Raw genomic sequence first — 72,089 nt, 5'->3', positions numbered from 1 at the left:
AAGCCCCCAAGTTCAAATCGTCCTTCTTGACCGGGTCACTCAACAACGCGAACCAACCCTTGACAGTGGCCGGTGCAGCTGCCACCAAGAGACAGTAAGTCTTAAGTTAACGCTCGCTACGAGGTAGGAGCTCCTAGCTACCAATCCATACCAGCTTTGAATCCCTCGACTCGAGAGCAAAGGTTATAAAACAGAGCCAATTGCACCAACTAAAAGTTAGCAACATATTACTGGCGACATCTGACGGGACCCAATCTAGAAGTGGCTTTACCACTCCGGGAGAACCCAAAAAAATTTTAATTAGAGATCCAATTGGGAACAGAAAACCACAAGTGTTCAAGCAGTTCTGATCAATCCTCATAATTCGGAAGTGTGTTAAATGCCTGCGTAACTAACAGGGCTATAAGGTAATACTGATAGATTTTTTTGTTGCGACAAAACTGTCTGGAGTTTATATTCCGGAAAATAGCGAAAGCCGTACCCGTAATTACAGCACCGCCTTAATACCCCTTGTTCCAAATTTTAAAAGAAGCATTCAGATAGGAAAGATGGCAATGCAGGCAATGCAACGCCTCATGAACCCAGAAGAATTCGCGGTCGCAGCGACCTGCAGCAGTAGAGTAGGACTGTGTCCCCTTTGGGAAGAGGAAATCAGGAAGTACCTCAAAGGGAAAGGGTGGCCCCTTTGGAGCGAATTCTGTAACAATGAGGAAACAGGTCCCGGGAGTATAGGACATACTTGGTGAGAGAACCTGAGCGAGAATCACAAGAAGAGCTTAGGAAAAACTCGCAAGCAGATGGCAATCGTGTCCTGCTTGGCACAGTTGCGAGGCACAGAGGAGGTCATTAGGACGCTCCGGAAAGAGATAGAAGGCATACATCGAATGAGCAAGGTCGATATCAGTGAGGTAGAAAGAGAGAACGAAGAGTTACGGAGGAAGTTGGCAGCAAAAGACGGAGAGGTGGATGATGCCAAGTGGGCACACCAGTCTTGTCTGGCGCACCTAAGCAGCTTCCAGTCCCAATACGAAAAGGCCTATCAGGACACGCAACATGCAGTCCTGGTACGAGAGGAAACAGAGAAGCAGGTAGAGGCATTGCAGTGGCAGTGTAGTGACCTGAAGGCAGCATTAAGAGCACTCCATGCTGCCACCATGGAGCAAAGACAAACCACATTAGACCACGCAAAGTGCCGGTAGCAGATTGCAGAGCTGCAATCTCTGCTTTCAGTTCAAAAAGGATTCCAGGAAACCTTTGGATCAAAGTTAGATGAGGAAGACGGCCCTGATTGGGAAGAGTTAAATGAGATAGCGCAGAGATATGTTCAGGGAACATGTGCGCAGGGAAAGCCCCAAAAGAGAAAAGCACCCCAACCCCCCACAGAGCAGATAGTTCAGGCTCCAATGAACCCAGTAACCACCCACCACACAGCCACATCGGACGACATGTAATTTCTGTACACCACCCCCTTAACAGTGACCCAATTACGGGACGCGTGCGAGAAAATCACACCGTTCCTCCCCACCTCAGACCCCCACCACTTCTTTGCCAGAGTAAAGCAGCAGGCGACCATGTATGGCCTGGATGAGCGAGAGAATATAAAGTTCACAGTTTTGAGTTTAGACCCTTTGGTCGTAGCAGCCCTTCCCGACCCACAGAATGTAGGAGGGGGCAACCTTGCAGAAATGCATACCGCGATCCTGGATGCGATCGGGTTTAACCGGGGTGACCCCGTAGATGGGCTCAACAAATGCAGGCAAAAGAAAACCAAGCACCCCACAGCGTTTGCTTGACGCCTATGGATCCATTTTGCGGCAGTTTTTGGAGACATAGACCGCGCCCATTTGTCCCCAGACAACATGGCCAAATGGACCCGAACCCTTATCTCCCATGCCACAGAAACAGGACAAAAAGCTTGTGCGAATTATGATCCCTCAGAGGAGGTTCCTAATGAGAAATGGGTCGTAAAAAGATTGTCCCGCACCTGGGAGCAGTCTGTACAAAACAAAACTGCAGTTAAAAATCCCGTGACCAGTAGGCATAATCAGACATACAAGCAGTTAAAACACACCAGAACCCCCCATGGGTAAATGAAGGCAAGAACAGCCCCCCACAAAAGTCACAGGAGTGTTACAACTGTGGACATTTGGGACACTTTGCAAGAGAATGCAATCCCCACGAAAGCCACAGAGAGCACAGCAGGCAGGCACCCTGAATAAGAATAAGACAGAGCCCATACATCGTGTGAGCACCCGTTCAGATCAGACGGACCTGAACGAAACGGACTGACCGTGTTCGGGTTCCCCCAGTTGGGTCTGCGACACCCTTTGGGATAGGTCCGGACGACCGGTAGTTGCAGCGAAAATACGGGGACAGCCCATCGAGTTTCTCTGGGACACAGGAGGGTCCCGCACCACAATACATTCCTCCACCATGTTTCAAAAGGACACGTGGCCCACTACAGCCACCATCACCCTCAGCGGCTTTACAGGCCACTCACAGCAGGGACACATCGCAGCCTCTGTACCCTTTCAAATCGGCAACATCACCACCAAACACCCCATAGTTTTAGTCGACCTGCCCCACACAACAGAACACATTTTGGGCGTAAACTTAATGAATTCCCACAGTCTATCCTTTGATCCAGTCAAGCAACGCTCACAATAGGTGAATACGCCAACAAGATTTGCACAGTAGGCAAATTTTGGTTTAACAAGACTACGATTACCACGGACAAGCAGGTTAGGGCAGTGTTACAAAAGAACAGGACAGCATTCGCGATCCACAAACACGACTGTGGCCGGATGACTGGTTCAGTACAAATCACAGGACCTGACCCTAGACCCCAAAAGCAGTATGGATTTCCCCAAGAGGCAGAGGGAGAAATCGCAAAAGTAATCGACAGCTTATTAGAACAGGGCGTACTTAGATCAGTAGCCTCTAATATTAATGCTCCGATTTGGCCAGTGAGAAAGCCCGATGGATCACGGCGACTGACCATCGATTACCGGGAACTCAACAAAATCACCCCCGCAGCAGCCCCCACAGTAGCCACAAGTCCCGAGACCATGCTCAAGCAGGGACTCAATTCCTGATACTTTACGGTTTTGGATATCAGTATTGGATTCTGGTCCATTCCATTGGCAAAGGCATGCCAGTACAAATTTGCCTTCACCTTTAAAGCACAGCAGTACACGTGGCCATGCCTTCCACAAGGATTCCAGAACTCCCCCTCCATTTTCCAACGACAGCTGACAAATGGTTTAGCCAAATTTTCTCGCCCCAAATGTCTGGTCCAGAACGTAGATGACCTACTACTGCAGACAGACACCAAGGAAGAGCACATCGAGCTTCTGTCCAAACTCCTGGAACTCCTACAAGCAATTGGATGTAAAGTTAACCCCAAAAAGGCCCAGATTTTGGAAAAAAAGGTGATATATTTGGGAACAATTACCACACATGGTAAACTCGAGATCGAGCAAAAAAGGATTCACTCGATTGCTAAATTGCCCCTTCCCCAGAACGTTTCAGCCCTCCGGTCGCTTTTAGGACTGGTTGGCTACTGCCAAAACCACATTGACTGTTTCGCCAGCAAGGCAGCACCCCTCTCAAACCTCCTAAAGAAAGGAGCCCCCTGGGAATGGCTTCCGCAGTATACGGATGCTGTGGACTCGTTGAAAAGAGCACTCATAGCAGCCCACGCACTACAAGTTCCAGACCCGCTTTCCCCCTATGCGATAGAGGTAGCAAGCACAGACCACACCCTTTCGGCCGTGCTCCTTCAGGAACGGCACGAACAGTTAAGGCCCGTGGCTTACGCCTCCAGAGTTTTAGATGCTGTGGAGCAGGGATTTTCAGCCTGTGAAAGGCACCTGCTCGCAGTTGTTTGGGCAGTACAGTATTTTTCGTACATAACCGGACTGAACCCCAACACAATTCTGACAGAACACACCCCCACCCAACTTTTACTGGACGGACGACTCAAGGACGGTACAGTTAGTCAGATTAGAGCAGCTAGATGAACCTTCTTTTGCAGGGACGGGACATCACTGTTAAAAGGACAAAGACCCACACGTTTTTAGCCGACAACCTACAGTACCCCGGAACCCCCCATGAATGTGAAATTATCTCTCCACACCTCAACACAGGCCCCTTTATTGCTAAAACACCCCCCAGAAAGGTAGGTAGTTCAACCCAGAGCCCCAAGCACATAGACACGTGCGAACCGATAAGGATATATGTGGATGGATCTTCCACAGTATTAGAAGGGACGCGCATAACAGGATGCGGCATTTACGTCGAGGACGCGCAGGGACGCGCCCTAGAAGAAATAGCAATAAAACTTCCCGGACACTTAAGCGTGCAGGCAGCAGAACGTGCGACCATCGCATACATAGTGGAACACCCAGATTCCTTCCCCAGCCCAGCAGACATATATTCGGACAGCCTCTATGTCTGCAACAGCCTTACGGAATTCCTACCCATGTGGAAAGCAAGAGGATTTGTTTCCGCAGACGGAAAATCCCTCCCCTCAGCCCCATTGCTCCGTCACATTTTAGAGCGAGCACAGAACAGGACTTTTGGAATAGGCAAAGTTCAAAGTCACCATCGTTCCTCCCCCCCTGGAAATGTAAAAGCCGACGCACTGGCTAAAGCAGGTTCTAGGCACGGATATTTTTGGACACCCCCCGAAGACGCACCAGTGAATGCAGTTCAGGTCTCGCAGACTTATATCGAGGATTTAGTGCAGGCCCAGAAGCAGGACAACAATCTCAGGGAGATTTTAAAAGGAAACTATCCAGCACCCTACGAGAGATTTAAGAATACACTGACCACACATGATGGTGTGGTGTTAAAAGACACCCTTTATGTGGTTCCTGAACAGGACAGGAACCAGCTCATTTGTTGTTCCATGACAGTCATGGACATCAGGGAATCGATCCCACTACAGCCCACCTCAGGCAGCTCAGTTGGTGGCCGAGTTTAAAGGACGATGTAACTCACTACATTGAGAATTGCCTTATCTGTGCCCAGAACAACCCGGACAGATACGCCAAAAAGGCTCAACCCAGTCACACCCGACCCGTTAATAGCCCCTGGACTAACCTCCAGATTGATTTTATAGGACCATTGCCCCCTTGCAGGAATGGTTATAAATATGTACTCGTGGTGATGGACACGTTTACAAAATGGGTGGAAACATTCCCACCCAGAACTAACACGGCAAAGACCACAGCCAAGATTTTAACCCACCACATCTTTACGAGATGGGGACTCCTCCGCAGCATTGAATCCGACCAAGGTTCCCATTTTATGGGACGTGTCATGAAGAACGTCCTCACGATATTTGGCATTACCCAAAAATTCCACATCGCATACCACCCCCAGTCAAGTGGTATCGTGGACCGCATGAATCTGACCCTAAAATCCACCCTCAGAAAATGGTCCAGCAAAACAACACCACTTGGGACTCAGTCCTCCCTTTCGCGCTGATGTTTTTGCGAAATACAGTTTCAACTTCTACAGGTTACACCCCACACACTCTCATGACCGGACGCCCCATGAAAGGCACAGAATTTTTGTTAGATTTGACCAGCCCCGAAGTGACGGCCCTCACCCACGAGAAAGCAGTAGAACAATTAGTGGAGAATGTAAAAACAGCTCAGCTAGCAGTCGCAGTGAAATTGGGCACAAGAAAGAAACAGAGCAAGGCCTGTTCGATAAGACAGTGCATGCGACTGAGTTCAGTGTAGGACAGCAGGTCATGCTCTCCGTATACAACCCCAGCATATTCCTGTCACCAAAGTATTTGGGTCCGTACTCCATTACGGATAAAGTAAGCCCTTCCGTCTACAAAATAAAGTATCCCAACGGAAAGACTGCGTGGTTCCATATCAACCAGCTGAAGGCATATGGAACACAGTCCAACCACGCACACCACGTGATGCTCAACGCAGCAGACCACGCCCTGCCCACAGCCAACCTAACCCTACTCTCCCCCAACACGTCCAGCCCAGCCACGGACTCAACCTCGACTCCATCTCCGAAATATACACTCCGCCCCGGAACGCCCACAGACTGCAGCAGCAGCGACAGCGACTGTGACTCAGACAATAGCCTCAGCACGCCTCCCTACTATCCCCATGCAACAGGACCCACACCCAGCAAATCTGACCACGATTTGAGCGATCCCTTCATGATCACTTTCCTACACAAACCCCACCACCGACCACCGACCTACAATGACGACCCCGATTCCGTCCCCACAGAACTAGACACCACCTTTTGGCACCGAGATAATTCATACAGACTTGTCCGGAATGACGAGAGCAATCCCAAATCACGCCATGCAGCCCTATCATCCCTGATACACTCGAGAGTTTGGCATCCGGGAGAAGATGACGACTTGGAGTCTGACTCCCAAAACGAGAACCCCTTTGCGACCCTGTTCACAACCGATAACTGAGGTGTCCAGATGATGTTTTAAAAGGAATCGCTTGGGAGAAATGGTATCCTTTCTGATGGAACCTGCAGCATGTTTGATGTTGTTTGTACTTGTTTTGTTAAATGTTGTATGTTAGACCGGAAATTATTTTTCCACGGCCCACGCCACCACCCTTCTGATGCCCACTGGCAGTCAGAGAAACTAGTTTGGCCAGATGCTAGTTCAGAGGAACTAGTTTGTCCACAGAGACTTGTTAATGTCCCAGACGCCAGTTCAGAGGAACTCGTCTGTCGACTGAAACACAGACCCCCGTTCGTAACTGCCCTTCTGGTTCGAAGGAAGAACCAATACGGCAACACCCCACGATGACTACATTTCTTGCCCGTTCTTGTCGGTTGCTCAGGCAGTGGAGAAACGGCATTATGACACGCCCTGCCTGTGAACCCCACTCTGGTCAGTTACACTCGGGCAGAGCACACACGGCATTGGTCGCCGTCCTACCCGGGGACTCCATCCAAATCTTACCCGTACGCCCATACGCACCTCATTTCGGCAAGTTTTGTTCAAAAAGTTTTGTTTTGTTTTCAGGTAACCCTTAGGTTGCCAACCCTCTGCTATTTACATCCTCAAACATTTGGATGGTAAATCGTACAGTCTGCGAGATGGCTCGTACTGGTTCAGTATTTGTAAGTGTGTCTTGTCCTGAAATTCGGTTTTTGGAAAAAAAATGAGGGAGTCACACATAGTGACCAATTATAAAGGGAGTAATTGGCACTAAATGACAGACAGGCTATCATACGAGATATCAAACCAAGATAGTAACAGACACTATGCATGATCCCACAGAACTCCAGAAGCTCCAGGACCAGAGAAGAGAAGAGAAGTGAAAGAAGAAGAACCATGAGGACATCCACCACATGGCTCATCACCATAATGGACATTTGGTTGCGCGCGAACGCTAACCCCCTGACCTCAACCCCCCCCAGCCGTTAATGATTCACTTCCCCATAGTACCCAGAGCCCAGTCACAAGCGACACAACACCATCTTGGTGTGACAGGTTTATAACCTGGTACTCCCTGTCCTACTTGATAGAATCCCTGCTAGTATTGGCAATACTCTGCTGCATCGTGCAGACTATTCGTCTGAGGAAATGGAAAAGGAGAGCCTACCGCGCTTGCACCCTGGTATATAGGATAAGATCCCCTATTTTCAGATATGACCAGACCCCCGACCCCCGCGTTCTATAATAAAGAGCATTCGTTTGCGGTTTTTTTTGTGAATAAAGAAATGTTCCATGAGCAATTGTACAATCCTGAGCTTGACTGCCAAGCCAGAAAAATGTGTATAATAATGCTATGATTTTGTTTGTATTGTTTAGGAAGTTAGTGTGATGGAATGTTTGAGTGAGGTGTAGTTTATTAAGGATAGTTAGAGGTTCCGATTTTCTTATTTTGTAATGCATGTCCCTGTTTGACATAGCGCCCCTCAGAATTGTCAGTTAAAAAAATATTCTTGCATAGTTATAGTCAGTGTAGAGGCCATAGCAGAGTGCTCGCCGGGTCAGGGAATGAAGAACAACGTATTATGTGATCCTTCACGCTTCGCGTTAGGATCACAAGGAGGGTGTGTAGCCACCTGGGTTGGCCAACTCCCGACGTAAAATGGAGAACAGCAAAGGCTGCAGGGAAATTCAGCCAACAGAGGCAGAAACTAGCAGGTGCACGTTTACTGTGTATTAAACTCTGCAAAAGCCCAGACAGCATCGATACAAGCAGCCATCGGAATAATAATGTAGCAGCCATCTACATACTAATGAGCGATCCCCGGGAACAATCGAAACATTTGGGATAAACAAGGCCATCCAGACTCCTCGGCACCAGCAGGAGCCAACACAAAAGAGGTTAACGGACACCTCAAGACTGCCCATCGATCAGGGAACCAATATTGGAGAAATCGAACCAACGATTGGAACGAAGTCCAATCACTTGGAACCAGGTACAGGATCCGCCCCGAAAGGCGGGAAGCCACCGGGGACTATAAAGTTTAGCCCCCAAGTTCAAATCGTCCTTCTAGACCGGGTCACTCAGCAACGCGAACCAACCCTTGACAGTGACCGGTGCAGCTGCCGCCAAGAGACAGTAAGTCTTAAGTCAATGCTTGCTACGAGATAGGTGCTCCTAGCTACCAATCCATACCAGCTTTGAATCCCGCAGACTCGGAACCCGAACGAAAGGCCATTTGTTCCCCTGACCTGGTGGGCCAGTCCGAAGCTAAGTATAGGCCTGTTAGTTGTAGAAGTAGCTTAGAAGTAGAATTTATGCATGAGTAGCGATTTACTGTGTGTAATAAATGTGCTTTGATTTGAATCTTACTAATTGGTGTATTGAGTTATTGATCATTACTTGAACTTGAACCTCGTGGCGGTATCATAAAAATACCTGGAGACTCGAGAGCAAAGGTTATAAAACAGAGCCAATTGAACCAACCAAAAGTTAGCAACAGGTTTCAATCTTGTGTACACGCCTGGCAAAGAGCTCATCGTTGCAGATGCATTGTCACGCTCCGTCACCTCACCAAGTGAGCCACTGGAGATCATCCAGCACATTGCCTCGCAGGTACAAATGTGTGCAAGCAACCTCCTGGCAACGGATGAAAAACTCGTTCTCATCAGAAAAGAGGCGGACAAAGACCCCCTGCTGCAGCGCGTCATCTACAACCTTAACAATGGGTGGCCGAAAGGGCAATGCCCTCAATTCTACAACGTCAAGGACGACCTAACGCTGATCAACGGAATCCTGCTAAAGATGGACAGAATAGCGATCCTGCTGCGTCTCAAGCACATGGTACTGCGGCAAATTCACGAAGGACACCTGGGCGTAGAAAAATGCAGGCACAGGGTCCGACAAGCCGTCTACTGGCCCGGCATCAACCAGGACATCACAGACATGGTCCTGGACTGCGAGACCTGTCAGAAGTTCCAACCAGCACAGGGTAAGGAGACGCTTCAACAACACAACTTGGAAACCTCTGCATGGTCCAAGGTCGGCATTGACCTATTCCACGCGAATGGTCGCGACAACATACTACTCATACTTCTCAAACTACCCTGAGGTGCTGAAGCTGTCCGACCTCACCTCAAAGACCGTCATCAAAACGTGCAAAGAGACATTTTTGTGGCATGGTATCCCAAATACTGTCATGAGCGACAATGGACTGTGCTTCCACAGTCGAGAATGGATCACGTTTGCTAAAGGCTACAACTTCAAGCACATTACCTACAGTCCGCACTACCCGCAGTCCAACGGCAAAGTCGAAAACGGGGTGTATATCATCAAACAACTTATCTACAAAGCCTCGGACTCCACCTCCGACATACACCTTGCACTACTATCGTACAGAGCAACTCCCTTATCAACTGGCATGTCACCAGCTCAACTGCTGATGAACAGGGACCTGAGAACAATGATTCCGGCCCTACACCTGCCCAACCCAGATCACCTACCGGTACTACGAAAGATGCAACAACTTCGTGACAGTCAAAAACATCACTATGACGCACATGCCACCGATCTGGACGCGCTATCCCCAGTAGACACCATCAGGATCAAAATACCTGATGGCGGGCGGGTGGTCTGCCCCAGCTGTCACCATTCGACAGGCTGCGCCCAGATCCTACGTGATAAAAACGGCTGACGGCACTGTCATTCGAAGAAATCGAAGAGCACTTCGGAAATTCACACGCCCACGACCAATTCCCCTCCACTGCCGTCTGTTGAAGCGCCACCTCAAGACACCACAAACCACGATTCCACCAGTCGTGACTCCCACACGACTATCAAGACACCGGCATCTCCTCCGCCACCTCTAAGAAGGTCATCAACGACGAGATGGAGATCCCAAAGACTGGACTTATGAATATTTTCCTTCTCATGTCTACTGTATATCCAAGTCATGCATATCATGTTATTATCTTTAGTATTGTAAACCATAGCTACCATCACCATATTAGAAATGCACACAAAAAAAGGGGAGATGTAATGATATGCAGACATGTAATCAATGGGTAATCAGAATAAGACACAACCAATGGGTAATCAGAACACCCAGCTGTGGCATCACCACAAGAAGGCATCACACGACCACTATAAAAGACAAGACACACAGGCCCTCTGCCGCTTCCACTAGCAGAAACCTAGAGAGCAAGATGTGCAGTAAGCAGCACCGTCACACCACCACATGTGGTCTAGAGTAAGTTCATATAGTTAGTAGAGTGTACTGTGTTACTCGAGTCAGATCAGTAGAGTGTAGAACTCATTTAGGAGCTTTGTAAATTGTTCAATCAATACGTTCAACTTACCTCGAGGTCTGGAGTATTCTTCAACAGCGCCTACACCAAGTAGTGGCTTATGTTGCTCCAAGTAACATAACAACACAATTGTAATTCCTATTAGTCTGTTACTTTTATTTGCATCCACTGTTTCCTATCGACTTTCAAACTTACCACAGAAAAGAAGAACGTGTAGGATTCAAGGTCAGAAGAGCAGAGCTGAACTCCACCCCAATGAAATCCGATGGGCGAAAAAATATCGTTTTAAGATTTTCTGTGGAATTTGTTTGCCAGATATATCAGAACAAAGAAATAATGGACAATCCGTGTTTGTGTTTCTTGCAGCCTCATAAAAGCCGAATGGTGTACTCCTTCTTTCCACTTTTTAAAAATAGTCAGCTTCTCAGTAGTCCAGGAGCATATGACCAGAAGATAATGCTTAATCACAAAGAATCATTGTGGGAGTGTAGAGAAGTACCATGTGTACAAGAAGTAATTCCATAAAAAGGTCGAAAAAAACAGAAGGTAAATCATAAATATTCTTCCTCATTTACTGATTTTGCAACTAAATCTAGGGTAATCCCTAGAAACCAGTTCCCACCCCGGCCATGAAATAGTCAAACTAACTTTTCATATTTTTCTTTCACAGTTTGAGCTATCTCTACCCTGAAGGCAGCCGAGACGGTTGTTAGAGTTTCAAATTGTCTTCCTGAGTGAGTATGGAGGCTGGGTCACTGAATATATTGTTCAGTTAAACAGGTTCTAGATTAACACGTGAGTCAGGGATTGTAGAGATATGCAGGAAAGTGGAGTTGGGGCCTTAATCTAATCAGATATTGAGCTGCATTCTCCGTTTGGGAGACTAAGTTATCCCACCGGAGGAGAATCACTTCTGGTCTCTGCTGGCACTAGGTGTGGTGCCCAGGAGCAATTTACTCTCCCTAGCCATGCTAGTTTATGCATGGCGGAGAGCTCCTGGGATTCCATTTTGAGTGAGCAGCCCAATACTGAGGTCTGACGACTAACACCTGATCCCCCAGAATGAAAATCCTGATCCCTCACCACGCTGAAAAGTAGGGTCATCCATAAACATAATTGACAGGTCATCACCACATCAAAAGCACTAAAGTGTTTTCTGCTGAGAAAAAGAGAAAAAATAATAAGTGGACGCACTTATCTCCTACATGTTCATAAACTTTGTGGTTAGGTTCACAAAAGGATACTTGAGATGCATTCAAATGTGAAGAGAGATGAAAATAAACAATGTCTGGAAGCTATTACCCTACCAATTACAGCCTACTAAAAGCTATGTCTCTTTGCAAGTGAATAGGAGACTCATAGATCAAAATATGTGATGGATTAAAAATCTTTTGATGTGTTTTGGCTTTCTATGAAATTACAGTTGCTGCTTTCTACACTTCTGTTTGATGCAGCAGGTGTAAGAGACGAGTAAGTGATAAAACAATGTTTTTTCACTATTTTTGCCTGGACTGCTCTTTAGCTTCCAGGTTGGTGTAACTGATGGGGGGGGGGGGGGGGGGTGGGTCTCTGGCATCTGGAGAATCACTGATAAGAGGTCCCTGATATGGGGGTTCACTGATATGCTGGGTCTCCGATGTGGGGCATCCCTGATAGATGGTGGTGCTCTGATATGAGGGTCTGTGCGGGGATCTGATGAAGGGGTTTGATGGGGGTCTCTGATAGAGGAAGTCTATGGTATGGGGGGGCTCTGATATGCAGGTCTGATGGGGTGCTGATGGGGGTCTCTGATATGTGAGTTTGATGTGGAGTCTGGGGAGTGGGGTGGGAAGGATTTGCATTGTGGGGGGAAGTGGGGTCCACTGATGGTCTTTGAGGATACCTAAGTTACATTTTTACTCCCTTGGCCCCTTGCGGTCCACCGCATCACAGCCGTGCTTGAATAGACTTGCACTAATCCACACCCGTGTGAAACCTGGCCAAGAGGGCCAGAGCATCATAGGGACGTGGAGAATCGGGCTTCCAGGCCATTAATCAGATGCAAATGGGTTCAAATGACCCACTTGCATCCACCTGCGGGTGCGGGGCATGTAGCTTGCTGCCGCTGCTGGCGGGAGACTGGAATATCATGGCGCCGATGCCGTATATTTGCCTGATGTACGATTCTTCGCTGCATCAGGAACTCGTTACCGATAGTAGCGGCCAGTGGAGAACCCACTACATTAGTGAATGGCAGTCTCAAGGGGCCGAATGGCCTAATCCTGTTGCCATTTCTTATATTCTTTTTCTCAGTTGCCGCCATTTAAAATACCTTGCATGCTGAATCTTCAGGTCTTAAAAGAAATGCATGAAAGACATTTCTGATAGATGCATTGCTGACTGACTATTATTTTGGCAGGCACAACAACATCCTTACTGCTCTTGAAATTTTTGGTGCAGTCAAAGTGTCCAAAATGAGTCCTATATCAATATCAGTGTTTACTAAATGTTGCCTGGCTGGAGCATTTCAGCTGTTAAGAGAGGCTGGTTAGGCTGGGATTGTTTTCCTTAGAACAAGGAAGGCTGACGAGGCAACCTGATTGAGGTGTACAAAATTATGAGGGACATAGAAAGGGTAGATAGGAAGAAGCATTTTCCCCTTAGTAGAGGGGTCATTAACCGGGGGCATAGAGTTAAGGTAAGGGGCAGGAGATTTAGAGGGGATGTGAGGAAAAACGTTTTCACCCAGAGGGTGGTGGGAATCTGGAACTCACTGCCTGAACATTTAAGAAGCATTTAGATGAGCACTTGAAATGCCATAGTATACAAGGCTACGGACCAAGTGCTGAACAATGGGATTAGAATAGATAGGTGACTGATGGTCAGCGCAGACAGTGGGCCGAAGGGCCTCTTTCTATGTTGTAAAACTATGACTCACTGACTTTATAAATGGAGCTACGTCCACCATATTCTTCCATTTATGATCATAGATTAGAGTTCTGAGGAAGAGAAAGAGGCCATTAACTGTTAGTTCCAACAGATCTTCGAAATAGACCGCCAGTGCCAAATTAGTTTTGCCTCATGTACCCAGATCCACAGACCGTCAGGATGAATGGAACTAAAAGAATGCAAAAATTTCCTTCAAAGGGAACAAGAAGCTGATACCTGGATAGGTGACACTCTATTCAAACCTAGATTTGAATAGAACATACAGTGCAGAAGGAGATCATTCGGCCCATCTAGTCTGCACCGACCCACTTAAGCCTCACTTCCACCCTATCCCCATAACCCAATAACCCCTCCTAACCTTTTTAGACACTAAGGGCAATTTAGCATGGCCAATCCACCTAACCTGCACGTCTTTGGACTGTGGGAGGAAACCGGAGCACCCGAAGGAAACCCACGCACACACGGGGAGAACATGTGGACTTCGCACAGACAGTGACCCAGCAGGGAATTGAACCTGGGACCCTGGCGCTGTGAAGTGACAGTGCTAGCCACTTGTGCTACCGTGCTGCCCTAATTTAATTAAGATTTAAAGGTTCCCATCTCTTATGGACAATATTGTCGGACTGAGCAACAAAACTAAACTGATAGCCCACCAGAAGAATTTCTACGCTGTCGGGCATACCAAGGTTGAACGTAATCCACATAAAACTTGCTCAACTAACTTGGTGAGGAGACATCACTGCAAACACAGGGAAAATTCAGGTCAGAAGTATAATCAATAGCCAATATCGAAGGAAAGGCAATATTTAAGAGTGAGTCACTGTCATCAGAGGAGGTATTAAAAGAATTAGTGCAGCGTTTCAGCCTGAAGGATTCTCCTATGAGTCAGAAAAAAAGATATTACTCTCATGAGATACCATGAGCTCGAACTTTCTTTCCCCACAGGACAATATACTTAACTTGATGAATGCAAAGGATGAATGAGTAAATAAATAATAAAAACCATGCAGTTTAATTAAATGGAGAACACTTCAGTTTCAGTAAATACACAGTAAGCCAACTCAAAGTTTCTACATTTTTTAGCTGTGTTTGCTGTATTGATTCTGCAAGTAATTCAAAAACTCTAATCCAAATAATAAACGAGGGTTTGCAAGACTTAGATCTCAGATCACTGTTACCCGAATCCAAATCTATTCTCTTGAAGGAAACACATTGCTTCAATACCAGCATCAATGTTATTGACTCAAGGTTCTTAGAAACCCTGAGCCTAAGCTTGTATGGATTTGTAATTACTGTGTTTGTTATCCTTTCAACCAAGCAGACAACCATAATAGTTTAGTTTGAAATCAATATGTAAGATAGAAATAGAATACAGATCACTGCAACAATTTTGCAAAACTTTAAAATCATTGTTGAGCAAGATTTTCAATCTTTCACAATGTGTTCTCTCAGCATTTTAATATGCTGTAGAATTGCCTGGCCAATTCCTCAACATTCTCTGTCATGTGATAAAGTTTAGATACGGTCACTTTCTCACCTTGTAGGAGACTGGACAGATGGGCAGTGAAAATCATCCAGATTACTTATCCATTGGAAATCTGCTTGGATTTCCAGAAGGTATTTAATAAGGTATCAAAGGTTATTGCGTAAAATAGAAGCTCATGGTGTAGCGGGTAATGTATTGGCATGGATTGAAGATTGGCTACCTCACAGGAAACAGATCTGGACTGGATGCTCCACCTCCCGACGTCAGAAACGTAAATCGCGGTCAGGCGGAGAATCGGGCCTCCAGCAAAAATCGAGGTACGAGCCCGGCGCCGACGGGGTCTTGCAAAACCGGCATTTCCGTGCATTTAAATGTGATTAGCCGGTTGGATACAGTATGCTCCGCCCTTCCACGATACCTCCCACCTCTCAGGCGAAAATCATGTGGTCCTGAATTACTACCGGTATTTACAAATGTGGACTGGGTGCCATGGCTGCTGAGGGGGAGAGAGAAGGTCAGCAAAGTTTTAAAACTGTTAAAAATTGTAGCGCTTGCTGGGAGATGGCTGCCTGGGACGGGGGGCGGGGGGGGAACGGGACGGTAGTGGGGGGGGGGGCTCGAGCTGGTGACGGTTCCATGGATTTGGGGGGTCCCCCTCGGAATCAGGATGACGTGGCTCAGACCCCCATTGCTGCAGTATTTGTTTTAAACACACCCATTTGGCACAAGTTACATGCCCCTGGTTTCTCACTATGCTGACTGCTCACTGTGTCCTGTAAATGTTCACAGATCCTCTGGTCATTTGGGAGCCCACACAGGCCGGCACTCCTGGAAACCCTCAGACCCCAGCTGACCCATGTGCGTGACCAAGCTCAATTAGTGGACCACCAGGTGCTAGCACTTGGCACTCAGTGCACTCATCAGAAATGCAGCCCCACTGCAGGGGAAGCCAGGAATAGTGGAGCTCACCCCAAACAAATGACACATGACCCGTGGTTTCTGATACCCTCTCTGGCACACTGCCACTCCCAGGGCAGAAGCCTCATCAGTGACACTATCAGCTAGCCCACCTCACAGGCCCCCAGTTGTCTCCAAGCCTTGCCGCACCCCTGCTCCCATCCATTCTCCCCACGAACAGGTTGACAATTTGTGCCACACCCAAGTCCCACACCAGACTGCAGCTAAGATCCCAGCAGGTGCACACTTCCCTTGCTCACCCTATCTGTAGGGCCTGCCCACACACAGGTCTCTGAGCATGGAGGTGATTGGAGGCACACCGTGACCCTCTCCACTGCATACCAGCGGCCCCTTGCTGTCAGGATAACACACGGCCGGGGACACCCACAGTAGACCCGACTGGGGAAACAGGACAGGGGCCACAGAATCTATCGCAGATATGAGTTGAGGTAGCCCCTGTTGACAGAGACAGGTGGTGCGGATAGAGGTTCCCCACATCACAGGCCCGGTGCCACTCATTGATGGGGCAGGTGTGCAGTGTGGAAAACAACATATCGGGAGGAACAGCTGAGGGGTGGGGGTGGCTTTTGGGGGTGGGGGGGGACATGTGGAGGGTGGAGCTGAAGTGCAACTCAGGGTCACCATGAAGTCTTTTGGATCTGGATGGGCAAGGGAATACTCAGCTTGTTAACATGTCGTCTCTTTTCTCCCCTGCAGAGAATGAATTTCGGAGTACAGCCAGCAATGCTCGCAATCTACCTGGCCGCAGCTGCCGTTATGGACGCACGGAGCCTAGAGGCACAGGGCCGTTCGGGGGTGGGGGTGGGGGGTGGGGGGCTGCACAAGAGAAGCCTGCCCCAGAAGAGCAGTGGTCAGCCAGTGAGACTCGAGTCTCAGTTGTCCAACAGGCTGAGGAGAAGGTGCAAAGGAGGCGCCTGTCCTTCAAGAAGTTGCCGGACCGCCTGTGCCACCAAAGACTTTGGCTAACCAGTGAGACTGTACACCATCTGTACCAGATGGTGGTGCACCTGGCACCATGGAGGTGTGGAGGAGGACAGTGGTCATCAAGGTGACAATCGTCTGAACTTTTATGCTTCTGAGTCTTTCCAGGTACCGAGCGGAGACCTGTCTGGGATCTCGATGACATATGCACACAGGTGCATCCGCGCAGTGACGGATTCCCGATGCAACTGGGCAGCAGGCTATCAAAAGTTCAATCTGGACCAGGCACACCAGGATACCCTGGCAGCGGGATTTTCTACCATTGCTGGAATGCCCCGGGTCCAGGGGTGATTGATGGCTCACATGTGCCCCTAAGAGTATTGGCTCATTGTGGGTGCCCTTCATCAACCAGAAGGTATTCCAGTCCCTGAATGTCCAGTCGGTGTGTAAGCACTAACTGCACATCATACACGTCTGCACCCAATACCCAGGAAACACGCATGACACATACATCCTGGCACACCGACGGTTCCCAGTACCCTTAAGGCACTCCATTGAGTGAGGGGTTGGACCTTGGGTGACAAGGGTTTCCCGTTGAGGTCTTGGCTAATGATTCCTGTCCACAGGCCCTAAACCCCAAACATAGATAACGATGCCCATGCAGCAACCAGGTGCGTCATTGAGCGGTGCATCGGATCATTGAATCAGCACCAAAAGCTTTAGCTGCGGATATGGGCCCCGCACTTCCGGTTTTGAGTCCGCGCATGTGCACGGCGGCGGCCTACAGCGGCCGCGCCAAGCCCCATGGTGGACTCGGACCGCAGAGCCACACTGAGATAAGAAACCCCCCGATCGGTCTCACACCCGAAGATCTGGCCGCGCGAATCTGTCCCCCGGCCGCATATAAGCCCCCCGCCCCACCCCCGTGTCCAATCCCCCCGCCCCCCCCCTCACCAAGGCAGCCGCGGACTGAGTCCGCAGCCGCCACGCAAGCATCCCGAACGGCAATAGCAGGTTAATTCTACACCAGCAGGAACTCGGTCAGTCAGGGGATCATGGCTGATCTTTTGTGGACTCAGCTCCACTTTCCGGCCTGAACACCATAACCCTTAATCCCTTTATTCTTCAAAAAACTATCTATCTTTATCTTAAAAACATTTAATGGAGGAGCCTCTACTGCTTCACTGGGCAAGGAATTCCATAGATTCACAACCCTTTGGGTGAAGAAGTTTCTCCTAAACTCAGTCCTAAATCTACTTCCCCTTATTTTGAGGCTATGCCCCCTAGTTCTGCTTTCACCCGCCAGTGGAAACAACCTGCCCGCATCTATCCTGTCTATTCCCCTCATATTCTTATATGTTTCTATAAGATCCCCTCTCATCCTTCTAAATTCCAACGAGTACAGTCCCAGTCTACTCAACCTCTCCTCGTAATCCAACCCCTTCAGCTCTGGGATTAACCTAGTGAATCTCCTCTGCACACCCTCCACTGCCAGTATGTCCTTTCTCAAGTAAGGAGACCAAAACTGAACACAATACTCCAGGTGTGGCCTCACTAACACCTTATACAATTGCAGCAGAACCTCCCTAGTCTTAAACTCCATTCCTCTAGCAATGAAGGACAAAATTCCATTTGCCTTCTTCATCACCTGTTGCACCTGTAAACCAACTTTTTGCGACTCGTGCACTAGCACACCCAGGTCTCTCTGCACAGCAGCATGTTTTAATATTTTATCATTTAAATAATAATCCCTTTTGCTGTTATTCCTACCAAAATGGATAACCTCACATTTGTCAACATTGTATTCCATCTGCCAGACCCTAGCCCATTCACTTAGCCTATCCAAATCCCTCTGCAGACATCCAGTGTCCTCTGCACTTTTTGCTTTTTTTGCACTTATCTTAGTGCCGTCTGCAAACTTGGTCACATTGCCCCTGGTCCCCAACTCCAAATCATCTATGTAAATTGTGAACAGTTGTGGGCCCAATACTGATCCCTGAGGGACACCACTAGCTGATTGCCAACCAGAGAAACATCCATTAATCCCCACTCTTTGCTTTCTATTAATTAACCAATCCTCTATCCATGCTACTACTTTCCCCTTAATGCCATGAATCTTTATCTTATGCAGCAACCTTTTGTGTGGCACCTTGTCAAAGGCTTTCTGGAAATCCAGATATACCACATCCATTGGCTCCCCGTTATCTACCGCACTGTTAATGTCCTCAAGAAATTCCACTAAATTAGTTAGGCATGACCTGCCCTTTATGAACCCATGCTGCGTCTGCCCAATGGGACAATTTCCATCCAGATGCCTCGCTATTTCTTCCTTGATGATAGATTCCAGCATCTTCCCTACTACCGAAGTTTAGCTCGCTGGCCTATAATTACCCGCTTTCTGCCTACCTCCTTTTTTAAACAGTGGTGTCACGTTTCCTAATTTCCAATCCGCTGGGACCACCCCAGAGTCTAGTGAATTTTGGTAAATTATCACTAGTGCATTTGCAATTTCCCTAGCCTTCTCTTTTAGCACTCTGGGATGCATTCCATCAGGTCCAGGAGACTTGTTTACCTTTAGCCCCATTAGCTTGCCCATCACTACCTCCTTGGTGATAACAATCCTCTCAAGGCTATGACACCTGTCATAGCCTCATTTCCATCAGTCACTGGCATATTATTTGTGTCTTCTACTGTGAAGACCGACCCAAAAAACCTGTCCAGTTCCTCAGCCATTTCCTCATCTCCCATTATTAAATCTCCCCTCTCATCCTCTAAAGGACCAATATTTACCTTAGCCACTCTTTTTTTGTTTTACGTATTTGTAGAAACTTTTACTATCTGTTTTTATATTCTGAGCAAGTTTACTCTCATAATCTATCTTACTCTTTATAGCTTTTTTAGTAGCTTTCTGTTGCCCCCTAAAGATTTCTCAGTCCTCTAGTCTCCCACTGATCTTTGCTACTTTGTATGTTTTTTCCTTCAATTTGATACTCTCCCTTATTTCCTTAGATATCCACGGTCGATTTTCCCTCTTTTTACCGTCCTTCCTTTTTGTTGGTATAAACCTTTGCTGAGCACTGTGAAAAATCACTTGGAAGGTTCTCCACTGTTCCTCAACTGTTTCACCATAAAGTCTTTGCTCCCAGTCTACCTTAGCTAGTTCTTCTCTCAGCCCATTGTAATCTCCTTTGTTTAACCACAAAACACTAGTGCTTGATTTTACCTTCTCACCCTCCATCTGTATTTTAAATTCCACCATATTATGATCGCTCCTTCCAAGAGGATCCCTAACTATGAGACCCTGAATCAATCCTGTCTCATTACACAGGACCAGATCTAGGACCGCTTGTTCCCTTGTAGGTTCCATTACATACTGTTCTAGGAAACTATCACGGATACATTCTATAAACTGCTCCTCAAGGCTGCCTTGACCGACCTGGTTAAACCAATCGACATGTAGATTAAAATCCCCCATGATAACTGCTGTACCATTTCTACATGCATCAGTTATTTCTTTGTTTATTGCCTGCCCCACCATAATGTTACTGTTTGGTGGCCTATAGATTACTCCTATCAGTGACTTTTTCGCCTTACTATTCCTGATTTCCACCCAAATGGATTCAACCTTATCCTCCATAGCACCGATGTCATCCCTTACTGTTGCCCGGATGTCATCCTTAAATAACAGAGCTACACCACCTCCCTTACCATCCACTCTGTCCTTCCGAAAAGTTTGATACCCTCGGATATTTAACTCCCAGTCGTGACCATCCTTTAACCATGTTTCAGTAATGGCCACTAAATCATAGTCATTCACGATGATTTGCGCCATCAACTCATTTACCTTATTCCGAATACTACGAGCATTCAGGTAAAGTACACTTATGTTGGCTTTTTTTACCTCTGTTCTGAATCTTAACACCTCGATCAGTGACCTCTCCTAAGTTATATTTCCTCTTAACCTTTCTCCTAATTTTCCTTGTCGTTGAACCCATATCTTCATGTAACAACCTGCCGCGTCGCTTCCCATTCATGTTTTCACTTCCCGTTTTATTTCTTTTAGTATTCCTGGTCCTATTCACTGAGCTCCCCTCAGTCACTGTACCTTGTACTGTCGCCCTTTTTGATTTTTGACTCTGGCTTCTCTGCCTTACACTTTCCCCCTTACTGCATTTTATTTCTGTCCCTGTTTTACTACCTTCCAACTTCTTGCATTAGTTCCCACCCCCTGCCACATTAGTTTAAACTCTCCCCACAGCTCTAGCAAACACCCCCCCCAGGACATTGGTTCCAGTCCTGCCCAGTTGCAGACCGTCCGGTTTGTACTGGTCCCACCTCCCCCACAACCGGTTCCAATGTCCCAGGAATTTGAATCCCTCCCTCTTGCACCATCTCTCGAGCCACGCATTCATCCTCTCTATCCTGACATTCCTACTCTGACTAGCTCGTGGCACTGGTAGCAATCCTGAGATTACTACCTTTGAGATCCTACTTTTTAGTTTAACTCATAGCTCCCTAAATTCAGATTGTAGGACCTCGTCCCGTTTTTTACCTATATCGTTGGTGCCTATGTGCACCACGACAACTGGCTGTTCACCCTCCCCCCCAGAATGTCCTGCAGCCGCTCCGAGACATCCTTTACCCTTGCACCAGGGAGGCAACATACCATCCTGGAGTCTCGATTGCGTCCGCAGAACCGCCTGTCTATTCCCCTTACAATTGAGTCCCCTATCACTATAGCCCTTCCATTCTTCTTCCTGCCCAGCTGCGCAGCAGAGCCAGCCACGGTGCCATGGACCTGGCTGCTGCTGCCTTCCTCTGGTGAGCCAGCTCCCTCAACAGTATCCAAAGCGGTATATCTGTTTTGCAGGAAGATGACTGCAGAGGACACCTGCACTGCCTTCCTACTCTTGCTCTGTCTTTTGGTCAACCATTTTCTATCTCCCTCAGTACCTTTAACCTGCAGTCTGACCAACTCGCTAAACGTGCTATCCACGACGTCCTCAGCATCGCGGATGCTCCAAAGTGAGTCCATCTGCAGCTCCAGAGCCGTCAAGTGGTCTAACAGAAGCTGCAACTGGACACACTTCTTGCACGTGAAGGAGCCAGGGACAGTGGACGTGTCCCTGAGCTCCCACATCGCACACGAGGAGCATGACACGGGTCTGAGATCTCCTGCCATGTCTTAAACCTTTGATTAACTTCAACAACTACAATTTCAACAAAAAAAAAACAAAGAAAAAAAAAATATACGAATGAAAAGAAACAGAAAAACAGAAACACTACTTACCAGTCACTTACCAGGGATAAAAAGCACTTCCTCCCCACCCAGCTTCGAATTCCCACCTAGATTCAAATTCCCAAACTCACTCTTAGCTGTGTCTCACTCCTGGCTCTGTCTTTTCTGGCTCACTGGGAGAACTCACTGGGAGTGAGTTTACAAGTTGCTCTTTTTAAACTGTCCTGAATTGACTCCCCTCCCCCACCTGCTTTTAGATCAAGGTAGATTTAAGTGACTGACACTTAACTGCCAACCAGTTATGTGAGTGGGTGGGGCAGCCCTTGTTAAATCACACTGCACAATGCTAGCTTAATTTAAATTAATTTAAACTCCTGAAATTTAAAAGGAGCTGCCTTACTGATTTAATTCAATTCCCACCTAGATTCAAATTCCCAAACTCACTCTTAGCTGTGTCTCACTCCTGGCTCTGTCTTCTCTGGCTCACTGGACAATGCTTTCTTTCTGGTCACTATCTTTTTCCTCTTCTGACTCTTCCGTGTCATGTGTCGCTTCAAACACTCTATCATAACGAGTTGGACAGTTGAAAGCATAATAGTATTGAGAGTCACATCAAAAACATCGATTTATCATGCCCCATGCATTTCTGGGGTTCATCTTCCTATTGTAGGTTCTAACTGGGTTTCTGTCTTCATAATTTCCTTGTCTCGGTCTCCTTCTATAGTCCTGAGCCCTGTTCGTAGCCATACGATTTTGCCATCCTGTTACTAGTGTATCTTCCATATTCTGCCTTATTGCAGGCTGACCTATTTGGGTCATCAGAGCCATCGGAATCAAATGTTTCCCCAGAAACGCTTGTAAAGCTTTTGTCATCTGTTCGAATAAGGTAGCCTTATCAGTAAACTGAACTCCTGTCAAAACCAGGAGCCTATCCATGTTGCTCACTCTAGCACAGTCAAGTAATTTAAAGGCCAACACAGACTGTGGAAATTGAGGTTGTGTTTCTGCAGCCTTTTATATAGTCTGCCAAATTCCATTATATAGTCTTCCATGGAGATATCCTCCATTTTCTGGATCTTATCAAAATCCGACCATGCTTCATACGCACTTAACAAGTCATCTTTCTTATAAATCTTATCCATATAATGTAATAAAGTCTCCAGACCTTCTTCTGAGTCTAACTCTTCCAATTCCAGCTCAGAAAGCACTTTGTTTCGGATTTTACTGCCATATAGTAGAGAAAGAGCCAATGCCATACCTTGTTTTCTCTTTCCCAAAGCAGTTACCATAGTCCACATAACTACTGCACTTCTCCATTGGTCGTACGATTCCCTTTCAGAAAATAAGGGAGGATAGTCATATCTAGCCACCTTTATCCTCGGTTCAGCCATGTATCCCTTTTTTTCTTTTCTTTTCTCACTCCCTCCTTGGTTTGATCTGGAAAAGTTGTATCTTTCAACCCTTCACATTTACACAGCAACCATCCACTGCTACCAATTGTTAGACGTTTTAGTTGCTGTGATATGAAGAGTCTAAAGTTCTGTTCCTTTTTCACAAACACACATTTATTTCATTCCAACAGCCTTTGCCCAAAACTCTAACGATACATCACCTGACAGAGGCCACCTGAAGCCCCTTTACATAATCAGTGTCAATTAATGGATACTTAACATAAATGAGACAACTAATTGCAATGTCTCTTAACCCATTACTTAACAATGCACAGATATATAACTAGAAAGTATTTTTACTCCATCAATGTCCAGCTTGCGTGTGACCACAATATGGTTTTCCTCGCTACCAACACAAGATTCCTTGGAAGCTGCCATGGCACACTCATCCTGAGGGTCTCTAATTTTCCACACCTTTTTCAACCTATACCTCAGGTATGTTGCTGGCTAATGGGCAATAAAGATACTCCTTCAAGGTGTGGCTACTTGCTCCATTGCGCTTTTAGTGACAGGACAGCATATTATAACAACAGTAACCATCAGTCCAAGGCAACAATCGAGTGAACAATTGGCATTTTAAAAATGCATTTCCAATGTTTAGACTGTTCGGGAGGAGTACTGCATTGCTCACCTGCAAGTGTATCAAGAATAGTGGTGGTCTGCTGCATGCTGCATAATATGGCACAGTGAAAGGGTCATACACATGCTGAGCCCAGAAAAGAAGACTGCTCATCAGAAGAAGAGGAAGTGGAGAAAGAGGAGGAGCAGAATGGTGGAAATTTAGAGAGGCGTATGTTTTGTTATGCTCATGACGTAGCATAAGCTGCTTCCTTGATGTGCACTCTGACAAAGGAAGGTTCAGACTTGGAGATAGCTTGAACACGTTTATTAAACTATTAACAATTCTCCTACTTGGATTCGACGCTACTGTTAATCCTGTATTGCCCCTTAGAGTATTTGAAGCTGCTTCTGGACCCGCGATGGTAAGTAGAAGCTTTATTTTCTCTGCATCCGCCACGCCATCTAAGTCGGATGCTACCAGGTAGACCTCGAATCTCTGCCTGAACCAACAGCAGTTTTCACTGAGATTGCCTTGGTACCTGAGCTGCTGTGGAAACGGAATCCCGAACATCATCTTGCCTGGCTGCTGTTGCTGGTTGTCACTGTTTGCTGAGTTGAAATTATATGGATTTAACTGTCACTCACTGGTACCATGTTTTGTTATGCTCTTGACGTAGCATAAGCTGCTTCCTTGATGTGCACTCTGACAAAGGAAGGTTCAAACTTGGAGATAGCTTTAACACGTTTATTAAACTATTAACAATTCTCCTACTTGGATTCAACGCTACTGTTAATCCTTCTATAGCTACTCAGACTGACGAACCGGTCTGCTACAATCCACGTGGTGGGTGTGATGTTCAATCAACCCTGTGTCTGTACTCACTGAGTGTCTCCACTGGAAAGAGACTGAGCATGTGTGATGTGTCCTTTTATGTGGGTTGGTGTAATGCCCTCCTGTGGTAGTGTCACCTCTGTGTGTATCGTGAATGCCTATTGGTCGTGTCCTATCTTACTGGCCTATTGGTTGAATGTCTGTGTGTCATGTCTCTGGTGCTCCCTCTAGTGTCTAGCTAGGTGTAGTGTATGTACATTAACCCTTTGTGTACTTACAGTGATGTATATCACCACATCCCCCCCTTTTTCATGTTACATATTTTCTGTACAGTGTTCAAGAAAATTGAACAAATTAGGTAGATAAGTGATGCTATGTACAAGTTACTATCCAATATTATACATGACCAAATCATTGTTGCAATGACTTTGAGGATAAGACAATACAAAATAAAAGTTATGAGTTGAAAGTTCATGAATTTATATGGTCTGGTATAGAAGTGTCAATGGTGACGTTGTCATTCCCTTGCGAACGCCATCAGTGTCCTGGTATTTGGTCATCAGGAGGTGTTCAAGTGTTCAAATCACTTCATTGACTGATTTGGAGTCTGTGTCTTTTTTTTTTGATGCCTATGGTAGCAATTCTTGATGGCATCTGTCCTGAAAGCCATGTTGCCTGTTGGTAGTGTAGCAAATGTGAATTTGTAAGATGCATCATCCTGCCATGGTATGTCATTGTACTGAGCTGAGCAGTAACAGTGTCCCTCATTTGCAGAGTTGTACCATGTCGTACCAGTCGTTGTTCCAGTGGCGTTGTGTTTGTCCTGCTTGTTGTCGACGCTGTTGCCTTTGTCATGCTTCTTATTATTGTTTTTGATGTTGTTGTTGTGTTGGTTGGTTTTGTTGTCGTGTTTGTTGCGCTCAAGGACCACACTGTGGGTAATATGAGTCCTTCACACAGTTACTCGTGTCAGCATGCTTTGTGGCATCTACTGTTTCCTTGAGCGTGCCGTCACTGAGTTTGTGGCGCTCCCCGTCTGGAGTCATGTCCGGCTTACGTGAATCAGCTTTGGCTTGTCGATTCTCCCTGTCTGGAGTCTGGTCTGTTTCACCTGAGTCACTTTTTGCTTGTCGATGCTCCCCGTCTTGAGTCATTTCAGGTTCACTTGAATCTTCTGAAGTTTCATGATGCTCCCCGTCCGGAGTCAAAACGTTCAGGAATGCATTTGCTTGTGGAGAGGCTTAAGCGAATGAGATTTCAAGTAACGTGGTGTCACCGGAGTCACCAGTAGTCTCACTGTGATTGTCGAGTGCCTCTGTACATTCTAGCTGAGGTCTGTCACATTGCACATCTGGTATGGGAAGTGGGATGCCGTCGGCACTTGTCTCACATACAGTGGGTAGAGCCTCAGTGTCTTCTTGTCATTCACTTGAGCTGGGTAGACCGTCAGAGTCTTCTTCTGGTGGCTCAAATAATCTGGGTGGACTGTCATAGTCTGCTTGCTGTACACTTGAGCGTGACAGACTGTCATAGACTTTCTGTTGTTCACTTGAGCATGGCAGACTTGCATTGTCTGCTGCTGGTTGGTCAGAGGAGGTTGCTAGACCCTCATGGTCTTGTTCATGCAAGGACTGCGCTTTGGAGTCTTGCATTGCTTCTATCGTGGAGGCTATCCACGAGCTCGCTGTGGAGGCTTGTGTCACTCCCTCTGTGGAGTCTTGCAGCGTTCCTTGTGTGGAATCGTGCATTGGTCTCTCTGTGGAAACTGTCATCACTTCTTGTTCATGCAAGGACTGCGCTCTGGAGTCTTGCGTTGCTTCAATCGTGGAGTCTGTCCATGAGCTCACTGTGGAGGCTTCGACCCTTCGTGGTGCGTGGACCACTCTCTGTGTAGAGTCGGGGACTCTTTGTGGTGATTGGATCACTCTCTGTGTGGCATCAGGCCGCTCTCTGTGGGCTTGTACCGCTCTCTGTCTCTTGATGTCAGGCCGCAGCATCATCCTGCACTCACGAGTCGGGATGTCGCATATGCTGGGCTGAAAATTCCCCAATCTGAAGAACTCGTCGTCAGGGTCGCCAATGCACAACACGCCTAGTTGCGGTTCGGATTTGGTACTGGGGTGGCAACCCAAGGTGAAATGTTCGTCTAAGTCATTGTCTTCTAGGACCATATCATCACGTTTTGTGTCGGAGTTGGCATTGGGATCGCGATGTCCAAAGAAGAATTCAAGGTCTGAGTCATAGTCTTCAAGGACTGTATCATCTCTTTGGGCGGTGCTAACTGCTTGTTGCAGGGTTCTGCGGAGGTTACTTTCAGCTACTGGTCGAATTTCAGGCATTGTGCTGTCGTTCCAGGTGAATGAATCTGGCTTTGAGGCTTTAAGGTTTTTTTTCGTGTTTTGGGATATTTCCCCTTTGAATGGGCGTGGTCCGGGGCCTCTGACATCATGAAGCGTGTGATGTAGGTCGTAGCAAGCGATTGCGCATGCGCATATCGCTGTTCCTTTACTTGGGGCCTTTTTCGCAATTGCGCATGCGCTCTTTGCGCAACTGCGCACGTGCAGCACCTTTTCCAAGATGGCTGCAATTGAAAACTGCCGTTCGTTGCTGCAAGCCTACCTCGCGGTGAGTTTTGGCGCCTCTTTTACCTTTTCTTCTTGTATGTTCCTCGCAGAATTCTTGGAATTTGTCCAGGACTGCCTGGAAGTCGCTCTTGTTTTGCCCCTTAGAGTATTTGAAGCTGCTTCTGAACCTGCGATGGTAAGTAGAAGCTTTATTTTATCTGCATCCGCCACGCCATCTAAGTCGGATGCTACCAGGTAGATCTCGAATCTCTGCCTGAACCAACACCAGTTTTCACTGAGATTGCCTTGGTACCTGAGCTGCTGTGGAACCGGAATCTCGAACATCATCTTGCCTGGCTGCTGTTGTTGGTTGTCACTGTTTGCTGAGTTGAAATTATATGGATTTAACTGTCACTCACTGGTACCATGTTTTGTTATGCTCTTGACGTAGCATAAGCTGCTTCCTTGATGTGCACTCTGACAAAGGAAGGTTCAAACTTGGAGATAGCTTTAACATGTTTATTAAACTATTAACAATTCTCCCACTTGGATTCAACGCTACTGTTAATCCTTCTATAGCTACTCAGACTGACAAACCGGTCTGCTACAATCCACGTGGTGGGTGTGATGTTCAATCAACCCTGTGTCTGTACTCACTGAGTGTCTCCACTGGAAAGAGACTGAGCATGTGTGATGTGTCCTTTTATGTGGGTTGGTGTAATGCCCTCCTGTGGTAGTGTCACCTCTGTGTGTATCGTGAATGCCCATTGGTCGTGTCCTATCTTACTGACCTATTGGTTGAATGTCTGTGTGTCATGTCTCTGGTGCTCCCTCTAGTGTCTAGCTAGGTGTAGTGTATGTACATTAACCCTTTGTGTACTTACAGTGATGTATATCACCACAGCGTACCCAGGTATCCAGGGTTGGTTCTGCACCTGACACAATGGTCAACCTAATACAGAGCTGCGTCTCCTGGCCAACATTGAGGATGTAGATGCACCCTCAGAAGCAAATGGCTGTCAAGGCAGTGCGATATAAGTGCCCTTGAGATCATAGGTGCCTAAACTCTTTCTGTAGGTACCCATTGTCTGACAGGAGAGAATATCTGCAAATGTCCTTGAGACTGCAATAACAATAGTTGCAATTTTCTCCATCATAAGTCTGTATTCAGCCACATTGAGGGATTAACCTTGAAATGCCATGTAACAGTGTACCTTGGATGCTGTGAAATACATGGTGACCAGTTCACCAAGTAACTAAGTGGAGTTGGGCCCCTGTGCTAAGAGTGCCCTTGTGCAGTGTCGGGTGAAACTCAGCATATGCTGATATGATTGATGGACCAACAGAAACACTGAAAATCAAGATGATGCAGCATATATTAACATTTGTGCTATATAAATGCCTAGGCAATAACCATGTCCAGAAAGAGAATATAACTATCCCCCCTTGATAGACAATGGCATTGCCATCACTCTTCTTGGCCACCTTGTCTCACGAGACAAATTGGTTTGGCAGCGTCTGACTCTCTTTGTGGTGTCGCCTCATGTCTTGCCAGCTACTGCATCTCTTCTCTTCACCTCTTTTTGCTCCCTCCTTCACTGCTGTACACCAGCTCTGGCGATTGCTGGTAACCTGCTCCCACCACGAGTGGTCCATGTCACAGGACTTCATGTCATGTTTGCAGATGTCTTTGAAGTGAAGGGATGGGCGGAAAGTGGGTCTGGTGCCGTTGGTGACCTCACTACGAAATACATCACTGGGGATCCTGCCATCCTCCAATCACATGATCACATGTCCAAGTGTCGCTGGCACAGTTTGGCATATGTGCTGGGGATGTTAGCTACCTCAAGGACTTCTATGTTGCCAATGTGGTCCTGCCACTTGATCCGGGGATTCATTGGAGACAACGAAGATAGAATATGTTGAGGGGCCGTGCTTGGCTGGCATACATTGTCCGGGCCTTGCTGACGGAAGGCAGAAGTATAACGACGCAAGCTGGAAACACTCAAATTTTTGTGTTCCACCATTTTCCCAACACCCTCTCAGTCAGTTTGCACATAACGGCAGACGCCTTTCCAATGCGCCTGTTCATTTCTGCATCGAGAGACAGGGAGACAGGTTGCTGGTAATGGTCGAGCCTAAGTTGATTGATTGATTGGTATATTGGCACATGTACCAATGTACAGTGAAAAGTATTTTCCTGCGGCCAAGGGAAGGTACACAGTACATACATAGTAGACAAAAAGAATAATCGGCAAACGACATTGACAAATAGTACATCGACAATAGTGATTGGTTACAGTGTGGAACAAGGGCCAAACAAAGGAAATACATGAGCAAGAGCAGCACTTCCAGTGTGTGGTCAATGTTGATCGAGGGAGCATTTTTAACATCTTTTCCCATGACATTTATTTTCTTGATACTGTTGATTAAGCTAAATTTGTTGCAAGCAGCCGCAAACCTGCCAATAAGTTTCATGGGCACTCAAGTCACCGCAATGCTCCCTGTTCAAGGACACTCTTACCTAATGCCTCTGATGTTGCCTCTGAAGAGTGGAGGCAGGTTGCTCACTTCTCTTTCTGTCAGACATTGAGGGGCATTGTGGCCTCTTTGTCCGTGTAGCTGTTGAGGACCTAAACTGTGGGACCGATAATTCTGAAGGGACAACCATGGTCACTGGAGCACACATTACAGGTGAGGGCTCTGGCAGAGGGGTCGGTGAAGCCATGGAAGATGAGCATGCAGAGCTGCTCATAGCACCCTCATCCTCCTCTGAAGCCTGTTCAACCCTGGTTTGGCTTTCTTGAAGATTGGATGGTGTGGGCTGCTGAAGGGCAGCAGCTATCCATTCTATCATCCGTCATACTACCAGCAAGAATGTCCTGTTCTAGGTATGCAGCTCCTCATGTATTCCATGGAGGGCAGTGCTGAAGGTTTTAAATGATTGCTCCAGGCTACCGAGTGAGCATTGTTCCCTTTGCAGGATTTCACGCTTCCCTTGCAAGGTCCTGAGCCACTGCGTTACCAGTTTCCATGCCATGCACATTTCACTTGCTGCACAATGTCGTAATCTGCAGCATTTGCAAAGATGTAGACATCCACATAGCTGAGTGTGGTGGAATATAGGTAATAGTGAATGGCTGCTTTGTAGACATTCTACAAATTTCAAACGGTCAGACTTCATAATTTAAGGTTTCCTTTCGAAGGATCATGATAGGCCATCCCCTACAGCATCAGAAACCATATGGCCAACATGTTCAACTTGCACTCACCCTCAAAGCTTCTGAAGTGCCCTACCACACAGCCTTGTCAATGCTTGACTGACTTCCCAGTGTTACGACACGCTGGGCGGGTGCGAGGTCAGTTCCAGCCCCCCTTGACTCAGGGTCACAACATAAGTGAATTAACAAATAATTCTTCTCAATGTGTTGAGATTTTGGCCTCAGACTGCACCAATGAGATGCACACACCAGATTTATCAGTAAAAACACTAACAAACTATTAATAACAAGAGGAAAAGATTAATATATGAAGAAATAACAGATCTAAAAATCTACCTAATTCCAAAACCCCGTCCCACCTACCACCCAGACACACACAAGACAGACACATATGGCAGAAATGGGGAGGAAAACTTCCAAATAAAAAAGGGATTAATAGGTATGCGATTCTTCTTTGCTGCCAAAGTAGCTATTTGTAGCCAGTGATCTGCTAATAATGTACTCAATCAGAACCTGCAAGCTGTAGAAAGTCCTCTAAACCAACAGGCTGAGAGAGTTTTTAAACTGCCTCATGCCTGCATCTCTTCACAGAACACACAAAATGGCACTCTTCAGAAGACCCGCCTTCTTTCTGGAACGTTCTGTCTGGCCCCACCAATCAATAGGAGAAGGCTGTAAATTATAAATTTCCTGATTGCCTGTTTGCCAAGTCTATCAAATCAACATCACCAGTTCTGCCACAGAACCTAAAGGGAATAAAATCATAGAATCATAGAATTTGCAGTGCAGAAGGAGGCCATTCGGCCCATCAAATCTGCACCGGCCCTTGAAAAGAGCACCCTACCTCAGCCCACACCTCCACCCTATTCCCGTAACCCAATAACCCCACCTAACCTTTTTGGACACTGAGGGTAATTTAGCATGGCCAATCCACCTAACGAACACATCTTTTGGGACTTGTGGGAGGAAACTGGAGCACACGGAGGAAACTCACGCAGACACGGGGAGAACATGCAGACTATACACAGACAGTGGCCCAAGCCGGGAATCGAACCCGAGACCCTGGCACTGTGAAGGAACAGTGCTAACCACTGTGCTACCATGCCGCCCAAAGAATTCAACATTCTCGTTCGGAAAATTTCCCCGTTACATTCTCATAAAACTGCCATTCAAACACAGCTAGTGGAATTTCCATTGAAGAAACTTTTAATCTTGCCTAAACGCACAGGCACTTAGAAGTCACTTCCAACAAAGATCAAGGTTTACACAGTACTAAAGGGGTTAGACTAAGCCCTCAGTCCCTGTTGCAACTATGTAAACAAACCCCGTGAGTTAGTCTTGGTGTTCAGCCAAGCATTCATAATGAGGCCATCTGGAAAAAAGCATACTTCCACTGATACAGGCGCCAGATGGCCTCATTATGAATGCCTGATTCAGCTCCGAGGTGAACGGACTCAACCTATAAGGGGTTTGTTTACACAGTTACACTCAGGACTGCTAGCTGTGTTTGATTAACAGATAAATTACCTTACTAGATTAAAGGTTTATTCAATTGGAATTTCACTAGCTGTGTTTTGGTGATAGTTTATGAGGAGGTAAGAATTGTCAAAAGATTTTTGAATGGCTGGTTTTTTTCATGAGCATTTCAAAGACTTGGCAGTGTTAGTACACAACAATGAGCCATATACCTAATTCCAGGTACGTGGGAGGGTTTGCAAGGGGCATGGGAGATATTACTAACAAAGAAGGGGGCATGTGGGATATGAAGTCATGGAGCCGGCATGCGGATATGAGGAGCATGAAGTGTGAGTGGAAGGCTATGGGGTAGAGGGCCAACAACCATGATTGTATCTCGGCCAATGACCCAGTAAACAAGGTTGGTCTTCTAACCTGCCGACCTTGCCATTAGCTCAGTGGGCTAGACAGCTGGTTTGTGCTGCAGAACAAGGCCAGCAGCGTGGGTTCAATTCCCGTACCAGCTGAGAATTCTGAATTCTCCCTCTGTGTACCCGAACAGGCACCGGAATGTGGCGACTAGGGGCTTTTCACAGTAACTTCATTGCAGTGTTAATATAAGCCTACTTGTGACACTAAAGATTATTTATTTATTTTATTATTTATCTGCCCCCATCCATTGCCACATCAGACATCCCTCCAGCAGTGGAAGCCCATCTCCAGCCAACGCCCGCTTCCCCAAAATGGAAATAGGAGAATGGGCTCCTCCAGGAAAGAAATGGGATCACAAGAAGTGGGAAATTTCTCAACTTCAGCTTCCTGTCTCCTTGATGAAAATCCAACCTTATGCCTCTAAATCTCTGCATCTCTTTCTTCATTAAACCCATCCTTAAAACTAATGACTGTGATAACATATGTGAGGACATCCCTCCTAATGTCTGCTTTTTCATCTTGGTGTCATCTTTGCCTGAATACAGTACTGTATACTTCCATGCAGTGATTTGGGACATTTTCATGTCATATAAATACAAGTTCCAGCAAGAAAGCCTGGATTCCACACTAGACTCTTCATCTTTCACTCTATAGACTAGGCGATCCAACACAAGATTATATAGATGTGTAGATAGAACAATTGTCATCTCTCCTTTCCTAGATTCTGAAACTGACTCTTGCAAAAGAGGATTGCAATTCTAGAACTGACTATTTCTTGTCATTGCACCCATTAATACTCTTAAGATATGGAATTGATAGCCTGCTGGCATGTTAAGAACTCATCTTCTCTGCACCTGCATTAACAATGAACATAATTTATATATAATCAAATAATTTCTCTATGTATTTTATTCTACATCTCCCTCTCCAGCAAGTGTAAATGTCACAAAGCTGGTATTGTTACGCCACAAAGGTGATAAGCACAAAAGAAACTCCAGCTGCATGCATAAATACATCCTGCTTTGATCCGATTTTTCTGCACACATTAAACATCACTGTCTTTTGGCTACAAAACACAACTTCAGTTCACAAATTGCCTCATTACCATTACCAGCCACTGTTAAAAGGTCTCACTTTGGTGGTGGGAAGAATATCATTGCAAAATAAAAGTTAATTGAGATATTTGTTTCCATGTTTGTTTGCGTTTACAGATATAATGTCGGAGAAAGCACATGTTTTATTGCCCACTGTGTTGATGGCCGATCCATGTTTGAAGCATGTTTTAGCACAGGTTTGGATCACTGTGCCTGAACAATTCATCAATTTTGCACAGGAAAAACATAAGTAATGAGGGCCTTTGGTGCAATGTGGCATTGTATGTTTTGTTTATTTATGTTATGAGCTGGAGAATTACCTTCAGTTCAGCAGTCTTTATCAACAGCAGTGGAAAATTAGTTCCATGTTGCAATCCCAACAGCAACATCTGCAGTTGAGCATTTAACCGTTTTTTAAAACTTTTATTTTTCTGCTAATGGCATGCAACCATTGACCAGCAGATAGATCAGGATACAAATTATTCCCAGATTTCTACTGAATTGCTGAGTGTTTTGACTTCCCTTTAATGCTGTATCAATCTAATCGCTATCTCTATCCGCAATCCCTCATGTTGTGGATGATTCTTTCTTGTGGATGGCTGAATGGAAATGAGATCAATGTTGGCAATGGGTTTGCAAATTGCTTCTGAGCTCTTCCTTCACCTTGCAGACTTTTCCTCAGTGAAGGCATTAGCTGTCGGCCAGTAGGGGTGGAGATGGATTATTGGCTTGAACAGCTGGCCTCGCTTTTGCTATTTTCTCTGTGTTTGCTCCTGTTGTTTGGAAGGTCTTGATATTAGAGTCATAGAGCCATCATGTCTACAGCACAGGCAAGGCCCTTCAACTCATCGTGTCTGCACCTGTCAAAAATAACCTAAGTACTCTAATCCCAGACAGTGCTTAGCGATTCCACAACGAACGCATCAGATCTAAGCTCGGTAGTCCTGCCACATCCAGCTGTGAATGGTGGTGGACAATGAAACAACTCACTGGAGGAGGAGGCTCCACAAATATCCCCATCCTCAATGATGGAAGAGCCCAGCACATCTGTGCAAAAGACAAGGCTGAGGTATTCGCAAAAATCTTCAGTCAGAAGTGCCGACTGGATGATCTACCTCGGTCTCCTCCAGAATCACAGATGTCAGTCTTCAGCTGATACAATTCATTCCACACGATATCAAGAAATGGCTGAAGACACTGGATACTGAAAAGGCAATGGGTCTTGACAACATCCCGGCTATAGTACTGAAGACTTGGGTTCCAGAACTTGCTGCACCCCTAGCCAAGCTGTTCCAGTACAGCTACAAGACTGGCCTTGGTTCAAACATGGACAAAAGAGCTCAATGCCAGAGGTGAGGTCAGAGTGACTGCCCTTGACATCAAGGTAGCATTTGACCAAGTACGGCATCAAGGAGCCCTAGCTTTAAAAAAAAATGTTTTTTAAAATTCATTTACGGGATGTGGGCGTCGCTGGTTAGGCCAGCAAATATCACCTATCCCTAGTTCCCCTTCAGAAGGTGGTGGTGAGTTGCCTTCTTGAACCGCTGCAGTCCCTGTGTAGGTACACCCACTGTGCTGTTAGGGAGGGAATTCCGGGATGTTGCCCCAGCGACAGTGAAGGAACGGCGATATATTTCCAAGTCAGGGTGTTGACTTAACTGGTCTAGACAGTTTTGTGAGGGCCACGAAGAATCCAGCACGAGTTTTAAGGATACAAAGTAATAACATATATTTACAATAACATATATATATAACAGCAGCAGCAACTTCCCTTGCTGCACACTCCTTCCTGCTGGTTCCAAACTGGCCAGCTTTATTTATACATGGAGTTTACTAATGGTTTCTCCGCCCCCCTCATTGGGGAAGCTCATACTCCCACAGGATTGTGGGATTGTCATTAGTCCCCAGCCAATGGTAAGCAGGCAGGTTATAACAGACAGTCTATGCATCACTTGATGTCTCTTCTTATTTTGGATGTGCATCTCCAGCTGCTGAACCTTTCAGGATCCCAGCCCTCTGCCAAGTTAGTTTAAACTCTCCCCAGCAGTACTAGTAAACCTCCCTGCAAGGACACTGATCCTATTTTGGTTCGTCCGCCTTGTACAGGTCCCACCATCCCCCAAAACGGGCCCAATGTCCCAGAAATCGAAAGCCCTCCCTCCTGTACCATTTCTCCAGCCAGGCATTCATCTGGATTAACCTCCTATTTCTATACTCACCAGCACGTGGCACTGAATGTAATCTAGATATCTACCTTCTGGGTCTTGTTTTTATAATCTACTTCCTAGCTCCCTAAATTCTGCTTGCAGGACCTCATCCTTTTTTCTGCCTATATCGTTAGTACCAAAATGTATCATGATATCTGTCTGTTTGCCCTCTCCCTTCAGTATGTTCCCCAACTGTTGAATGACAGCCCTGACCCTGACACCAGGGAGGCAATATACCATCCTGGAGCCTCTTGCGGCCACAGAAACATCAGTCTGTTCCCTTTACAATTGAATCCCCTACCACCTTAGCCCTCCCCTCTTGTGCAACAGACCCACCCAAGATGCCATGAAGTTGGCTGTCACTGCCATTAGCACTCTTTCCCCTCGGTTTCTGTGGCTATTAGCACCCTGTTTCCCTGGGTTTCTGTGGCTATGACTCATCTTTCATTTTCCACTCCACAGTATAAATATTTCCCATTTTCTCTGCCTTATAGCTTTGACAAAGGGTCATCTGGACTCGAAACGTTAGCTCTTTCCTGTCCCTACAGATGCTGCCAGACCTGCTGAGATTTTCCAGCATTTTCTCTTTGGTTTCAGATTCCAGTAGCCGCAGTAATTTGCTTTTATTTATTATCATTTTGTCTTGGAGGGCATTCATGTTTGTTATCGTCCCACTTCATTCAGAAGATCCTTCTGAGACAGCATTGGTGTTGTTCGAGGGCCTTGTTCGGCCTCTCTAAATTCTTCAAACTTCAGCATGGAGAAAGCATGGGGGAAACCACTGCTCGATCGCTTGAGTTTAGTGCCAGTCTGATAACTCGATTCTTGAAAACATGAGTATGTTATTTACTCAAGGCTGAGCTAATAATACATTGGATCTAGCATCTACCTCTTCCTCAATGTCAGTTTTTTGGGGTAAGTAGTATTAACCCAGCCACACAACTACAGTCAGGGTCTGGCCAAATGCCAAATGTGGGGAAGAGATTTGTAAACACCTTGCCCTGTTTTCTTACCTGGAACGATTGGATCGCTTGGGCACAACTATAAACAGAAAAATCAGATGGGGAAGGGGCCAAGTGCATAATCATGATTTCCCAAATCGTTTGGTCATGAACTTCATTTTATAGAAAACCAGTGGATTCCTATACAGACATGCTTTCCTCACCCATCTTTCGTATGTTAATTTACGAGTCACTTTTTAGTGCTGGAGCATGAAGCTCAGCCCTCCAAACCTTAAAAACAAGAAATGGGGACTGGAGTAGGCCAAAGAGCCCCTCAAGCCTGTTCTGCTATTAAGATCAGGGCTGATTCTTGGCTTTAACTCCATCCTCTACCCCCCCAACCTGATTCCTGTTCCTCTTGATTTTGTTAGACTTTGAAACTCTATCATTAATGATCTATGAGTTCGTACATTGATGAGGTCTGTAGTGAGATTGAGTTACACCGATCTATTTTATGTAACAAGTAGGTTTTTAAGCCGATTAAGTTCAATTTCAAGTATGAAGGAATGGAGTTTATGAAAATAATGGAAAATCCTGATTCTCAGCTTCTTCCCAGGTCACGTTTTATGTAATGAGTTTGGCAATGATGTAATGGGAACCAGGGACATAATTCCACATAGATTCACCCCCATACTATCATAACCGAGGGGGTAAAGTAAATATTCATGCTGAAATGTGTTATAAATTTCTGTGCCAATGTTTTTTTCCAATAATATTTGCAATGATATCTAGCATCCTTAATAATATGCCATCTGAACATCAGACGCCATATTATAGTCGGCTGCTGAAAACCCCATATGCAAAGGCGTGGATACGGTCAAATGGATTCTGTCCACTGTGACTGCAGAAAAGCATCCCAGTCACGCATCCCTAAAGATCTGAAAGTCTTCAATTCCCAAACCAGAGTCTGCATGGTACAGTGGTGAGGGAAGTGTAGCAACACATCACGAAGTTGAGCACTCACGATTTTCAACCTATTAACATTTCAGACTCCAAGTGACCTCATCCATAAGATTTTGGATTCATTTATCCAGGTTGTGGTCACTTGGATTTAGCTTTTTCATATAATTAGACTTTCTATTTCTAAATTCAATCCACAATCCATTTCCCTCAAGGATATGGCCAAAAATCAATCCAACCTCTGAATTTACCTTTAGAGTACCTTACAGATCTTTCCAAAGAAACATGTGAGTGCATAAGTAAAATCAAACCTTTCATTAAGCAGCAATATGGGGTTTATATGAACGTACTGATGTGATGGGGAAGAATCCAACCAACCATAGCACAGTGGTTAGCACTGTTGCTTCACAGCTGCAGGGTCCCAAGTTCGATTCCCGGCTTGGGTCACTGTCTGCGCGGAGTCTTAACGTTCTCCCCATGTGTGCGTGTGTTTCCTTCGGGTGCTCCGATTTCCTCCCACAGTCCAAAGTTGTGCAGGTTAGGTGGCTTGGCTATGCTAAACTGCCCTTAGTGTCGAAAAAGGATAGGTGGGGTTGCTGGGTTACAGGGGTAGGGTGGAGTTGAAGCTTTAAGTAGGGTGCTCTTTCCAAAGGCCAGTGCAGACTCGACGGGCTGAATGGCCTCCTTCTGCACTGTAAGTTGTACAATGAACTACCATCCAACACTTTGTAATGCTGTTAGGAAATATCTAGCTCACTGTATGAAACATCGGAGTGAGATGATTAGACACAATGGTTGAGCACAAGTTATTTCACGTTGGCTGTATTGCCCCAAGTAAAATAAGTTTAAGGGGTTGTAATAGGCATGGAGCAGAGCAGAAAACTGCCCACAATTTGTCAGTTCCATTGAAAAGCGATGAAATTAACTGCTGAAGAAAGTGAAACAATGTTATAGACATACAACAGGATGACCTCTTGGTAGGACTGATGTCGCATCAATTTGGTGGAATAAATGCACATTTGTTTCACACTTGGCCGTGGAAATTTTTATTGTGGTCACTGAGTGAAGGTGGAAAGTGTCCCATTCCCCATTTGTCAAGGACAAACCCCTTATCCGCCAAATTCAATTTTGTCCAACAAAGTATAAAAATGTTAAATCTATCAGTGTACTCCATGAAAAATGTTGAATGTTTTGTCTATTTTAAACAGGAGCATCTTTTTCGCCAGTGAGCCATTTGCTAATTTAGATTAATTTTATAATTCAAACATAATAAAAGTGTAAATCATTTATTCCATAGGCTTTTGGAAGATGATTACAAGAATAAAATTAGTAAAGGGCAAAAAATTACACAAACTAGTGACAGGAAATAAAATTAATTTCAAGCTATATATGAGCAGTAAAATAAGCTGACATTGGACTGTAATTGCACACATGAAATACAGCAAATTTTAGGATGATTTAAATGCATTTTACAAGTTATCGCTGATGCTGTCTACCCCCAAGTTTTAAATATTTAATATTAACACAGGAATACATTCTACTGATGGTCCATACACAGCATAACAACAACTTTGATGTATTACCAATGTCTACACCCTATGGGAAACTTGTAAAGCACGAACAATCTACACTTTGGCTGGTTAATTGTTAATTTCCAGGTTTAAGTTGAACATTGTGGTTTAATCTGATTACTCCCATTACTTTTCATTTACGGAGACAATAATTTTACAATTCAGAGATAAGTTAAATTTGGTTTAGATTAAAAGAATTGAGTCTCCCATTCTCACATTGAGAGCCTTTATGAAATCGCCAACCCAGACTTAACACAGTTCTTAATGACTATCCACTGCTCAAAACAAAGTGATTCACAGAAATAACAACTTCATTCAGTGGCATGGTTTGAGAATTACAAACCAATTAGTGTACTGAAGGCATTCTTAAATTTGAAATTATGTACACCATGAGGTAGAGAAAAGTAGTTGACTCTCCATCTAATTGGGCACATAATGTGAAAACAGGTCAGTTAAAATGAAAATTCATCAAGACCATAAAATGTAGGAGCAGTGGGCCATTCAGCCCATCATGTGTGCTCCGCCATTCAATGAGATCATGGCTGATCTGATCTGATAATCCTCAACTCCATTTTCCTACCTTATCCCCATAACCCTAGATTCCCTGATTAAAAATCTATTTCCGCCTTGAATGTACTTAATAACCCATCCTCTATAGCTCTCTGCAGTAAATTCCAGATTCATTACTCTCCGAGAAGAAATTCCTCCTAACCTGTTTTTAATGGGCAATCCCTTGTTGAGATTATACCCACTGGTCCGAGACTCTCCCATAAGGGGAAACAGCCTCTCAGAATCTACCCAGTCAAACCCCTGAGAATCCTGGGCTGGATTCTCCGCATCCCGACGCCAAAATCACAGCCAGCACGGGGGCGGAGAATCCATTGTCCCGCACAAAATCTGGACCGGCCGCAGTTCCCCGATTCTGCGGGCCCCTAAAAGCGGCGTACTCTAAAAGTGCGCCACGCCACCTAGGACCGACCTGGGGCCATTACCAGATGCCCACTCTGCCGTTCTCTGCCCCCGATCGGCCTAAGTCCCGACGGTGTGAATCTAATGTGGTCCCGCTGGGCGGGATACTCGAGTGGCAACTGCGGACTCAGTCCGCGGCCGCTCTGGTCGAGGGAAGGCCGGTTGGAGGGCAAGGGGGGCCCTGTAGGCGGCCGGGAAGTGTTTGCGTGGGCGGACAGGGTCGGGCGTGCGGCCAATCGGGGGGTTTATTTTTAGAGTCCGGTCTGAGTCCGTCATGGAGCACGGCGCTTCCGCTGCAGGCCGCTGCCGTGCGCGGCCTCCAACCTGTAAGTGCGGGGGCCCGTATCTTCAGCAAAAGTTGCTAGATCTACGCCGGGTCCCTGCTAGCCCCCTGCAGTGCTAGGAATTTGTGGCCCTATCACGCCAGTTTTTCTGCCGTGAAACTCCAGTTTTGACGACGACGTGGGTACATAGTCCCAATAATGGAGAATCCAGCCCCCTACGTCTTGATAAGGTTGCCTCTCATTCTTCTGAACTACAGCGAGTACAGGCCCAATCTCTCCTCATAAGAAAACCCCTCCATACCTGAGATCAACCGAGCATGCCTTCTCTTGACTGCCTCCAATGCTAATTTATCTTTCCTTAGATAAGGAGACCAAAACTGTTCACAATATTCCAGATATGATTTAACTAGTATCTTGTATAGTTTAGCAAGACCTTCCTATTTTTTATACTCCATTTCCTTTGAAATAAAGACTAACATTCCATTTGTCTTCCCCATTACCTAATGAACTTGCATGTTAGTTTTTTGTGATTTATGCCCAAGGACTGCCAAATCCCTGTGCTGCAGCTTTTCTCCAATTTAGTAATATTCAACTCATCTATTCTTCTGCCCAAAGTGCATAATTTCACATTTTCTTAAATTGTATTCCATCTGTGCAGATTTTGTCCACTCAGTTAGCCTGCCTATGGCAACACAATAGCGGTGGTTAGCACTGTTGCTTCACAGCACCAGGGACCCAGATTCGATTCCCGGCTTAGGTCATTATCCGTGCAGAGTCGGCACGTTCTCCGTGTCTGCGTGGGTTTCCTCCCACACGTCCCGAAACACATGCTTGTTAGTTGAATTGGACATTCTGAATTCTTCCTCAGTGTACCCAAACAGGCACCATAGTGTGGTGACTAGGGGATTTTCACAGTAATTCAACGCAGTGTTAATGTAAGCCAACTTGTGACACTAATAAATAATAGGATTATATCCCTCTGTAGACTCGTGTCTTCATTACATTCCCTCCCACGTATTTTTGTCATCTGCAAACCTGGCATATATAATTCACTTCCCTCGCCATTAATATATATATTGTAAATAATTGTGGCCCAGCGCTTATCATGATGGCACTCCATTAGTTACTCCATTAGTGCCATTTTGAAACTGTCCCTCTTATCCCAACTGTCTTCTAGCAGTTAGCCAGTCCTCTATCTATGCTAATATACTATCCCAACACCATGGGCTCATATTAAGTAGGGGAGAACGTGCAAAATCCAGAGTCACCGAAGGCTGGAACTTAACTCGGATCTCTGGCGCCGTGAGGCAGCAGTGCTACCACTGTGTCATAGAGCAGCAGATTAAATGAAACATGCTGCAGCAGGGAAGATGGGACCATCAGAAAACAAAAGAGAATATAATTTTCAACAGTGAAACTCCAAACAGATCAGTTATAATTTTGTTTTAACTGGTATTTAAACTAATTTGCACTGCAGGCATGTTTTGCAATCACTAGCTAAACCACTAGATGGAGCTCTTAAAGAGTTCAGAGGGGAGGAAATTATCAACAGTGATCCTGCTGCAACATTCTTCTGCATGTTGCTTATGCAAATACTTGAATAATAATACATGTTTAACACAGGGCTAAATCGCTGGCTTTGAAAGCAGACCAAGGCAGGCCAGCAGCACGGTTCAATTCCCGTAACAGCCTCCCCGAACAGGTGCTGGAATGTGGCGACTAGGGGTTTTTCACAGCAACTTCATTGAAGCCTACTTGTGACGATAAGCGATTTTCATGTATCAAAATGTCTCATTGTCAAAGATTGTTCATTGTATATATAAGTCATACTTCTTTAGAATTGACCCAGATGCCATATGATAATCTTACAACCCAGACCTTCCATGTATCGATGGAAAGCCAAGGCCCATTGATAATCAAGGTCCACTTACCAGCGCTCCAACGTAGGCCCCGGCATGACGCAGTATAAATGTAGCCACGCCCCTTAGAGATGGGGAAACTAAGGGAACGGCCATTTGAGGGCAGGGGTTTAAACTGCAGGTTTATATTGGAGATAAGAACATAGAACATAGAACATAGAAAATACAGCACAGAACAGGCCCTTCGGCCCACGATGTTGTGCCGAACCTTTGTCCTAGATTAATCATAGATTATCATTGAATCTACAGTGCAGAAGGAGGCCATTCGGCCCCCTGAGTCTGCACCAGCTCTTGGAAAGAGCACCCTACCCAAACTCAACACCTCCACCCAACACCAAGGGCAATTTGGACATTAAGGGCAATTTATCATTGGCCAATTCACCTAACCCGCACATCTTTGGACTGTGGGAGGAAACCGGAGCACCCGGAGGAAACCCACGCAGACACGGGGAGGACGTGCAGACTCCGCACAGACAATGACCCAAGCCGGAATCGAACCTGGGACCATGGATCTGTGAAGCAATTGTGCTATCCACAATGCTACCGTGCTGCCCTTAAGAACAAATAAATCTACACTATATCATTTTCCCGTAATCCATGTACCTATCCAACAGCTGCTTGAAGGTCACTAATGTTTCCGACTCAACTACTTCCACAGGCAGTGCATTCCATGCCCCCACTACTCTCTGGGTAAAGAACCTACCTCTGATATCCCTCCTATATCTTCCACCTTTCACCTTAAATTTATGTCCCCTTGTAATGGTGTGTTCCACCTGGGGAAAAAGTCTCTGACTGTCTACTCTATCTATTCCCCTGATCATCTTATAAACCTCTATCAAGTCGCCCCTCATCCTTCTCCGCTCTAATGAGAAAAGGCCTAGCACCCTCAACCTTTCCTCGTAAGACCTACTCTCCATTCCAGGCAACATCCTGGTAAATCTTCTTTGCACCTTTTCCAGAGCTTCCACATCCTTCCTAAAATGAGGCGACCAGAACTGTACACAGTACTCCAAATGTGGCCTTACCAAAGGAACAGGTTTCACAGCTGTTTTAAATGTATGTGGAAGTTTATTTTACTTTTTTGGTTCTTTCTGATAAATAGGCAGTGCTATTGCTATTAGTTCCTTTCAAGTAATTTTAATTTTTTTTATGATCGATGACAATTTAATATTTATAAGTGAACATAGGTTTTGGTATTTTTTTTAGATCTGTGAAACTATTTAAATCTGCCCTATATTACGATATAACTTTTATGTGTGGCATGCTTAAAAGTGTTCATATGCTTTAATTTAGAATATGGCAACAAACTTTAGTTGGGGTGAAAAGTCAGAACCTCTCAGAATGGAGATTCTTTAAGCAGTACAAAATGTAAATAACACCATCTCCTTTCAGATCTGCAGAAGGGTCATAAAATTATGTTACAAGATGGTTCTGACCTGGTCATAAAATTCAAAAAGCCCCGGGCAATTTTTGCTTTAAGCTGTGTTTTTTAATTTGTGTTTCTTATTGTTTATTTCAACTATGTTATTCATTTATAATTATCTCATAATTAAATGTTATGTTTTGATCTTTCAATATGACATTTGTAGAAATTTGTAAAGTTCAATGGAAAATATTTATGAACATAAATGTTACAAATACAAAACTTTGATACCATGTTAACATTTAACACTAGCAGCTACTGTTCAACATTTTAATAACTACCTCAACTTTTCCAAATTTCTTGCAATAAAATATATTTTCTCCCTTTAACACAACAATCAATAAAATATATTTTTTATTGAACACAACGGTTCTGTTGTCCTTCTGTAAATAGGGGCGAGGACAGGTGAGGGGAGGGAGGGTTCAATGTTCAAAAGCAGTAGCTGCCAGGCGAACTTGAACTGCCCTTATGTCACCAGAGTCTGTGTTTGCACACCTGCCCCAGCTTATGTCTGAATCAGGCTCCATATTGCCCTCCTCCAGCTCTTCCATTTCTGGTGGCAAGTTATCTTCCAGGTGAATGTTTAGTCCAGTTGAAGGGCAAACAATCTTTGTGACTATCTCCGGCCTATCCAGACATCAAAAAAATGATTTCAAAACACCAATTGCCCTCTCCACCACCTGATGCGCAGTTGTATTGTTCCATGCTTCATTGTTGGTCCTCCAGAATAGTATCATACGCGATGTTCTCAATGGACATCCCAGTAACCAACCTGCAATTCCTGGTGATGTTGTCATGGCCTGGTGTAACATTGAGTTTGCAAGGACGAATGAGTCACGGGCATTTACACTGAGGGTCCTCATTTGTGCATTACACACTACCATTGCATTTAAAGGATGGAACTCCTTCCTGTTGATGAATGATGCAGTGTCATTTCTTGGCGTCTTCAATACAATGTGTTCCATACTTTTGGGAATCCTTCGGAATGTGATGGAACTGTCCTTCAACTTCACAAGGAATGTATCAAAAAATAATAAATTCTTGACGCCCTACGATCAATTGCATTAGATAGCTGGAGATTGCAGGTCCTTGCAGTATTTTGTGAAATGTTACACGTGTCATCAATGTCTCGTTGAAATGACCCAGACAAAAAAAATTAGCACTGTCGTGAGTTTCATCTCCACTTTTAAGGCAGTGCGGCAATTGGAGTTCTGCTTCAGTTTTTCCTTCAACATTTCACAAAGGCGTCCCATTGCTTCCTTGCTTAAGTGCAGTCTCCTGGAACATATCTCCTCTGATATATTATATAATTTCATATGACAACCTCTGCCTGTATGCTCTCAGGGGTATTTAACAAAGTCCCTTCCTCACCAGTCTGACATGTGACCTGACTCTTCACTCATGATCCCTGTGCCTACATTGAAGCCAAGCTAAAGTGTGATGCATCAGCAGTGGTAGAGCATGACTCCAAATTTTGAATCTGCACTAGATTCTGCAATACCTGTCAGTGATAGTTCATATTAGCTTAAAGGAGGTTTGTTAATGTCGACTAAGGCATTAAACATTCCTAAAGCATTTAAAGAAATCACTGAAGCTTATAAAGATCAACATTGCATTACAGACTCTTAAAAAAAAGCTTTAAACACATCGCAAAATCCAAATGTACTTTAGCTGATGATAGGAACCCACTCAATCCATTATAGTTCCTTTAATGGAATTAACTGCCTCATGACAAACCAAAGTTAAAAAAATATATCTTTCTTTCACTTTCTGTGAATTTTAAACATCTCATAAACGCTATTATAAAAGATTAACACACCCAACAAATCCTCTCTGCCTCTGCTCGCTGATTCTGAGCAAGAACAAAAAAGTGCAAATAAACAAGTTTACCTAACATCAGGGCAAGCAGGCTAAGTTAGTGCTGTCCCATGATGTAGCATTCAGCTACTTCGGTGCAGCGCATGCAGCAAAATTTTTGGCTTCAAAAACACCGGATCGGAAGTCGGCCTCACAGCAGTTAGCACGGTGCCTCACAGCGCAAGGGATCCTGGATCGATTCCAGCCTTGGGTGACTATCTGTGTGGAATTTGTAAGTGTCTCCCGTTGTCTGCGTGGGTTTCCTCTAGGTGCTCCAGTTTCATCCCAGTCCAAAGATGTGCAGGTGAGGTGGATTGGCCATGATCAATGTGTGTGGTTAAAGGGATAGGGTAGGGAATGGCCTAGGTAGAGTGCTCTTTCGGAGGATAGGGGCAGGCTCAATGGGCCAAAGGGCCTCCTTTTGTACTGTAGAGATTCTATAGATTTGAACTTGGTGCGCAGAACACATGCCCGTGCACCGGGATGTCTGCATAGTCTCAATGTGCATGCGTGCATGCACTCTCCGCATGCCAGCACGAAACAAAGATGTAATGGGTCATTATCTTTTAAACACTGATCCTTGCACTCTGGGGGTAGCCAAATTGTCATTCTGTGTGCAAGTCCGAAGTGGGCTAATTAACTGCGGCAACACCAGCAACGTTCTTGCATATCAACATGTGTACGTGCTTCTGGTAGGTTTATTAACAATTAGGAACTAGCAGGAAACTTCCTGAAAAACATTAAATCTGAAATGAAAACGGTAGATGATTTCCCTCTTCCTATCCTAGTGATAAAGGCCAATTTAAACTCATAATTTATAATCTTTATTATTGTCACAAGTAGGCTTACATTAACACTGCAATGAAGTTACTGTGACATTCTAAATGCCACAATCATCACAAGACACAAATGAATTAGCACATGCATTCTACATTAGTTTTCAAATTAGGTCCCTCCAAAAAAAAAAAATCCAGTTCAGGTTAGATTTAATTACAGTTCCAGCCATATTTCCACAACGGAATACACCATGTATATAGGTGTCTACTAAAAAGTGAAGGGTCACCTAATGTTTTGAAATAAGTAAAAGTAAATCTTCTGGATATTGGTCACATTTTTGAAACGGTGTAATTAACCTACAACTCCGGCATCTATATACTTAAATTTTGTCCCAAGGAAAATGCTTGTATGAAATTTACCAACACGAGATTAGGTATTTCTTAGTGCCAGGCTATTAAAAGTATACTATTCAAATATACTGCAAACCAGTGCTTTAGGCACAGCTTTATGGAGGATTTTGTAAAAGCTTTGATTTGGGTTGGTGGAGGTGGGTAGGACATATGCAATAGATGCATTAGCGTGGTCTTTTTACTTTATTGAAGAAAATGTTTTTAAAAACAAAACAGATTTTCAATGAAGTTACCATGAATTCCAGCTCACTTACAGGCTGATGCACATAGGTTTGTTGACAATTAGGAACCAGCAAGCTTCTTATAAAACACTTAAAGCTCAGCTGATTAATTTGCCTGGCTTTTGAAAATAGATTGCATGAATTGTTGGAATTATTTACAGGGGACATTTTGAACTCAGCAGAATCCTAATCTACTTTTTTTATACGTAGAAACAAATGACAGGTATATCATCTTTCAGTAGGATGCAACTTGTTTCAAACAAAAATAAACTGGTTCTGTAAATTTACCATGCACAGTACAAGACAAATCTGACAGCAAGAAGCACTTAAACCATGCTTGCAGAAGGACAATTTCATTGTACTTCAACATGGCTATAATTTTGACGAAAGGTTTTATGAAACCTTTTATGAAATGATTTTATGAATCAGAGTTAAGTGACTCACACAGCTGCAAGTTTAAAATTCTTTGATTCTGATCTCTACCATTGAACGCTGGAATCACAAGACATATTCTGCAAAAAATTTGACCACAATTGCTGACTGAAGCAAGATGGATATTTATTGATGTCGAACTTGATTTACACTATTCTCCCGAGCACTCCAAAATAGGAAGGATTACCGTAACAAGTTGTTGCTAAAAATGTTCAGTTCAACAGGGCAGATGACATACCAGTAAAACTGGAGGATACTTGACTGAAAGTTTATAACTTTAACCTACAACTACAAGATCCTCATTAATGAACTCGTATGGTGGCACTTCCAGGTTCTGTGGAGCTGGGCCTTTCCTGATTCTCCCTGATGAATCGTAGTGAGATCCATGGCAGGGGCAGTAGTAGCCACCATAATCACCAGCGTTGGATATTGGCACACAGCCCAGGTGAGTGCAAACACCAATAACAATCATCCACTGTGGATCTTTCACTCTGTCAGCATCTAATTCTGGGTCTCGCAACTCAGCTAATGTTACTGCCTGTTCAGTCTCGATTTCCTTCGGTGAACGATGGCGGATGAAAAGAGGCTTGCCTCTCCATTTGAAGGTGGCGTTCTTGCCTTCTGGGATTTCACTCAGCTTGACTTCAATCTTAGACAATGCTAACACGTCAGCAGAGGCACTCATGCTAGAGATAAACTGACTGACAAGATTCTTTGCAGCATAGGCTCCTACAACAGCTGTGGTTCCAGTTATTAAGTAGGAGAACCCTCTCCTGACATCAGCGCTGTCTTGTGAGGATTTCCTGGGGTCTTGAACACCTTGTCGTCGATAGTCAGAAAAATCCGGAACTTTAATATCGCTGTGTGCATATCGAACTCTGGATGCAACTGTGCGAAATAAAAAGTCAAAACATAAATTATTCTCGTAACAGACCCTCAATGTGATACTTTTACAAATGATCTCACTTTGCTAAAGCTTAAATCGTGTCATTCCCATTTAGATGTTTTGTTCTCCTCTAGCATTCAGTAGATAATATAAAACCTCACTAATCCTTTGCATAGCGTTCTCATACCTGCTAAATCTAATCTTGTATCAGTATCATTAGCATCTCTTGCTCAACAAGGAAGTGTTGATTTGAAGAATAGGGGCTGGATTCTCTGTAGCCCAATGTCGAAATAGTGTTTGCCGATTGGGCGGAGAATTGATTTTTGTGCCGAAATCGGGGGCGGCAGCGGTTTGACGGCGGTCCGCCATGCGTTGGCACGTCACCAGCAGGCGCGCGCGAGGCTCTGCCCCCGATTGGCCAAGTTCCCAATGCGTGGGGCATTTGTGGTCTCCTCGGCCGGGAACCAGGTGTGCCAGTTACGGACTGTGTCCAGCATCGCCACACTCGGCCGGGATCCGTGCCTCTTGCCGGGGGAGGAGGGGGTCTAGTGGGCTGGGGGGGGGACTGGGGTCAGAAGGTGGGCGGTGGGGTCGCTGTTTGTGGGTCAGGTTACGCGCACAGCTGGCGCCATGTTTACAGTGAGTGTACAGCAGGTCGTCAGCCGTGCGCATACGTAGCCCAGGACCCGGCCATTTTCTGCACGATCCGCAGGCGTTTCACGCGGCACCGGTGCTAGCCCCTCACTGGTACCATAATCGGATCCTCTTGTGCCAATTTACTGGTCGTGAAACACCACAGGTCCCACACCGGCGTCAGCACTTATCTGCAGAAACAGAGAATCCAGCCCTAGGTTTTTTTCTCTTTCACTACCTAAAAACAAGTATAAAATGCAACACGAAACATTTGTAACTTACATAATTTTTCCAATTTTTGAATGTTAATTTAACTGAACTTCAAAATTAACGATTGAGTTTACATTAGAAATAAAATGCTATGATTGCATTGATACTTTGGGTAACGCATTAAGTACACCTATTAGCATTAAGGTGGTACAAATTCATTTGTGGCAGTAGTAAATTTGCAGCCTGTTCTCATTTTCCAATGCTCAATATCTATTAATGTTAGAGTGTCAAATGAGCTGCCCAATCACTCTTGTCCATTTTCTGCAAGTGCGCAAGGAAAATTTACAACTCAAGATTTCTAGATCATTCGGGGCTGGTTAGCACAATGGGCTAAGACAGCTGGCTTGTAATGCAGAACAAGACCAGCAGCGCGGGTTCAATTCTTGTTCCAGCCTCCCCGAACAAGTGCCGGAATGTGCCGTCTATGGGCTTTTCACAGTAACTTCATGAAGCCTTCTTGTGATAATAAGTGATTATTATTATGACAGTCTTGGCTCACAACTTCTAGCGATCCAACCAACCAAGCTCAGACCAATGTTTTTTTTGCTGATATTTCTTACTGATTATCTTATTTGAACTAAGTCTGGGGGTTTAAAAAGGGCTGTTTAGTACTGTTGCCTCAAAAATGTTTGTAACCACAGTTTGAGGTACATGGAAATTAATGGGATCATTGACCAAACTCTGCAGGTAGGCCAAGGATCCATAGTATATACATAGGCAGCCCAGAGTAGAAAATCTTGGACAGTCGTGACGATACAGTGTTACTTGTCAGCTCTCACTTTGCTGTAATTTAAATACATCTAATTGCATGTTTGGGGGGGGGGGGGGGGGGGCATGCGTACTACCTTTCCAGCAGTACCACATCCAAATCACTATGTCTGTTAAGCAAATCACTATGTCAGTTAAGCTGAACTTTGAATGCTAATACTAAACCCATCTGTCAATCACCTCATCTATTGCTTCTCCTTCTGCACTCCTTCTAAGGTCAATTTGTTCTTTCTAAGGTACAGTGTGCTGAACTGCACACTATACTCCAGATGTGATCTATCCGGGCTTTTATCGCTGTAGCAAAATGTCCTCCCCTCTATGCAATTGATAGAGCAAAGCTCTCTTGTTCACACATATTGGCCTTCTGCTTTTAAAGGCTAACATTCCATTATTATTATTTTGTACCAATTTTAGTGGTATGTACATGGAGCCTAAACTTTCTTTGGTCCTCCACTGTTTCTAACTTTTTACTCTAATTAATACTCAAAGCTATCCTTTTTGATTCAAAATAGATGACCTCACACGTGCTAGTGCTAAACCCCATCTGTCACTATTTTGCCTGCCCAATTAATGAGAAAGTTGAAATGAGGAGCATGGGGAGGGGGGTTAGTTTGGTGGGGAACAGTACAAATGATCAGGTTCAACATTAAATTCAGAAAGTTGAGTGACATTTCAAAAACTCAAAAGATCTTTCCAGTTCACAATAAATTTGGGTGTTAGATTCAAGTTTATCGACAATAATTTCCTTGCTAAAACATTTAACTCTTCAAATTACAAAGCTTTCATGTTTAGCATCGCTGTCTAATAGTATGTATTTGTAGGTACCTTCAATATGCTTCAGATGGGGTGGTGGCGAGGAGCAAGTAAGCAAACATTTGGCCAATAGTCAAGACAACAATTTGCCGACGACAAGGGTGATAAGCCAATGAAAACTTCGGAAAAGAATTGCATTTATACAGCGCTTTTGACCACTATCACGTGTTTCAAAGAGCTTTCCAGCCAATTAATTGCTTTTGAGGCATATTCATTGTCCGAATATAGAAAACACAAGAGCTAATTGCATGCCGCAGACTCCCAATGACGGTGTTATGCTAATGACCAGATCATCTGTTTTGGTGATGTTGGCCAGGACACTAAGGATAACTTCCCTGCGCTTCTTCAAAATAATGGCATATTTTACACCCAGCCAAGCTGGGTGATGGGGCCTCACAGTTTACTATCTCATCAAAAAGACAACACCCCTAAGAATGCAGGACATGTCAATACTACACTGGAGTGTCGGCCTAGATTGCTGTGCTCAAGCCCTGGAGTGGGACTTCAACCCAGAACCAGAAAAAGGTGTGCTACCAATTGAGCCACAGGTGGGATTTGAAGATAAAATGTCTAGAAAAGCAAGAGCTGAGATGGAATGGTGGAAAGAAAAGAATCAGAAACAGTATACTGTGTAAGCATTTCAAACTGGTTCAAACAGGTGCAGCATATAGCCACAAACCCAATTTGCATAATTCAGGTTCCTGTAGGTTATTGGAATAATTTAATAGAGTACAATTTTTTACAAATGACATTCTCAGTGATTCATATTTATTGTTCTTTACGTGTTTTAATGTGTGTTAATGGAAGGTAAATTCCATATGAATGTACTTAAAGGCAACCCTCTCTATTGCATTTTGCACAAACTAATAAGTACAATCTCCTCCAGGATGTTATCCCCCAAAAAATAGAATTTAATGAGAACTCAACAAGGTACTTGGGGCTGGAAAACTTACAGCATACAATTTTGAGACAACATTTACATCTGTTGTATTTTATGATTCAACAATTGAAATGCCAAACAGAAAAGGATCAGTGTTATTTCAGTGGCAGTCGCTAAATTGTTACGCTTCTAGCTCCAACTACCTCACAAACTGATAGGTGGCAGTGGAAGTCATGAATACATCAATCAGTCAAACTACTTAAGGGGTTAACGATACTACTGAGCCCGAGGAGCTGTCTACAGTAGTTTCATATTTGTAATGCCACTTAAAACTTCTCCCTCCAAATCGGCATTGTGTATGCTGTCACCAATTGAACAGCCATTCATTGCATTGACATTCGGCTCTTACACTGGAACTTCAGTGATATTAGAAAACCAAAACAGCCATTGGGCATCTGCTCAATCAACCAAATCAAATAATTCTTACGAAGGCATATTTAATGCAATGTCAAATTAGGCAAAGAAAATAAAATGGACACAGGAAAATAGGGTGGCATGAAGAGATTTAAATTTAAAACAATTAAAATCGGAAGGAATGATCCTCCAAATTTCTAAAAAAAAAATTCAGTGCCAAATTGGTTATTCAAGCACAAACTAGATTGCCAGAAAAATGTAGGGAGCCAGATTAATCGTTTCCAAAAATCTCTCTCATCCTGAAACTGAGCATGGATTGTGCCAACCCCAGAAGCAGTCCCACAAGAAGGCCCGCAGACTTGACCATTACCCAGATTAGACCAACAATTCTGAACGTTGGCAAAGTACAGCCAAGATTAAGGAACAATTAAATAGGGTCTACAATGCAGGTAGATGTGATTTTTTCCCCCCCATCTAGGCATCAAAAGTTGCAAGTGGACTGTACATCATTTAAGTGACTTTAAACAAGGATTCTGATGGACGGTTCCAACCTGAAACATGAATTTGGTTTCTCTCTCCACAGATGCTGCCGGACCCGCTGAATATTTCTAACATTTTTTGTTTATATTTCAGATTTCCAGCATCCACAGCATGTTGCCTTTTTGGGCCTAAAGCGATACTGGGCACCATGGAGCACCGTTTAAGAGTTGAAGGTGTAAAGAGTCAGCAGTGCAGTATCAGCTTGGCCGAATGATTTCCCTATACCGGGAACCGGTTCTGGGGGCGGTGGGACCTATACTAATCGGATTGTCTACACCTGGGCAGGACTGGAACCAATGTCCTAGGGGGTGCTTTTGCTAACACTGTTGGGGAGGTTTTAAACTAATGTGGCAGGGAAATGGGAAGTTAGAGGTCAGTAAAGAGGCAGCAACTAAAGCCAGTAAGGTACTAGATTATAAGCTCATTGTGACTAAGGGGAAGAGTAGACAGGGAAGAGATGATGAACGCAATGGGGCAGGTGGTCTGAGGTGCATTTGTTTTAATACAAGAAGTGTAGCAGGTAAGGCAGATGAACTTAGGGCTTGGATTAGTACCTGGGAATATGATGTTATTGGCATTACTGCGACTTGGTTGAGGGAAGGGCATGATTGGCAACTAAATATCCCAGGGTATAGATGCTTCAGGAGGGATAGAGTGGGAGGTAAAAGGGATGGAGAAGTTGCATTACTGGTCAGAGATGATATCACAGCTGTGATTAAGGAGGGCACTATGGAAGATTCGAGCAGAGGCAATATGGGTAGAGCTAAGAAATAGGAAGGGTGCAGTAACATTGTTGGGACTTTACTACAGGCCTCCCAAAAGCGAGCGTGAAGTAGAGGTACAAATATGTAGACAGATAATAGAAAAATGTAGGAGCAATAGGGTGGTCGTGAAGGGAGATTTTAACTTCCCCAATATTGAATGGAACTCATGTAGTGTTGGAGGCATAGATGGAGCAGAATATGTAAGGAGCATCCAGGAGAGTTTTTTTAGAGCAGTATGTAAATAATCCAACTCGCGAAGGGGCCATACTGGACCTGGTATTGGGGAATGACCCCGGCCAGGTGGTTGAAGTTTCAGTTGGTGATTACTTTGGGAATAGCGATCACAATTCCGTAAGTTTTAGAATACTCATGGACAAAGACGGCAGTGGTCCTAAAAGAAGAGTGCTAAATTGGGGAAAGGCCAAGTATAACAAAATTCGGCAGGAACTAGGGAATGTGGATTGGGAGCAGCTGTTTAATGGTAAATCCACATTTGAAATGTGGGAGTCTTTTAAGGAAAGGTTGATTAGAGTGCAGGACAGACATGTCCCTGTGAAAATGAGGGATAGAAATGGCAAGAATAGCGAACCATGGATGACGGGTGGAATTGTGAGATTAGCTAAAATGAAAAAGGAAGCATACATAAGATCTAGGCAACTTAAAACTGATGAAGCTTTGGAGGAATATCAGGAAAGTAGGACACATCCCAAACGCGCAATAAAGAGGGCTAAAAGGGGTCATGAAATATCTTTGGCTAACAGGGTTAAGGAAAATCCCAAAGCCTTTTATTCGTATATAAGGAGCAAGAGGGTAACGAGAGAAAGGATTGGCCCACTCAAAGACAAAAGAGGGAATTTATGCATGGAGTCAGAGGAAATGGGTGAGATTCTTAATGAGTACTTTGCATCGGTATTCACCAAGGAGAGGGACATGACAGATGTTGAGGTTAGGGATGGATGTTTAAATACTCTAGGTCAAGTCGGCATAAGGAAGGGGGAAGTTTTGGGTATTCTAAAAGGCATTAAGGTGGACATGTCCCCAGGTCCGGATGGGATCTATCCCAGGTTTCTGAGGGAAGCGAGGGACGAAATAGCTGGGGCCTTAACAGATATCTTTGCAGCATTCTTGAGTACGGATGAGGTCCCGGAGGACTGGAGAATTGCTAATGTTGTCCCTTTGTTTAAGGGTAGCAGGGATAATCCAGGGAATTATAGACCCGTGAGCTTGTCGTCAGTGGTAGGCAAACTGTTGGAGAAGATACTGAGAGATAGGATCTATTCACATTTGGAAGAAAATAGACTTACCAGTGATAGGCAGCATGGTTTTGTGCAGGGAAGGTCATGTCTTACAAACCTAATAGAATTCTTTGAGGAAGTGACAAAGTTAGTTGATGAGGGAAGGGCTGTAGATGTCATATACATGGACTTCAGTAAGGCTTTTGACAAAGTTTCCCATGACAGGTTGATGAAAAAGTGAAGTCGCATGGGGTTAAGGGTGTACTAGCCAGATGGATAAAGAACTGGCTGGGCAACAGGAGACAGAGAGTAGTGGTGGAAGGGAGTGCCTCAAAATGGAGAAGGGTGACTAGTGGTGGTCCACAGGGATCCGTGCTCGGACCACTGTTGTTTGTGATATACATAAATGATCTGGACGAAGGTATAGGTGGTCTGATTAGCAAGTTTGCAGATGATACTAAGATTGGTGGAGTTGCAGATAGCGAGGAGGACTGTCAGAGAATACAGCAAAATATAGATAGATTGGAGAGTTGGACAGAGAAATGGCAGATGGAGTTCAATCCAAGCAAATGCGAGGTGATGCATTTTGGAAGATCCAATTCAAGAGCGGACTATACGGTCAGTGGAAGAGTCCTGGGGAAAATTGATGTACAGAGAGATCTGGGAGTTCAGGTCCATTGTACCCTGAAGGTGGCAACGCAGGTCAATAGAGTGGTCAAGAAGGCACACAGCATGCTTGCCTTCATCTGAAGGGTATTGAGTACAAGAGTCGGCAGGTCATGTTACAGTTGCATAGGACTTTGGTTAAGCCACATTTGGAATACTGCGTGCAGTTCTGGTCGCCACATTACCAGAAGGATATGGATGCTTTAGAGAGGGTGCAGAGGAGGTTCACCAGGATGTTGCCTGGTATGGAGGGTGCTAGCTATGAAGAAAGGTTGAGTAGATTAGGATTGTTTTCATTGGAAAGACAGAGGTTGAGGGGGGACCTGATTGAGGTCTACAAAATTATGAGAGGTATGGACAGGGTGGATAGCAACAAGCTTTTTCCAAGAGTGGGGGTGTCAATTACAAGGGGGGGTCACGATTTCAAGGTGAGGGGGAATGTTTAAGGGAGATGTGCGTGGAAAGTTTTTTACGCAGAGGGTGGTGGGTGCCTGGAACGCTTTGCCAGCGGAGGTGGTAGAGGCAGCACGATAGCATCATTTAAGATGCATCTAGACAGATATATGAACGGGCGGGGAACAGAGGGAAGTAGATCCTTGGAAAATAGGCAACAAGTTTAGATTGGTGCAGGCTGGGAGGGCCGAATGGCCTGTTCCTGTGCTGTAGTTTTCTTTGTTCTATATGCGCTGCATATTTATCTGGCCGGCTGATCGCAACTTCCCAATGCACAAGGTCAGTGAAGCCCAGGCCCGGGAGGAGAGTGGGGCCCGGGAGCCTCGGTGACCTTCCCCTCAGCAACCTCGCAATGACAGGGGAACTCACTGAGCAAACTCCCTCCCTCTCCAGACTCCGGGCCGAGCCGGGCCGCGCTCCCTCACTCCCGCCACACTCACCGTTGAGGCCGGCGGTGACGACGGGCCCGCTCTGGGCCGCTTGGCCTTGCAGCGACTCCCTGCACAGGAACGGCCGCTTCAGGTCCACGATCACCGCATCGGCCTTGGACACCAGGCCGGGCACCAGCGGCTTGAGCTGCGGCGCCACGGTGTAAGTGGTAGCGGACAGATACGGGGCGAAAGGCCCGGAGCGAAAGATTAGCGACAACATCGCGGGGACCCGGGAAACAGCCTCCAAACGACCTTAACCCAGAGGAGAGGGAAGCGGCCACTGCGCAGGCGCTGGATCGGCCAATAATGCGCAGGCGCTGGATCGGCCAATAATGCGCAAGCGCTGCCGCCGTCAGCACGTACTGCGCAAGCGCTGCAGCTGTCAGCAGGCACCTCGCAAGCGCAGAAGCGGGAAACACGGAATTGTGACACTTCTGACCTGGTGTACAATGTTTGCACACAAGCAAAATACTGGGGAAGTTTGCAATAAATACAAAAAATGTTAAAAATGCATGATCTGATCAAGGGTCAAAGGATTGTTTCTCATCTAGCATATGCTGAGTTTTTCCTGCGTCCTCTGTTCTTGGTTCAAAATGCATGTTGTGTTTTTATTGTAATGACACAGACTTGGGAGAATATGGTGAGCACCTGGGTCTGGATTCTCCGGTCCCCCGTCCGCGTGTTTCTCGGCGGTGTCTATTCCCGCTGCTTGTCAATGGGATTTCCCATTGAAGCCACTCCATGCAGCTGGAAAATCCACAGGCCGGGGTGCGTTGCCGGCGGGAAAAGAGAACTGAACGGCTAGAAAGTGTCAGCCCTGGTTTAGCCATCGCCAGCTGGACTGCATAAGAATAATATAAACACTCAAGTTATTTCGAAGGGTCATATGGACTGAAAACATTAACTTGTTTCGTCTCGCCACAGATGCTGACAGACCTGTTGAGATGTCCAGCATATTCTGGTTCTATTACTTAATAATAATGGTATTTTGTTCAAGAAACAAGTTCATAACCCAAAGGTAGAACTGTAGTGTAACTTACATTGAAAAACCATACACAAACTAAATAAGTGAAAAACATGAATATGACAGGCACCTGCTAACAAAAATAGACAAATTCAGCAGGTCACAGAAAAGTAGGACAGAATATTGAAAGAAGGAATATCAAATTTTAATTATTTATAAATTACAAACCGATACACCATTCCTACATTACTGTAACTATCATTTAAGTAACCAAATTGAAAGTTTCCAAACTTGAGCCCCGAGAGCTGCATCACGCCTTCCGTTCTGATGAAGCGTCTAATGACTCGAAATGTTAACTCTGTTTCGCTCCTAATAGAGCCTGGCAAACCTGCTGAATTTTTCCAACATCCTCTGTTCTTTTTTCAGATTCCAGCATCTGCAGTATTTTGTTTATTTATAGTGTTTAGTTCACTGCCATTTCTCTTCCAGGAATGTCTTCCTTGAAGAAGTGCTGCTCTTCTCTGACGGGATTTCCATTTGTCTCCATTACCATGTTCACTTTCATTGCTTTCCATTTCCCTCTTGGTGTTTGCACCTTCCGGCTGGACACATTGCAGCCCCCGGGTCTCAACGGTGAGAAAACTTTAGATTTTGACCTTTCTCCTCCAACTTAAACCTCTTTATTTATTCCTTTTTAAAATACCCCACAAAAAGTAGCAACTTTATGAACAAAAGACAAATGAACTGGTGTGAGGGGATGTATTGCTTCAATGCAAACCACCCTCCCCCTCACACCAGTTCATTTGTCTTTTGTTCATAAAGTTGCTACTTTTTGTTGCCGTTTCTACAGTTCTAACATATCCTCCCTTCAGTTCTAAGAATGTGAACTGTTCTAATAATTCTGGCAGGCCTGCTGAGCTTTTCCAGCATCCTGTGTTCTTGTTTCAGATTCTAACTCCCGCAATTATTTTGCTTACTATCATTTAAGTACTTCACTGAGGACTAGAGTCCCTCCATTTGCAACTTTCCGTCCTATATCTTGAGTATTTGAATTCAGTTGAACCTCTGAGTTGCTTTGATTGCTCTGGGTGTAATGGTGCTGGCCAGTTCAAAATTAGGATAGTGTTACAATCCCAGTTGGTGTTGCTACTGGACGGGAATGTCCCAGAATGGAACGCTGGCTCAAAAGACCGCACGTTTTACGTTTGTTTCGAAAATGTGGATGAACAGTCACAGGACTCCCAGTTAGATTTTAATAACAAAATGTTTTTATTAAACGTGAAAAGTATGACTACAATACACTACTCCTTCATTTCCACTTATCTTCACAAATGTACACAAATCTTAAGGATAACACAGGTTACAAAATATATCTTCTGCTATAAGGTTGTCAGTAAACAAACGATTCCCGTAACAGCCTCCCCGAACAGGCGCCGGAATGTGGCGACTAGGGGCTTTTCACAGTAACTTCATTTGAAGCCTACTTGTGACAATAAGTGATTTTCATTTAATTTAATTTTCATCCCTGTAACCCAACAGGTGAATTGTGGTCAGAAGACACCCTACTCTAACACCAAGTAATCCTCTGTGGATTTCTCCTTAAATATCCCCCAGATGATTATTACACTATCCAAACAGAAAATGCTGGAATATCTCAGCAGATCTGGGAGCATCTGTCGGGAGAGAAAAGAGGTAATGTTTCGAGTCCAGATGACCCTTTGTCAAAGCTCAAAGCTGTTGAGCTTTGACAAAGGGTCATCTGGACTCGAAATATTACCTCTTTTCTCTCTCTACAGATGCTGCCAGACCTGCTGAGATTTTCCAGCATTTTCTCTTTGGTTTCAGATTCCAGTAGCCGCAGTAATTTGCTTTTATTAACTATTACAGTATAATCCAGCCAATCTCACTGGACTGTGGCTTCCACCTGAGTGTTTCCAACACCACCCTCGAACAGACGCACCTTAGAATCTTCTTTCAAACAATGCATTCCTTCAGAGGTGATTGATAAGAAGGTGCCAGATGTTTTTAAAGAATTTACTTGTGTGGATATAGTTTACTCATGTGTATCAGGAGGAGCAGGTAAAGAAGTCACAATTTTAAGAGATACGGGAGTCAATGGTAAGAGATGAGGAGTTATGTAGTTTGGGAAGAATGCTGCCAGAAAAGGTGGTAATATGTGGAATTCAGGATGAGAGGAGTAGCGTTCCATTATATAAGGTGAGGTTGGAAAGTCCAGTGAAGAGTGGTGAAGTGGTAGTAGGAGTAATAGATAGACTATCTTGTCCAGGAATACAGTTTATCTTGGGTAATGATATAGCTGGATCGCAGGTGGGAGTGATGCCTACTGTGGTTGATAAGCCAGTGGAAAATCAGACAACTGAAGCGTTGAAGGATGAATATCCTGGGATTTTTCCGGATTGTGTAGTAACAAGGTCGCAAAGTCACAGGTTAAGACAAGAGGAGAAATCGAAGAGTGAAGATGAAGTTTAAGTGCAATTATCAGAAACAATTTTTGATCAGATGGTTGAAAAAGAACAAGAACAGGTGGAGGATGAGGCGGATATTTTTAGTTCAGGAAAATTGGCAGAGTTACAACAAAAAGATGTAGAAATAAAATGGATGTATCAGAAAACATACATGGAAGAGGAATCTGCGTGTATACCAGAGTGTTATTACCGTATAAATGATGCCTTGATGAGAAAATGGAGACCTTTACATATGCAGGCGGATGAAGAGTGGGCAGTAGTTCATCAAGTGGTATTGCCGGTAGGGTATAGAAAGGAGGTGTTGCGAGTGGCACATGAGGTACCAGTGGGAGGACATTTGGGAATAATAAAAACGCAAGCTAAAATCCAGAAACATTTTTATTGGCCTGGACTACATAAAAATGAAGTTAAATTTTGTCAATCATGATGTGGAGATGCCGGCGTTGGACTGGGGTTAGCACAGTAAGAAGTCTTACAACACCAGGTTAAAGTCCAACAGGTTTGTTTCGATGTCACTCGCTTTCGGAGTGCTGCTCCTTCCTCAGGTGAATGAAGAGGTATGTTCCAGAAACATATATATAGACAGATGCAAAGTTGCCAGTCAATGCTTGGAATACAAGCGCCAGCAGGTGATTAAATCTTTACAGATCCAGATATGGGGTAACCCCAGGTTAAAGAGGTGTGAATTGTGTCAAGCCAGGACAGTTGGTAGGATTTTGCAGGCCAGATGGTGGGGATGAATGTAATGCGACATGAATCCCAGGTCCCAGTTGAAGCCGCACTCATGTGTGTGGAACTTGGCTATAAGTTTCTGCTTGGCGATTCTGCGTTGTCGTGCGCCCTGAAGCCCGCCTTGAAGAACGCTTACCCGGAGATCAGAGGCTGAATGCCCTTGACTGCTGAAGTGTTCCCCGACTGGAAGGGAACATTCCTGCCTGGTGATTGTCGCGCGATGTCCATTCATTCGTTGTCGCAGCGTCTGCATGGTCTCGCCAATGTACCACGCAATGTACAATTTTAGCGGCGCCGCATAGATGATGCGGCCAGCGCCGCATAACAGGCGTCATCTGCGCATGCGTGGGTTGGCTGGCGCCAACCTGTGCATGCGTGGTTGCTGTCCTCTCTAAGTCCGCCCCGCAAGAAGTTGGCGGACGGAGCTTGCGGGGCCGCGGAAGGAAGGAGGTCCTCCTTCAGAGAGGATGGCCCGACGATCGGTGGGCACCGATCGTGGGCCACCCCACATTTCAGGTGAAGCACGGTGCAGGATCCCCCCTCGCCCCACCGCAGGCCGTCCCCCCAGCGTTCACGTACCCCTCACGACTGCAGCGACCAGGTGTGGACGGCGCCGGGGGAGAACCCGCCGTTTTGGCCTGGCTGCTCGGCCCATCCGGGCCTCAGAATAGCGGGGGTGCCGGAGAATCGCCATTTTCGGTGTCTCCGGCGATTCTCCGGCCTGCGGCCTGCGAAACTCGACCGGGCCGTTCCCGCCGCTTGGGAGAATCGCGGGAGGACGTCCCCAGAAATTTTGGCGGCCCAGGCGATTCTCCCAACCGGCGTGGGAGTGGAGAGTCGCGCCCAATATCTTTTGACGATAATGGATGTGTCTACTAGGTTTCCAGAGGCCATTCTCGTACTTAATATTACAGCTAAAAAAGATTGGGGAGGAGTTACTTAAATTCTTTTAAAAGCTAGGTTTTGTGGACCTTATCAGATTGAAAAGAAATTAAGTGAGGTGAATTATGTGGTAAAAACACCAGATAGAAGGAAGAATCACCAAGTGTGTCATGGGAATATGCTTAAAAGGTACGTTGAAAGGGAAGGAGTGAGAAATTAGGAGGTTTTAATGATTCTAACTCAAAGTGATGAACCAAATCCAGATGACTGTGAATTTGACATACCTCAAATAAAATTGGAAAATGAGGATGTTCTTGAACATTGGGATGAATTGTTGAATTATCTTCCAGAGGAAAAACGAACTGACCTGAAAGAGTTATTGATATCACATGGGCAAGTTTGTGGAGATAAATTGGGAAGTACTAAAATGGCTATACATGATGTAGATGTGGGAAATGCTGTTCAAATCAAACAACATCCATACAGACTCAACCCTTTAAAATTGGCACAGGTTAACAAAGAGATTGAGAGTATGCTTAAAAATGGCATAATTGAAGTGGCTTGCAGCCAATGGAGCTCAACCAGACTGTACCCAATGGTTGTGTGTGGACTATAGAAAGGTTAATGCAGTTACAAGTACGGACTCTTATCCTATCCCATGTTTGGAGGATTGCATTGAGAAGGTGGGACAATCAGCTTTTATTTCCAAATTGGATTTACTTAAAGGTTACTGGCAGGTACTTTTATCCGACAGGGTAAAGGAGATTTCAGCTTTTGTGACTCCAGATGGTATATACCAATTCAAAGTTATGCCGTTTGGCGTGAAAAACGCCCCAACCACATTTCAACGGTTAACTAACAAAGTTGTTTCAGGATTACCCAATTGTGCGGTATACATCGACGATCTGGTAATTTTCAGCCAGACATGGAAAGAACAGTTAAAATATCTGATGGAGTTATTCGATCAACTTCAGGAGGCAGGTTTGGTGATAAACCTAGCCAAAAGTGAATTTGGAAAAGCCCAAGTCACTTCCCTTGAGGAGTTTCCGATACCCTCGAGACAAAGGGAAATAATGCGATTTCTTGGCATGAGTGGATTTCATCGAACATTGATGAAAAATTTTTGTAGCGTGGTTGCTCCACTGATGGACTTGCTCAAGAAGCATAATAAATTCCAGTGGATAGCAGAGTGTCAACAGGCATTTGACAGCCAGAACGCTGTGATAACCAATGCTCCTGTGTTGGAGAATTGCAAGGAACTCTGTGATCAGATTGAACTAAAGTGTCTGACTTTACAGAGAAATGCCGAGGCGTAGAGAGCGATGGACGGATCGTGCAGCGACCTCCTTGTTCAAAGCGACTGTCAATCATGAAGGATTTCAGTTGGAGGAAGAAAAAAAAAGAAATGTACTATATTATTGTACCTGTTTGGGTGTGTTGTTTTTTTAAACGATTAAGTATATTTACTGTGTGCATTTCTTAAAGGATGGTGAAAAGGTGAAAAATGAAACCATCTTGAAGTTGATGGTTTATTTTATTTCTTGGAGGGAGGTGTCATGAGAATGTCGCTTTAAGAAATGATTAGCTGCTCATGATACTGCAGTGATGTCAGAGTGTGAGTGGAGCTGAGCTCTGGTTCTGCTTTTAGTTTCTCTTTGAGAAAAGCTTGGGTGTGTCTGTCTTTTTGGTTTCGTTTAGCAGTGTGTTGCAGCTGAAGTCAGCCAAAGCAGCTGTATTGTTGAGCTCTCTGCCATGAAGGACTATCTCTTAATCATTTGGTGAATTCAGAATTATAAATGTTTTCAGTATGGAATGTAAACTCTGATGTGCTTCTGTTTAAAGGTTTGTTAAGTCTTTTGGGTGTAAAAGGACAGCATACGGGTTACTTCGTGTTGTATTCTTTGGGGGTTATCTTTGAATTAATGGTTGCTAAGATATTCACTGTTTGTTTTAAAAAGGTTAACATGAGTTCATAGAATAAACATTGTTTTGCTTTAAAAAATAACTTTTCCATTTCTGAAGTACCACGCTTGTAGAGTGGGCCGTGTGCTCCCCATACCACAATCTATTACTCGTTGTGGGTCAGGTGAACTCCATGATACACTTTGGGATTCTCTAAGCCCTGACCCATAACACATCGTAAACCCCCAAAGCACAATAAAGATACAGTTTGAACTGAAACCAAAATCTCCATACACGTAACACTTTTGCTTACCATAAATCTAGCTAAAGTTTTACCCTTATATAGAACCATTAAGTTAGCTTACTTAAATCTACACTTTATTTCTAATATCCAACAATGCAACATTGATTATTTACAACTACTTCTGATTCCTGACTGTAGAATGCATAAACAATTTTCCAAATTTAGTACACATATTGACTCTTCCTGTTTGTAAACTTTCAAATTGTGTGACATGAAAGGTGTTCTCGTACAACTGGTACTGAAAATACACGTCTGTCGATTTGGGTTTTTTTGCACACTGTCCACTTGGCCAATCCAAGTCAGCCTGAATGTGTATTTTCAAGGTTTTACCATCCGCCAGGATATAACTGCCTAACTTCATGACAAGGGGCATGCGTTCATGTCTAATTCAGTCTACTCACATGACATTATATTTAATGACATTTAGCTGTGTCTTGTTTCCTCACACCATTCACCATTCAGAAAACATTATTGGGTCCCGTTGTGCTGCGTAAAAACTGCTCACAATTTCAGGATCATCCTGGGATACAAAGATAACTCCTGGCTTATTTTTTCAACTGCAAGCTGTATTCTTAAATCTCCCTTCCCTGACCCCTCTACACTCACCTCCAACAATTAATATGCGGAGTTCATGAACTTCATTGTCAATAAGAACAAGACCATCCAATCTGCTGTCTCTGCCATGCCCCTTCTTTCCTCCAGCCCACCTAGCCAAACCTTCTCCATGATCGTCCATGCCCTAGTGCTAAAATTGTATCTTCCTCTAATTTCTTTCCTAGTGCCCTTCATAACCTCACTGAGCTTATCTTGTCCATGAAATTTGCCTCCTGCTTCTCAATCCTATTCCAACTAATCTGCTGACCACTTATCTTTCCCTCCAGATCTCTCTCTGCAGGATTGCTGCTCCTTTTAAAATCTGTCACCATTGCCCCTCTCAAAATGCTAACGCTTGACCCCATTGTCCTGCAAATTACCACCTTATCTCCACTCTCCCTTTCCTCGCCAAAGTCCTTGGACATGGTTGTCATCTCCCACATCCTTCCCCAGAATCTTTCACAGAACTCCAGAATTGAATCCCCACAATCATGTTTCCACCCCTGCCACAGCATCAGCTGATCATTTGTAACTGTTACAAATCACAGCTTGTGTGACCGTGAAAAAGGTAAACTTTCTCTCCTCGTCCCCGTTGACCCATCAACCGCCTTTGAGAGAGTTGCTACCATCATCCGCCTCCAGGTGCAGCGCGATGGCACTGTGGTTAGTACTGCTGCCTCACAGGGTTCAATTCCGGCCTTGGTAGACTGTGTGGCGTTTGCACTTTCTCCCCATGTTTGCGTGGGTTTCCTCTCAGTGCTCCAATTTCCTTCCACGGACAAAAGGTTAGGTGGATTGGCCATGATAAAATTGTCTCTTTGTGTCCAGTGATGTACAGGTTAGGTGGGGATATGAGGATAGGGCGGGGGAATATACTTAGATAGGGTTATCTTTCAGAGGGTCAGTGCAGACTCAATGGGCCGAATGGCCTCCTTCTGCACTGTAGAGATTATAACACTTCTCCACTATAATTCAGCTGGATAGGACCAATCTCACCTAGTTCTATTTGTACATATCTAATCATAGCCAGAGTATCACTTTCCATAGATTCTCTTCCTGCCTCTGTACCATTATCTCTGATGGTCCCCAAGGATCTATCATTGGCTCCCTCCCATTTCTCATCCACATGCATCACCATTGCAACATCATCTGGAAACAGATAATTAATTTTCATATATAAGCTGATGACATGTGGCTCTATCTCGCCACCCTCTCTCTCGATTCCTCCACTGCTGTTAAATTATGAGACTGTCAGCATTTGGTTGTGGATGAACAGAAATGTTTTCCAATTAAATATTGGGAAGCCTGATGTCATTGTTTTCAGTCCTCACACCAAACTCTATTCCCGAGCTACCAGCTCCTTCGCTCTCCCAACAGTCTGAGATTTAATTAGTCTATTCACAACCTTGCTGTCACGTGCTGAACTTCCAACCTCACATTCACACAATCAGTAAGGTCGCCTTTTTCTACCTCCGTAACTTTGCTCGAGTTGACCCCTGGCTCAGCCCATCTGCTACTGAAATCTCATTCATGCCTTTGTTGCCTCGAGACATGGCGATTCCAATGCAATCCTGGCTGACCTTTCACATTCTATCCGCTATAAGCTTGAGCTCATCCAAAGCTCTGCTGCCCAAAGCCCTGTGCACCTAAAACCCCTGTGTTCACTGAAATACATTGGCTCCTGGTTAAGCAAAGTCTTGATCTTAAAATTCACATCTTTCTTTTCAAATCCATCCAGGGCTTCACCCCTCTCTGTAATCTCTTGCAGCCTACAAACCTCTGAGATATATGGGGCGGGATACTCCTTCCCGCTGCACCAGTTTTCTTGTGCGGCCCACCCCCGCTGGCAGCAGGATCCTCCGTCCCGTCAGCCGGCCAATAGGGATTCCCATTGTGGACACCCCCACGTTGTCGGCAAATCCGCGGGCGTGAGCTTACTGCCGGCGAAGCAAACGATCCCGCCGACAGAGAATCCAGCCCATGTGCTTTTCTAATTTTGGCTTTTTGATATTCCCCAATTTTAATTGCTCCACCATTGTTGGTTGGACCTTCAGTTACCTCAGTCCTAAGCTTTGCCTCTCCACACCTCTGCCTCACTTTCCACCTTTAAGACATTCCTTGAAACCTAACTCTTTGACAAAAGTTTTGCTCATCTGACATAATGGGGATGATTCAGCGGACTTAAAACAAAGTTTGTTTTTGGGTCCGCAAAGTACCTGGCTAATGAGGTCAGTACGGAGGCCGGAGACGGAAGCGATGACCCGCTACAATGAGGTCCATGTGGCCACCCAGGCTGTGATTGAGCGGTGCATCGGGCTCCTTAAGATACGCTTCCGATGCCTTGACTGCTCCGGAGGTGCACACCAGTACACTGCACGGAGGTTCGCCGCTTTTTGGTGGTCTGCTGTGCCCTCCACAACCTGGCACAGCAGCGGGTGATGAGCTGGAGGTTGGTGATGAGGAACATGTGGCCACCCCCAAGGAGGACGAGGATGAGAATGATGAGGAGGTGCCGGACCAGCAGGGGCTGGAGGACCAAGCCGGGAGGTACCTGAGGCCCAGCTGGAGGCTGCAGGACAGGCGACAGCGGTGAGGGTCTGGCAAGCCTGGTGGGCCAGGGTGGCCCTCATACTCACCAGTTACACTTAGGACGTGGCCTGGTCCGTCATTGCAACCTTACCCATGCCACCCTCCCCCTTGCCACACCCCGCCCACACCATTTCCCACCTTCCCAGGATATGTGTCACATCACTCCAGTGTGCTGGAACTGTGTTGCCACTGTCTGCGGGTCACTGTCGAGGCTGTGGGGGGGAGGGGGGCAGGGGGAGGGGGGGGGGTGATGATAACCCGTAGAGAGCTGAGTGCCAGTGCTCCTCAATCTATGCCATAATCTGACTCCTGCCTGTTTGCTGAGTGCTCGCTCACACACATCACCTGCACGCGGTGATGCATTGCGGACGAAAGTGACAAGAGGCATCCTACTGTTGTGCACAAGGGTGTTTATTGTCCAATACAGGTCCCCACTCTCCCGATGATGCCGCCCCCATCCCCCCAATCCCCCCCCCCCCCCCCTCCACACACACCCTTATCTCCTAGATACCCTGTTCCCATCCTCCCCGGTGCGTTCAGTGGTCCTCGATGTGCTTTGCCCTCCTAGCTCTACCACTAAGTGTTGGTGTTTTCCCAGGATGCATAGCTGAGGCGGAGGCAGTCAGCTGCTTACCTCATTCCATAGCCTCCGATGTCCCTGGCGGGTGTCCTCTTGGGGCTCTGGGTCCCAAGGGCCCCGACTAACTTGTCGATGGCACATGCACAGCCATGCCGCCCTGTCCCATGTGCTGACTTCAAGCCACGGCCTCAGCAAAGGGGTGGAACTCGGTGGAGCTGGTGGCCACCATCATTGCTCCATGGGACGGGTCCAGGTAGGCACCAAGTGCCCCCTCCTCCCGGCCGGTGTCCATAGGGCCCTGGGATCCAACAGTCGGTTCGAGCCCCGGCTGCCCCTCATTACTGGCAAAATCTCCTGCACCCATAGCCTCTGGGACTCCTCCAGTCAGCTATAGATCTGCTGGAGTGATGCTGACCTCTCCCTCTGAATGTCCCGGCCGCTCCCTATCATCTCCATCAACTCCGGGTAACCCTGTTCCAGAGGCTCAGAATGAAATGAAAATCGCTTATTGTCACAAGTAGGCTTCAATGAAGTTACTGTGAAAAGCCCCTAGTCGCCACATTCCGGCGCCTGTTCGGGGAAGCTGGTACGGGAATTGAACCGTGCTGCTAGCCTGCTTTGGTCTGCTTTAAAAGCCAGCGATTTAGCCCACTGTGCTAAATCAAGCTGGGACCCAGCTGGGTCCTGGAATCCAGCAACCCTCTGACTGCCGTCGCGCCTGGGGGTTCCTGCCTCCACAAGATGTGCATGTGACAGCTGTGATGCGACTATAACGGGTGCACCCTCAGAGCTCGCCTCCGATATTCTCCTCAGAGTCAGGAGAGGGGGCCGCCCGGGATGGCTCAGTGCCATCAGCTGGAGGACTTGCTGAATGGACATGTGGTCAGTGGGAGGGATGGGTCAGTCAGGCAGTAAGGCAATCAGCACTCACGTTTGACAGGCCCCCTGGGTGCAGCCCGATGGTTCCTCACCTCTGCGGCGTCCGCCAACCTCCGCGTTGGTGACCGCCCTGATCTCGGCCATCCCGGTCACCGCCAGGTCCCGCTCCTCAAAGGAGGTGAGGATTCTGAAGTCTTGCACCCCACCACCAGTTTGGGCTCTCTCCTGCCAATTAAGGGAGAACTTTTCCTCAGGAGACAGAGAGAGGACATCGTTGGCCAAACGCGAGGTTCACAGTTGTGGGAGGGGTGTGTGAAGCGAGGGTTGGGGTGGGGGTGGAGGATGGGTTGACGGTTGCCTGAGGGGTTGGGGGCATTGGGGGGGGGGGGGGGGGCATTGATGTCTACTTACATGTGCTGCTCGGTGTAGGTCGTTGTCTTTCTTCTGGCACTGAAGGCCAGGACTGGTCACACCCCCCGAGCTGACTGCTGCTGCCATCTCATCCCAGGCAGCACTGGCAGCCTTCTGCCTCACCCTCTGATCCCAGGGGAACAGAACATCCCTCCTGGCCTCCATTGCATCCAGGAGCCTCCCAAGGCCAGCATCCCTGAATCTTGGGGCTGGTCTCCTCGGCGCTATTATTGCAAGCTGGCTGGGGTTGGCTGAGCAAGTGCAGCTTAAGTGCTGCCATTTTGGAAGAGTGTTCTGATCTCCATGTCATCCTGTGGATCCCCACATCCCCCACCCATGGGCACTGTCACCCCCCACACACATGGACCCCACCCCACACTCCCCAAATGAGGACACCACGGTGAAATCGAGACATCCTGAGTGAGAGACGGCTAGAGTAAGATGGAAACTTGGTAATTCGGTGCAGAGTGGGAGGAGGTGCTTTTTCCCTATCGTTTTGTTTTCTTTCTTCTGGCCTGTAGCTGGTAATCTGCAGGGAGAGACCCAGAGAGCATCCTGCATAAGTAAGTGATTTAAATACCTTTAATAGCTTAATAATTGTTGGGAGGGGGCAAAACTGAAGTGACATCACAGTATTTCGAGGCGTATCTAACCAGAGACCGGCGAGTACTATACTTAGCATTTACATTTATAGTAGAAATCTAGTGCTAGGAAACATATAGTTAACAGTAACTTTTTTAAAAAATTACAGCGTCCCGGATGGCTACATCTGCAGAAAGTGCACACAACTGGGGCTCCTAACAGACCGCATGGTTCGGTTGGAGCAGCAGTTGGATGCACTTAGGAGCATGCAGGTGGCGGAAAGCGTCATAAATGTGGTCACACCCAAGGTGCAGGCAGAGAAATGGGTGACCACCAGAAAGGGCAGGCAGTCAGTGCAGGAATACCCTGTGGTTGTCCCTCTCTCAAACAGGTATACCGCTTTGCATACTGTTGGGGGGGATAGCCTATAAGGGAAAAACAGCAGCAGCCTGAGCTGTGGCTCCACAGCTGGCTCTGATGTTCAGCAGGGAGAGTCAAAGCATAGAAGAGCAATAGTCATACGGGACTCTATAGTCAGGGGAACAGACAGGCGCTTCTGTGGACATGAAAGAAACTACAGGATGGTATGTTGCCTCCCTGGTGCCAGGGTCCAGGATGTCTCAGACCGGGTAGCGGCATCCTGCAGGGGGCGGACAAACAGGCAGAGGTTGTGGTACATATTGGTACTAATGACATCGGCAGGAAGGGGGATGAGGTCCTGCAGCAAGAGTTCACGGAGCTAGGCAGAAAATTAAAAGACCTCTAGGGTTATAATTTCAGGATGACTCCCTGCGCCACGTGCCAGTGAGGCTAGAAATAGGAAGATAGAGCAGCTAAACACGTGGCTAAACAACTTGTGTAGGAGGGAGGGTTTCAGTTATCTGGACCACAGATAACTTCTTCCGGGGCTGGTGTGACCTGTATAAGAAGGACGGGTTGCATCAAAACTGGAGAGGCATAAAATCCTGGCCACGAGGTTTGCTAGTGTCACACGGGAGGGTTTAAACTAGTATAGCAGAAGCAATAGGTCGGAAATTGAAAAAATTGAGGAAGAACCAGGGAATAGGGTCAGTATGGTTCTGAGGAAGAGCAGATAGGGAGATGTTGCTGGAAATAGTGGGACTGGTGGCCTGAAGTGCATATATTTTAATGTAAGAAGCATGAAAGGCAGATGAACTTAAAGCTTGGATTAGGACTTGGAACTATGATGTTGTTGCCATTACAGAGATCTGGCTGAGGAAAGGACAGGATTGGCAGCTAAACGTTCAGGGGTTTAGACGTTTCAGGCGGGATAGAGGGGGGATGTAAAATGGGTGGAGGAGTTGCGCTACTGGTTAGGGAGAATATCACAGCTGTACTGCGGGAGGACACCTCAGAGGGCAGCGAGGCTATATGGGTAGAGATCAGTTATAAGAAGGGTGTAATCACAAAGTTTCGGGTTTACTAGAGGCCTCCCAACAGCCAGTGGGAAATAGAGGAGCAGATAGGTAGACAAATTTTGGAAAGGAGTAAAAGCAACAGGGTTGTTGTGATGGGAGACTTTAACTTACCCAATATAGACTGGGACTCACTTACCCAATATAGACTGGGCCCCAGGTTCGATTCCCCGCTGGGTCACTGTCTGTGCGGAGTTTGCACGTTCTCCCCGTGTGTGCGTGGGTTTCCTCCGGGTGCTCCGGTTTCCTCCCACAGTCCAAAGACGTGCAGGTTAGGTGGATTGGCCATGCTAAATTACCCGTAGTGTCCATAAGGGTTGGGAGGGGTTATTGGGTTGCGGGGATATGGTAGAAGTGAGGGATTAATGTGGGTCGGTGCAGACTCGATGGGCCGAATGGCCTCCTTCTGCACTGTATGTTCTATGTCTATGTCTATGTCTAGTGCCGGGGCTTAGACGGGGCAGAGTTTGTAAGGAGCATCCAGGAGGGCTTCTTAAAACAATATGTAGACAGTCCAACTAGCAAGGGGCTGTACTGTACCTGGTATTGGGGAATGAGCCCGGCCAGGTGGTAGAAGTTTCAGTAGGGGAGCATTTCGGGAACAATGATCGCAATTCAGTAACTTTTAAAGTGCTGGTGGACAAGGATAAGAGTGGTTCTAGGATGAATGTGCTAAGTTGGGGGAAGGCTAATTATAACAATATGAGGCGGGAACTGAAGAACTCAGATTGGGGGCGGATGTTCGAGGGTAAATCAACATCTGACATGTGGGAGGCTTTCAAATGTCAGTTGAAAGGAATTCAGAACCGGCATGTTCCTGTCAGGAAGAAGGATAAGTATGGCAAATTTCGGGAACCCTGGATAGGCCTCGTCAAAAAGAAAAAGGAGGCATTTGTCAGGGCTAGAAGGCTGGGAACAGATGAAGCCTGTGTGGAACACAAGGCAAGTAGAAAGGAATTTAAGCAAGGAGTCAGGAGGGCGAAAAGGAGTCACGAAAAGTAATTGGCAAATAGGGTTAAGGAAAATCCCAAGGCTTTTTACACTATAAAAAGCAAGAGGGTAGCCAGGGAAAGGGTTGGTCCACTGAAGGACAGGGGAGGGAATCTATG

The 72,089-nt window shown here is 45.6% G+C and overlaps 1 protein-coding gene across 1 annotated transcript; it reads right to left on the bottom strand.

The window, feature by feature from the left end:
- Positions 1-47,995: 47,995 nt before the first annotated feature.
- uqcrfs1 (ubiquinol-cytochrome c reductase, Rieske iron-sulfur polypeptide 1) lies at positions 47,996-56,932 on the bottom strand. The gene is made up of 2 exons (XM_072518169.1): positions 56,649-56,932; positions 47,996-48,774 (listed from the first exon to the last, which is right to left on the bottom strand). The coding sequence occupies exons 1-2, from the start codon at positions 56,857-56,859 to the stop codon at positions 48,164-48,166; spliced, it is 822 nt and encodes a 273-aa protein (XP_072374270.1). The 5' UTR covers positions 56,860-56,932; the 3' UTR covers positions 47,996-48,163.
- Positions 56,933-72,089: the final 15,157 nt, after the last annotated feature.

The sequence above is a fragment of the Scyliorhinus torazame genome, chromosome 10 (assembly GCF_047496885.1).
Source record: "Scyliorhinus torazame isolate Kashiwa2021f chromosome 10, sScyTor2.1, whole genome shotgun sequence".
Taxonomy (NCBI): domain Eukaryota; kingdom Metazoa; phylum Chordata; class Chondrichthyes; order Carcharhiniformes; family Scyliorhinidae; genus Scyliorhinus; species Scyliorhinus torazame.
This window is presented reverse-complemented; position numbering and strand designations above follow the sequence as displayed.

What these genes read in the sequence shown, in the direction of transcription:
- uqcrfs1 (XM_072518169.1), bottom strand. Translation starts at nt 56,859, where the DNA reads ATGTTGTCGCTAATCTTTCGCTCCGGGCCTTTCGCCCCGTATCTGTCC. An exon ending in CGTCACCGCCGGCCTCAACG is followed by an intron (nt 48,775 to 56,648) that starts GTGAGTGTGGCG and finishes TATTTCGCACAG; the next exon opens with TTGCATCCAGAGTTCGATAT.